The sequence below is a fragment of the Bidens hawaiensis genome, unplaced genomic scaffold (genome assembly GCF_021521415.1).
Source record: "Bidens hawaiensis isolate Kalapana, Puna unplaced genomic scaffold, B.hawaiensis_p1.1 tig00050785_1, whole genome shotgun sequence".
Lineage (NCBI taxonomy): Eukaryota > Viridiplantae > Streptophyta > Magnoliopsida > Asterales > Asteraceae > Bidens > Bidens hawaiensis.
The window spans coordinates 54,430-122,706 of record NW_027499115.1 but is presented as its reverse complement, the minus strand read 5'-3'; the positions used below and the strand labels follow the sequence as shown (position 1 = coordinate 122,706).

General features: G+C 40.6%; 1 protein-coding gene and 1 pseudogene across 1 annotated transcript in view; both read right to left on the bottom strand.

The window, feature by feature from the left end:
* Nucleotides 1–30,753: 30,753 nt before the first annotated feature.
* Nucleotides 30,754–32,032, bottom strand: LOC143598751 (trans-resveratrol di-O-methyltransferase pseudogene; annotated as a pseudogene).
* A 36,061-nt stretch (nucleotides 32,033–68,093) lies between these two features.
* Nucleotides 68,094–68,277, bottom strand: part of LOC143598755 (uncharacterized) — a 753-nt gene continuing 569 nt past the window's right edge. The window contains exon 1 of the mRNA XM_077076893.1: nucleotides 68,094–68,277. This exon is cut by the window's right edge and continues 569 nt beyond it. Coding sequence (XP_076933008.1) covers nucleotides 68,094–68,277 — 184 coding nt within the window.

Sequence of the window (68,277 nt, the reverse complement as noted above, 5' to 3'; positions counted from 1 at the left end):
TGGTACTGTATTTTACGAATAATTTCGGCATTTAAGAGATCTTGAACATGTTCGTTCATTTCTTTCGTCTGTTCTTGTAACATCCCCAAAATTTCGATCCAAATTTGACAACTAAGTAAAGTTGAAGGATCAAAACTCCCTAAAATAAGTGTTGGGAAAAATTTAAATAAAGAAAACAATATCGTTCTATAAGGAAATAAAATATCCCATAAATAAAGTTATCTTATGGTAAAGATATGGAATAAGGAAATTTCATCCCACATGGAAAGTGGTAACGAAATGGAAGCTCTTTATAAGGAAGAGAGTTTCCATTATAATATTCTTATATGCCTAGCATGCACCCAGTGGTCCTAGCGTAGGGTGCGAAGCACCCGACGCGCACGCGCACACGGGCTCGGGCGAATGGCATTGGGCGATGGGCGCAATGTGGCGCTTTGATGGCGCACTTTGCACTTTGCACGCTCGCATCGCCGCGAGCCGCTTTAGTATTTTTGGACAATGAGAAGAAGTGACAAGCTACAAAAGGTAAAGGACTGAAAATGAAAAAATATTATTCAGGGACCCATCGTACTACACGATGAGTCCAAGAAGACGGCCATCGCGTATCGCGATGGACCGTGATGACTCAGGGACACGTGTCACCCTCTGGTGACACGTGGCAGCAAGGAAGGACACGTGGCAGGCCACGTGTCAACACGTGGCGCCCATCGCAGAAATGGTGGCGTCGCGGTACGCGACGGCCAAGGAAGAGGACCCATCGCGGTACAAAATCAGCTATAAAAGGGAGGGGTCACGCTCATTCATTCACCACACCACAGCCACTCTCTCTCTAGAAAATTTCTCTCACTACCTCGGTTTTCGTGCCCCGACCCGACAATCGTCACCTCGTAATCCTGTGCCATACACCGACGAAACCTCGAAGTGCGTGCCATCCGAAATTAACCCGACATTCTATCTCGAAGTACGTGCACGTCACGACGGCCACCATATGTTGCCTCGTTTTGCGTGCCAACCTCGAAGTTCGTGCTAAGCCCCGAAGTTCTGACAATCTAAGCACCAGTACGCGACATAGAGTAGAAGTGCTGCTCGTACAAACTTAGGTATTTAACTTCGAATACCCGTGTAAGGTAAGGGTTCTGACCTAAGTCATTGTGGTATTATTATTATATGGCTTAGACCATAGTCAGGGGTATAGCCCAAACCTTGATCATAATTATGTTTACATAAGCTATAAACATACAAAGGATTATAATAGTGTTTCTTTACAACTAAGAAGCATCAGTTTTACATTCATAAGGAAATATAGTTTCTTCACGATTTAGAAACATAGCATTCGTATACAAAGAATATAGTTAAAACATTGTTTTTTCATGTGTAAGAAACATAAGATTTTACATGCATAGCAGTCAATGAATGTTTCTTCTTGAAGAAACAGATTATAGATGTTTCTTCATGAAGAAGAAACCCATCATACGATTTGGTAAATAAACAGAAAGACTACGGGTCTAAATATTTTATTCAAACAAATGATCAATCAAGGTTTAAAGCTATTTAAACCAGACTAAAGGTCTATAGCCGGATCAAGAGACGATTCGGATATTTATATAAACCTATTTTATAATAGGTCAATCATCAATAAATCAATCATTCACAGTCAAGGTTTCAAACGAGATCACCAATCATTCATAACAGTCAATCACAGGTGAATACGTTCAAAACTTTTATAACGTGAATACGTTAATTTTTTTTATCAGTCAAAACATGTTTATACTCAATGAGACGAACGGGTGTTTGTCTTAACGAGTCAATCAATGTCTACATGAGATAATGAAATCTCTAAAACGTTATAATACAAAGTAGAGAATAAAATCAACTCAGACCGAATACGCATGTGTCTGGATCCAAACATAACTGTTAAAGCTCAATCAATCAATCAAAGGCAATGAAGCCGCGATCTTAAACGGTCATGACCAGTTCTCATTTCAGGGCCGTTTGGCTCGGGGAACACGGTTATGTGTGTAGGGAAGTGGTACATATACCGGAAGTAGAAATGCTTCCGCTGAGATTGTCAAGAAAACTACATTTGTATTGTAATCGTCATTCAAATGTTTTATAGAGTCATACGTGTTCACCAGCATATAGCTGACGTATTTTACCCCACATTTCAGGGAATACAGATTAGTACAGGTAGCAAGACATTCATGGAGTTAGATGCTCGCAAGGTAATGATGGCTCAGTTTTTTATTACTAAAATATTGCAAACGATATTTCAACATGCTTTATAAAACAAACATCGGGTATTTATTATACGATAAGTTTTCAAAGAAATTAATATTTTATTCAACCAAAGTTTTCCGCTAAAATAACCCGCAACTCTGATGTATTTACAAAACATGAACCAACTATTGGTCATACGCCTAGGCCCTAAGCCGGGGTGTGAAAGTTCTGGACCCATTTTCCGTTTCTTTTGAACAATCGGTGTAATATTTGGATTTACCCTTAAATTATGTTCCACAAATCTCCACGGGACACCAATCATGTCTATGGGTTGCCAAGAAAATATGTCCATGTTCTTAGTTAATAACTACTTCAGAAATGTCCGTACTATTTCTGAAATAGTGGGTCCAATCACGATCATCTGATCTGGAAACTTTTTGTTCGAACCCCATTTTTCAGGCTCGGTTCGTTGAACTTGCTTTGGAACCTTACTTGGCTTTGAACTCTCTGTGGTCAAGCAATGACAATTTATGTGATAATTGTTATGCCAGTGCGGGTCGGAACCCCCATTGCACCATGGGCTGTAAATGGATGGGCATTAAAATCACTTATCGCCTCTCGCCCTAAAATGATATCATGTTTTTACGTCACCGATAAAACCAATAATTAAACGTCCTCAGTTCTTGAATTATTTCCGTCACTGAGTGTGACCGGAAAAGAAATTACACCCCGCAGATGCATCACCTCTCCTCCAAACCGGACACAGGTGCTGAATTGGCTTCAACCTCACCTTGTCGTCTTCATCTAGTTGCTCAAAGCATTGTTCATACATTATATCCGAGGTGCTTCCAGTATCAAAAAAGACATAATGTAAACAATAATGACCAATGATGGCAATGATGATCAGCGGGTTTTTGTTACATGGACCTCCTTTGACCCGCGAAAAGATTACGGGTTCATTCTTCCACTCTTCATACTCAAGCTCTCTCCGCTTTCTCCAACTTTGTGCCCACCTTGTATCATGTGAACATTAAGGTCTTTGATCTGCTTCTTGGACGGGCCTTGGCTATCTCTCGCGGAGTCCCTGGTTTTGAATTTTTTATCTAGTGTCCAAGTTTTTCAGATTTTACCACTGCTTCGATCTCATTTTTCAAAGCTACACATTCATTCGTGTTATGCCCTATGTCATCATGAAACGAACAATGTTTTTTAATATCCAAGAATGATCTCCTTGTGAGTGGTTGAGGTTTTCTGAAGTTCACGTTCTCAGTGGTCCAAGTGTTGGTGACTCGCGCTGAAGAATTCACTATTTTTTTGTTGCCTATCAGAGACCTAGCATCAAATAGTGTTGATGCTTCCGCGGAACGCTGTAGCCTTGACAAAATTGTTCCTTTTGCCTGTTTATTTGGTCGCGGAGTTTGAAATTCCACCTTCAATTTTTGCTTTGAATTATTAGACCCTAAGGTCTTTTCAGTACTTGCGTACAACTTCGACGCGGTCATAATATCATCCCATTCTTGTGGCATTCCATCCCTACCGGTTAAGGTATGGATCAACGCGTCACAACGCACGTTCTTGCAGAAGGCTCCCCGCAGCATATCTCTGTTGATTCCTCCGATATTTAAACTCTCGTCGTTAAATCGAGTGATGAAATCTTCAACATGCTCATTATCTTGGTGAATAACGTCTAAAATCTCTGACGGATCACGAGTATGCTTCTTTTGTTAACTGAAATGTTGGGAAAACTTTTTCACCAAATCCTCCCAGCTAGTAATCTGACCGTCTGGTAATTTCAAACCATTCTCGTGCTGCCCCAGTTAATGTCAATGCGAACATGTGACACCAGTAGGGTGCGTCCATCCCCTAACACCCCCGATCGCTACAAAATTTTGGAGTTGATCTCTAGGATCAGTCATCCCATTATATTTACCCACCGACGTAGGGATTTTAGCGTTCACAGGGAATGGGGCTGTTGCGATACGTGCTATGAACTTCGATTTCTCAGCAAAGGCTGTCGGACGATATGGTTTGGTGAAATCTTCTTCCGCGTCGCTATGGTATTGAGTATGACAAAATACCACGCGCGGATGACTAGTTCCTTTACGCAAATGAAGTCTGCTATCACCGCTGTAGTAACTAAAATCACCTGTATAATACGTTGAATCATGACTGTCATATTCATCTCTGTAGGCAGGCATCCGCATGACCATACGAGGACGGTCACACGTTCTCCATACCTCTTCTAGGTCTCTTTCCATTTGAAGGCTATGACGGATCTAGCTCATCCTTACCGTTGCGGGAGGAGAAAGAGATCTCCTTGGAGATTCATCATAATTCAGAGTACGAGTATGGAGTCGCTCTTCACGTACCCTACGCTCCTACTCAGCTGTGACATTTTCCTGCTGAATACGGAACCATTCATCAGGAGACAAAGGTCCTCTAGCTCTGGAACTACGATGATGAGTTTTCGCCTGTTCAGAGTAGTCAGAATCATCTTCTAGACCTAATTTCGTGCGAGTCCGACGAGTTTCTCTTGTAATTCGTCCCGGATAACCAGGATTAGAACCTCCCGGCACTGTGACGTGTCCTAGGTCAGTTGGAGTAGGACCACCTGGTGCTGTAACACGCTCTAGGGTACCTGAGGTACCTAGGGTAAAGCCTCCCGGTGTTACATCATCAGTAGTTCGTGAAACAGGTGCAGCGTCGGACCTCCGGAAAATTGACTCATATCGTTCGAACCAACAGAAACCAAAGAATTACCACACTCTCACCATCTCTCTCACAAAACGGGTTTAGTGTACATTTGTTTATAAAAGGGATTATATTTTTTTATTTATAGGTTAAGAAAATCACTCGCTACCTCCGCCGTCTGCCACCGTAGCCACCTCCTTTGCTGGGTAAAGTTCTTTTTTCGAGCCTTTGTCCTCAAATTAGTGATATTTAGCTTAAATTAGGTTCTCTGTAGGTGATTTACTAAGCTTTTCTGTTTTCAGAAATCAGACAACATTGTAGTTAGCGGGCTGATTCTTCAAGAACTATCAAACTCGATTATGTATGATCTTTACTTAGCTTTTCTGTTTTTACTGCCCAAATAGGCAGAAATCGGTATTTTTTAATATATGTTTTTAAGTGAATGTTTAAGGAGTATTTGATGTTTGTGTATAGGTTCAAATGGTAATTAGCCCGTGTACAAACCAACACCATCACAATCGGACATCAAGCAACAAGTGAGTCAATTGTGCGCAGATGTTGACCAAAGTAATAACAAAAATGGCCCGAGTCAAAATGTTGAAAATGAAGATATGGATGAAGGTAGTGAGTGACTATTTATAAACAACTTGACGGTTTTGTGTATAACAATTATCTAAACATTTGATGGTTTAGCGTTTGTAATTTGACGGTTGTTTAATGTTTTGTATTTTGTCGATTTATTTTTATTCGTTAAAAAATTTGAAAATCTTACGGTTTCTCAACAGGTTTTATATTGTATTAAACCTAAAAAAATTAACAAAAAAAAATAAATAAAAAATAATTTAAACCTATAGCAAGGACTAATCGTTGCAAGAGAGTTAAGAATATCATTTACATTAAATATATTATTACTAGTTTTAGAGTCTGTGTAAAACACGGGATGATCTAAATAATTAGGTTACAAATAAAGCAATATATAATGTATAAACGTATTACATCTATGCTTGTATCATTATACATAAATTGATTTTATTATATCACAAAATGATTTTATCCAAAAAAAAATGAACTTAATAAAAAAAATAATGTGTAACAACCTAAATAATGGGGCTAAATTTTTTTTTTTATTATTTTAGAAGAGAAAACTTATTGTTAAATACCGAGTAAGATGTCGGTTGAATAGTCGAAGCGAACTGTACGTCAATAGGCTTCGCCCGAACCATTGAGATAACAAACAGGATCGGCCCAATGATTACATAGAACCTGATGGAGATACGGATAAGCTCGATAATAATACCATAATTTATAACATGGGCTCGGCCCAAATCAATCAAACGAAACCGAGGCCTGTTTAACCCAAATGAACCAGAACCCAATAACTTCAAAATTATATGAACCATTCAATAATTATCCAACAGTTCTTTAACTATACTGGGTATCCAAAATACATAAACCGTTATCTATAAAACTACCCCGTCACCGAACCTAATTTAACAACAACCGCTTAACAAAACGAATAACATGTTATATATATTATTTAAAATACATATACTTATGATCTATCTCTAAGCGGGTCCCCATATTTATATGTATGACCTGATTGTTTAAATTTTATAAATAAATAAAATCTCTTAATATCTTTGCAAGATCTCAAATCCTTTTTGCCCAATCTCTTCTCATGTTCCCTGCGTATTTTGTTTTCCACCAACCCCAATCACCTTCATGCAGAGCACTTAACCAATCTCATGGCATGCAAAGGAATCATATCAGAGCTCCCTATGTAAACTCAACTATAGAAACCAATGCTTGTACACCTTTGATTTCCCATTCAATCTCTTGAATTCTCTGTTGTGTTTCTTGAATAAAATCACCCCCCATCCCAAACATTCTGTTTTCCTGCTTACGGATCAGCCCAAGAACAACAAGAAATTCGGGTAATCATATTGTTTCAATCTATTCTAACCTTATTTTTTTGTTGTTCTGATAAACCGTTAACCACATCACAATACCGAAGCTCTGTTATGCTCGCGAATTCAATTTAAGAACCGGAGTTCAATCCAACTTGTGAAACCATAAATAATTCGAGGTATGGCGACCTGTATTTTCCGTGCTTTTGTGTTGATTCTGAGCTTTATAACCGCGCTAACCCGTGTCTAAACAGCCCAAACCTGTAACCTAACAACTACCTAATTAAATGAAGCTTAAACACCTAATACAATCATACTAATCAGTTGTTAATCGAGTACATCCAAACAAATAGCTATGGCGTTTGTTTTCGCGCTAAAAACTAAAACCGGTTTACATACTTGTAACCTAAACAAAACCATAAACTAACCGAGATGTATACAACCTATACACAGACATAGTCTGGAGTATTAACGTGTCCAGCTTGTATTATAGGCATCCTATTTTGTTTGTATAAAATTATTTTGATGAACCTATAAAAGTAATATAAAAACCGCGACTTAAAACACCCGGAAGCGACACTTAAGTGACCCGTTTGATCAATAAATGAACCTTAAAGTAAGTACTGTCATAATACCATTTTAACAGCCCCACATATATTATTATAAAGACATATAATCTGACCCGAACTTGTTTGATGTGAAAACATACATTTAAAACCAAATTATGTCCCTAACGGGCCCAAACCGAATCAAAACCATGTATTAAAAACCTTTTAAGCCGACACTTTTGTAACTCGTTTAATTAAGAAACGATCCCTGCAACCTAAATATTATTATGACTCCTTTTTACAGTCCTAAACATAATATTTTTGTGGTATATAATCTAACCGTAAACTATTTTATAAGAAATATTTCTTTAAACACCGAACTAGAGGCCAAACGAGCCAAAACCGGGTTCGTACTCGTAAGTACAATTCTGAAATATTTTTGAAACTAGTGAAGTGTTAGAACAACTTATTTTTCTATACTATAACAGGTCATAACATGTATGATGACCAAAAGTGGGTATTTGTTAAAAAGGGTATTTTTGGAACTAAAGAATAACAAGTTAAACCGTAAATTCTAGAAAATATGAAGCTGAACTTTTAAAACAGAATATTATAGTTATGAATAGCCAAATATAGGCTATGATATGTTTAAGGGTAAATGGATTTACAAAACGGGCCCGCTTGCAAGCTTAAGAGTTTGTTTCGTTTTAAAACCAAACGGGCCGACTTTTAAAGACTTAAATGCTTCAAAAATATAAAATGAATATTTTTCCAGAAAGCTATATTTGAAATACTTTATTATAAAGCTGTAAATCGTTTTCAATACATACAACATCCTTTTTGTAAAGAATTAGCGCTTATGCGACTTCCGGTTAGACCGACGTAACCGAACAGATTTTTAAATATAAATTTATGAAGTTTCTGATTTTTGGCAGCATGTATAAGTCTATGAAATCATAGTCTGAGTTTTTACTTAATCACAAAAAACTATCTAAGCCTTTAACTCGGTTTTTGCCAAAATAAACGTTAAACGAAGGTACGAGGACTAAAACCGTACAACCCAAAAATTTCTGAGATATCAGACCCGAAAATAACTCATTTTTATGTTATATATAATTCTGGAAATGACAAGTTTCAGTTACAAAAGTATTCGTTTATTTAAACTATTCTTTCAAGATATTTCGTTAAAAATCGACAACACCGTTGATAACCGGTATTGTCAACGTTTGTAAACACAAGACATGGTTGTTTAAATATGTATCATTAGACTTTTGATATCAATGAAATGTATATAAATTCTATGGTCGTATGGTAACCCGAAACCTAACTGAAGGCCCGAACTTTCCAAAACTAGAAACTTTATCGAAACCAACCAATTGAACCGAAGTAACTAAAACTCTTAGAAGCTAAACTATAAACTTAAACATACGACATCAATGTATAAAATTGTACAAGTGTAAACTTTTCATAAATGGGTACTTACTTCACCGCGAACCAAACACTCTGGCGACACTATGAAATTAACTGGTACCGAAACCTATAATAAGTTTTACATTGTTGTCCGATAACTTGTTGATTAATGTATACTAGGCGTACTTGGTGGTTCATAGCGTAGTTGCAAGCTCGTAGAATATCTTTCATTTACAAATATTGCATACGGACTGAGGTGAGTTTCGTGTTGCCCTTTTTACTTAAACTTTTTGGGCTGGATACATGTTGGTTTTACTTATGGTGTGATATTTATCAAGAGGTGTTTTACTGCTAAATTTTGTCCCAACTTCTATACAATCATTAGCCCGAGGGAATGGGCCGGAGGCTTGTATGGGTGTACTATTTGGGAGACCCCCACGCACAGTGACCCTATGTTGGGTAAACCACACTGAGATATGCGGATCGTTGCGGCATATAACCTACGTGTTTGATTATTGCTTTTAGCAGGGTGATAATCCGGGACGGTTTAACTTCTAGTATAAGTTGGGGATACTTATGCTAGTTACGGGTTTGATTGTGGACTTGATTGATGTGCACCGTGCTTTATACTTACATACACGCAAACTTGCGCGCTTTTATAAATAATTTGTTTTATGTGTATGTAAGCTAAACTCACGAACTCACCAACTTTTTAGTTGACATTTTTTTAGCATGTATTCAAGTACTATGGGTATTAGCAATTTGGATTAGCTTTGTAATGAGAATGCTTTAAGGATAAAGGCGTATGCCGAACATGAATTATGAAGATCAGATGCCAAGAAGATTAGTAGAACCAACCTCGGGATTGTAGTAGTGTCAGAGAAGAGATAGTTGTGTAGTTACACCTTGTCATAAATACTTAGTGCAAACTTTGTAACTTATTTTTATCAATAATATTCCGCTGCTTACACTTGGTACCAATTTGTCTTTGAAACTCCCAGCCCCCTATTGGCAGGGTGTGACATAATGCACGTTCAAAAAACATACCCAATAACACTTCATCTATTGAAAATTTATTCTCAGCATTATATATATATATATAATTGAAAGAAATTTCGTCATGAACCAATTTCGAATAATACTTCTCATATAATAATAGTTTTGAGCTACACCATGAAAAAGATTTTGATAAGTTTGAGGGGCTTCTCGACTTTACCAATTGACAAAAAAAATAACAGGTTAACCTGTTCAATTTTGTGAATGTTTTGCTTCAATTGAGCATAATTTTGTACGAAATGCTTCACATACAACATTCTGTTTACTATTCAAGAAAAAATCAATGCTTATACAAAGGTTTTTAATTTGATAAAAGTTAGAAGTATTGATAGGGCTGGATGTGGCATGTCGGAAGTGTTTGTTATTTTTTTCTTAAATTTTAATAGTTATCGGAAAAATACTCAATGTGCAAAATCTCGAATCTTTTAACTATTTCCAAAAATGTCCTTAAAAATAAATACGAAACTCAATCACATTTAAAATTCTAACTTTCATTTTTTTACATTTTCAAATCAAAACTTTGAATCCGTAACAAATTTGACGATAAATCTATTTTCATTCTCAAAATTTTAAAAATATTCATATTATCCCTATTTTACTCGTAACAAATTTGAGCTAACTGTAGTTAATTTGTACAAAACGATCTATTTACCCACTTTAACCCGTAACAATGAAATTTAAGTTCCACAAAAAACACGAAGCAATCATTGATAAAAAAACCCAAGAAACTAAATATGATAAACTTTATTATATTTGAAAGTGATTGGTATATAGTATCCTCACAATTTAACACATATATGTATAGTTTACTAAATTAACCTAAAAATAAATAGATATATTTAAATCATATATTTATAATTTATATGACAATGTACAAAAAAACCAATAGATAAATGAATTTATTTTTAAAAAATGGATAAACTTTTAAACATATATTTATAATTTAATGATTAAAAAATTACTTTGTAAATTGAAAACATATTAGAGGTTTTTTTTTGTTTTTTTATTTACAATATTCAACAATATACATAATATAATAAGTTAATGATAATATTTAAAATTATATTCTTTTCAATATTTAACACACGGTTTATTATTGATTTTTATATTTCACAAAGTATGTTGTGAAATATATTCTAACAATTTATAGTAGTATAATATGTGAATATTTATTTTTATAAAAGTGTATAGATATAATATAAATAGAGTTTAAGCAAAAGTAAATAATTTAATCATGTTTTAGATATAATATAAATTATATTGTAGTGTAAAAGGAAAATGAATAATTATGATATATGACATATACTAGTTTTGAAGGGGGGAAAATTGTGACGATTAACCACAAACTGACACATCTCTACAATTATTTTATTTTATTAAAATATGTAGATGTAGATGTAAATTTCATGAGAAAGTAAAGTTTTCACATACCTCTTTAAGCCTTTAAACCTATTTAACACCCACACTTTTCACTAACATCATCAATGGCCATATATTTTACTGTAAATTCTTTGGAAACTAAATTAATTACTGATAATGTATTATACCAAATGATATTACAACAAGAAACACAAAGATGGCCAAATTCATTTTATACTAACAATAACTTCATGTTTCACACCATCATGAACATTTATCTATACAGTGGCAAAGCTTAGACTATCAAGGAGGCCGGATAATTTAGCTTCTATGTTTCCTCGTCTATTTCAACTAGAGTCTAACAAATATTGGTATATTCTCGATAGGAGGAATAGTGCTTGTTGGAGGTAAGAATGGCGTAGGCCCCTTAGGGGGGGGGGGGGGGGTTCTGAGATGTCATAGCTCAATGGTATTACCGATCCCTTGCTTGATATTCCTCTCTCGGATAGCCCGGATTCTGGACTTGGAATTTGGACGGTTCTTCAGTTCTTTTGTTTAAAGAGGTTAGGAAGAGTATTTACCGGACTATTCTTCCTAGAGTTGAAAACGCCACTAGAGGAACAGGTTCGTCCCGAAAAAAGTAAACATGTTTGCTTGTCTTGTTCTTCTTGACAGATTGATTACTAACACGCGAAAACCTTACTCAATTAGCGCTTGATATCCCTTCCATATTTTGTCCAATTTGTTTGTCACAAATCGAAACCATTAGCCATATGTTCTTGGTCACTGTCACGTGGCAAAGAAGATTTGGAAGCTAGTGGCGATCTGGCTAGAGACAAACTTTTTGGTTTCGGTGAATCCGAAGACTTTATTGATGTTAATGGATGATGCTCGTATTAGTTTGAAACAAAAAGTATTAATTGAAGTGGTTTGCTTTACAACTTGGTGGACTCTTTAGAGATTCAGAAATAAGATTGTTTTTTAGCCGAACAATGTTAGAAGTGGAGAGATTTTCGAGAATATTGTTTATTATTTTTTATGGTACACTAGTAGAAATCGTAAAGCTAGAGTCGCTTGGGATGAGTGGATTAAGAACCCTCTCTTATAAATACTTTTTTCAATTCCTGTTCGGAGCTCGATTTTTATTCCATCATAGCTTTAAAAAAAGTATCGAATTAACATGTCAGGTTGATGACACCTAGGGGTGTTCAAAGTCGGATATCCGAACTTCAGATATGACCCTTTTGGATAGTGGATTTCACTATCTGAATCCTAATCCGAAACTTCTTTGGTTTAAATTTTACTCGTCTACACAAAAACACTCTTCTCGGCTACTCGGATTTTGACTGTTTCTTCACTGGCGAAGCTTGTTTAGGGCCATGGGTGCCCCTTCTTTGCGCAATATTGTAAATTTACCCATTTTTATCCGGAAATTTGTATACGTAGTGCAAATTTACCTAATTTTTTTACACATTTTGAGTTTGATCCCCGGCGTTCTCGTCCAAGTTTCGCCACATTTTGAGTCCAAGTTTACACATCCGAAAATGTCTTCAAGTTCCTCATGCTCAAGACTTTTTGACTGTCATTGAAGGGTAAGGCTAGCACATGTCAGTAGTGGAGTACCAGGTCACTTTTAAATATCATTTAATGATCCCCCTGTTCCCATTTGATGAGCCATGCCATGTCATCGTAAAGTTTGTTTAGATAATTTTGGTGAACATGCGGTTCATTGCAAAGAACTCCCGGGGTTTAAACATGATTTGGTCAGGGATGTCCTTTGTGATGTATTAAAACGGGCGGGAATCTCGGCAAAAAAAGAGGCTCATATGAATTTCTTTTCGAATCCACGTGAAGGAAGGTCTACTCTTTGACCAGCGGACATTCTTGTGTTTGGATGGACGGGGAAGAATGCTTGTGTGGACCTTACTATAGTGTCCCCTCTTGTCGGGCTCAGGGGCACCTGGTTTGTTGCTAGGCAGGACGTGTTAAAGACATAATCAGGAAAAATTGCTAAGCACGAGAAGGCGTGTGTTAAGAATCAACACGCCTTCATTCCTTTTGCTTTCAATACATTTGGGTCTCTTGCCCTCGACGTGGCTACATTTCTGAAAAGAGTTCAGTGGGTCGTGCACAGTAACTCAACGACGCCGAAGAACAATAACTTTGTTTTTAGTAGGATCGATTTTGTCATTTAAAGGGGGTGGTGTCGCAGCTTGTTACCACTTACCTGGATCTCTGTTGTAATTAGATCCTTTTATTATAATATTAAATATTTTATATGTTTTAAAAAAAATTAAGAATAATTGATAGGCTTGCAAACGAACCGAACGAACATGAACGGAGCATGTCCGTTCTTGTTTGTTTAACTTTAACCGAACAAACGATCGAACATATAAAATTAAACGAACAATGTTTTCTTGTTCGTGTTCGTTCATTAAGAAAATGAACAAGTTCATGTTTATTTGTGTTGGTTCATTAACGGTTTAAACGAATGTAAACAAACGAGCATAACTGAACATAGATGAAAGCTAAAGCAGTTAAAAGTAACGTGAAGAACAATTTGTTGGGCTGACAATGTTATTTAACACTAAACCACATAGTAAGTTGTAATGGGCCAAATTATTTATTAGCCAACACAAACGAAAGACCTTAAACAAACGTAAACTAACAAACATAAATGAAGTAAATGAACATATACAGATTTAAACAACTGAATGTTCACGAACATAAATGAATGAAAGAGACATGTGTTCTTTGATCGTTCGATTTGTTTACAGGTTTAAATTGAATTAGATTATATGTGAAAATATGAACTTTGTATTGATTCCTATTTCTATCAATCTCATCTAAAATAATCAGGTCTGAGTTATTATGAAATTATGCTAAAAAACAGAATCATACAATCAACTTCATAATTGAAAAATTATTCTTTATACTTATGTAAAACACCATAAAGAACGACAACATAAATACAAAAGAACCACAAACAAGAACATGTTAAGAAGTTTCATATTATAGCAATTGCATAGAAATGTAACTTAACTAGGGATAAACTTTAATGAGAGACTGAAACCCAAAATTGGAGTTATTTTGTAATCGCTAAAGCCAAGTTTTGCCAAATCTTCTTATCTCAAAAAATTGTTGCTCAAGATTGTTAAAAGTTTTCTTATTCAAACCAATAAGTTGATAAAGTGTTATGTTTTAATTTCTAATAATGGTTTTTGTTCTTTTGTTACCGTGTCGTATTTTAATCCTATGATAAATGTTAACCGGACCAAATGGTCGAACTAACCTGAATAGTGAGCCGACTGTCCTAACCATCTTACTACCCCACCAAAGTAAGAATGACCATTATTCAAAATGATTAGACTGATACTATTAAATATTCAATTTTTGCATTGTTGTTTACAAATAACACAGTCCTATTATCAAATAGTTACAATGCGTTAGCAAATAATACGATGTTTGCAAATAGAATATTATTTAGGGGGTGTTTAGTTGAGCTTTTAAATTTGCTTATTTATTTTTTGAAAAGCAAAAATCACTTTTGAAAAGTTTCAATTTAAAGCATTTGGAGGAGATTTGTCAAACACTTTTTGTTTTTCAATAAGCAAGTTTTAAAAACTCACTCAAACACCTTCTTAATATAATGAGCTTCAAACATTAGCATGAGTACTTTTCACCAATGTTGTGGTGTACGGTTGAGTGAGTTGTGGTGTGATTTAATTTTAAGTAAAAGAAAAAAAATGTGTTTTTTTGGGGGTGGGGGTGGTAGAGGTGCACAAATCGGGTTCACCTTGAAAACCCGAACCGGTTTGGAACCGGGTTTTTTCACACCGGGTAGAAAATGAAACCGGTTCCAGTCAAGAACCGGTTCGGTTCCCGACCTGAACCGATGCCCAGAAATGCAAACTTTTAGGAACCGGGTAGGGTTGGAACCGGACCGGTTATTACGTAAAAACCGGTTCCACCGGTTTTTTTTGAAATTCAAACAATATAGCCGTTAGAAACCGGTTCCAACGGCTATATAGCCGTTTTTGATCGTTGGAACCGGTTTTATTACTATATTTAGCCATTTTTCATTCTATAAATACCAATGTATGAGTGTGTACTTGTTAAACCACTTCTAAAACTATAAAACACACTCCAAAACACAATTAAGCTTAAACCGACAACAAATGGCAACTAATGACGACGTTGTTATGGTGATCGAAACAACAAGATGCCCCGATGTTTGGGTTCATTACGATTTGTGTCTAATGACCGACTCACATGAGATGGCACGTTGCAAATATTGCTCGAAGTTTCATAAAGCAGCGTCCAACTCGACATTACGAAAACATACGAATAAGTATTGTCGAGAGAAAAGAAGTTTGGATGCTAAAAAAGCGGAAGTGGGAGAATCGTCTGGCTCTACAACCCAAAAATAAGTATTCCCGAATTAAAACGACGGACTTTGTTTTTTAAGTTTTAGTTGTTATGTTTAGTATCGTTTATGTTTTAATAATGTTTGTAATAGTTATTGTTTAAATAAATAAAATGTCGTTATTAAAAAAGTACAAAAAATTAATCATGAGTAACAAAAGTAATTATAATTAAACAAATCAAAACTAAATATTAGTTGAACAAGTTACAAATAAAAAACAAATAAAAAACACAAATTACAACTCTTCTTCGTCTTCATTCTCGTCTTCACCCTCGTCTTCGTTATCGGAAGAAACCCCGTCCTCCGCCTCCTCATCATGAATATGACGCACTATTGGTATTTTGTCTTCAAAGTTCGCCTTGTGTTGTACACGATCCACCGCATCCAAATGGTCCTTTAGGCAAACACAAACCTCTAGAGACTTGGGAGTTAATTTTGTTCTTCGCATAGATAACACCCTCCCACTAAGAGAAAAAACCGATTCGGAAGCAACCGTTGAGGCTTGTACGGCAAGCAAATCACGAGAAATGGCGGATAGAATGGGAAATTCGTTTTGTTTACCTTTCCACCAAGCCAACAAATCAATATTGCGAATTTCGTCGACCATTGCGCCCTCAACATAGTTTTCTCCACTATATCGACCAAGTTCGCTAGTTGGTGTGTTTCCTCTTTGCCTCTTAGATGCCGATTCACGAATCCCATTCATCAAGTTTATAAGTGGGTCATTGCACGGCCTACTAGTTGTTGTTTTTTTCACAAAAGACGATCTCGTGTTTGGACCATACATTTGAAAATAATGGTCATAAAGGTCTTGAAGGTTTTTGTTGAACTTTTCCTTCTCTTCCGTCGACAACTTCGGGTCGATCTCGTGCATACCTAAGTTGTCGAATATTTCCTCAATCGTTGTCTCAACCCCATTAACATTCCAATAGGGGTTTAATGCGGCGGCACAAATAAAGACCGGCGGTATGTTTTCAAAATATTTTATGAACTTTTCCTTCATCACCGCAACAATATTCTTGAAGAGTTTGTTCTTCTCCGCAAAGCTTTTAAAAAAACAAGACATATAGTACAATTCTTGCAAAACCCAACAACTAGTAGGGTAATAGACTCCCGATAATTTTGTTGTTGACTTTTTGAACACATCAAGATACTCCAAGAAATAACCGACTTGGACCCAAACACTTTCCGGAAACATATCGGCCTCGCGTTCTTCAACAAGATTGTTATGAAAAGCTTGTAAAGTTTGGCGTTGGGCAAAAGCACACTTTAACATATGACAAGTTGAGTTCCAACGGGTTGGAACGTCCCAATTCGGCCCCAAATACTTTCTTTCAACCGACTTGCAATAGTTCTTATATTCAAGATGTCTTCTTTTACCACTTTTGAAGACATCTTGTAACATAAGTCTAAAGAATTTTAAATCGTCACAAATGTTTTCATTGTCAAGACCTTTTTGAACAACCAAGTTGATGATATGTGCAACACATCGAACATGAAAAAAAATCCCCGAAACAAGGTGGTGAATATTTAATGATAATTTTTTCGGCCGCCTTAGTATTGTTTGATGCGTTGTCAAACGAAATCGAAAATATTTTATTTCTCAAATTGTAAGTCGTTATAACTTCATCAAGCAAGTCAAACAATTTTTCAGCGGTATGTGGGTACGGGAAGTTTTCAAAAGCTATGGTTCATTTCATCAGTTGCCATGTCACCGGATCAACCCAATGAGCGGTGACACATATGTATGATTCGGGCAACCCGTGTGGTGCCGACCAAACATCGGTAGTTAAACTAACCATGGCTTCTAAAGAATGAAAAGACTCGATTAACTCTTTTTTAGCACACTCCCACAACCTGATACAATGACGTCTTAAGATAGTACGACTTACATGTGTGTATCGCGGTTGTAGAGTTTCGCGAATCAACGACGTCAAATCCGGGTCATCAAAGTGGTTAAACGGCAAACCTCGTTGAATAACGAACTTTGCCATTCTATCTTGAACTTGAGTCGTGTTGTAACGAAATAGTGTACCATCTTTACCCAAGTCAACTTGATCGGTCGCGCCAATCCCTTTCAACGCATTGCAATATGGCTTCTCGATGTGCTTTCTCAAAGTAGAGTTGGAATCGTGCTTTAATAGTGAACCATATAGTTTGCAACGAGCCTTTTGATAACCTTCGTCATCCACAATCAAATCCCAATTCTTCCATATGTCTTCGTTGCGGTTATGGTTGATTACCGTAACAACCCTTGGGTCCTCCGTAACAGGAACGGGGGCAACAAAAACACTCTTCTTAGCCTTCTTGGTAGTTTTTTTGATGGGTGCCATAATAATATTTAGTTGGATGGTCGGGTAACGGAACGGGTTTGCTAAAGGAGTAGTATTTTAGTTTGTTTTTGAGTTTGGTGGTGAAACAAGTGGTGGAAAACAAGTTATATATAGGTTTCGGGCATCAAAAACCGGTTCCAACGGCTATATTACCGTTGGAACCGGTTCCAACGGCTCTATTCTCTCTCAAAAACCGGTTCCAACTGCTATATTACCGTTGGAACCGGTTCCAACGGCTATTTTGTGTCTCAAAAACCGGTTCCAACGGCTATATTACCGTTGGAACCGGTTACAACGGCTCTATTCTCTCTCAAAAACCGGTTCCAACGGCTATATTACCGTTGGAACCGGTTCCAACGGCTATTTTGTGTCTCAAAAACCGGTTCCAACGGCTATATTACCGTTGGAACCGGTTCCAACGGCTAATTTGACCAATGTTTGACTAATAAAAAAAACCGCCGGAACCGGTTTTTTCGGGTAGGAACCGAACCGGTTACAATTAAGAACCGGGTTGGAACCGATGGGGACATACAAATAGGAGAACCGGGTACGATTTTCGGGTACAAAAATACCCAAACCGGGTATTGGGCTAACCGGGTAGGGACTGGAACCGGTTCCGATTCGGTTCCACCAGTTAGGTTCCGGAACCGGTTTTTTTGTGCACCTCCAGAGGGTGGTGGTTAAAACATTTCATCGGTTTTGATCAACTTTCCTTTTAAAATTGGAAGTATTTTGAATTCCACTCAATGTGGGATTTCATTGAAATTCACCTAAATTTCAATAACATCTCTTATTCTACCGAACACGGCATGTCGTCGTGAGATTTAAATTACAGTTTCTTTTAAGGGTTTGGATCAAATAAAAATAAAATTAACATACTAAACGTGAGATTCAAGTAGAGTGATTATATATACAAGTACAGTAATTATGTAATTACATATGTAATTACATAATTACTGTACTTGTATATGTAATTACATAATTACTGTACTTGTATATATAATCACTCTATTTGATTCTCACGTTTAGCACACCAATTTCATTTGTACGTTAACCTTCCCCTTCTTTTAATTATATGAATTCTATGAAACAAACTTTTTCCTTAAGAGAAAATTTTAAAAGAACTCTTCTAATGTATTATTCCTCTAATTTGGTTAAAAAAGGGTATTTAATGTACAGTATGCCATAGCCCTTTTTTTTCATGGATGGGCAAGATGGTTTCTTATTTTTGCACGTTAATAGACTCTTTCTTTTTTTCTTTCTGTTTTTAAAAGGGAATCCTAATTCTTATCCATATATGTCTGTGTTTATATATATGTAGGGTGAGTTAAATGAATAAATAGTCTTGAACCTACAAAGTGTATGTAGCCACCCGTAATAATTACCTGACCAAGCTTCTTTAGGTGTATTTTATATCCTTACGTAATAATTAACTGCATCACGACTTGCACATCATGAACCATACTACCTTCCATTTTTGTACATTCTTCATTGGTCATATCTTTCAACAACTCAATATCCTTTTGACAACCGTATCATGTCAAGCTTCAATCGTGGATCCAAGATAACCACAAACTCGAACAACATATTTTTCTTATATTTATCATCAACATACTTATCAAATTTATGTTTCATCAATGATACCATCTTCATAAATCAAAGAGATCCTTATTCTTTTTAAACATATATCATCTAAGGTATAAAAAATGTCCATAACCCTAGCATATAACTCATGAGCTATCACATATGTTGAACAAGAAATATCAATTGTTTTAAGTTTGAAAACTTCTAGTAAAGCTACCATTTTTTTTACCATAGTTCCAATGATATTGCTCAGGAACTACAAAACTCATTTTTGAAAATTAGAAAACTTATGAGCATAACTATAAAAAGCCTTATCAAATTTGGTACCCCATCTAACATCTCATAGGTGTTGTTCCACCAAGTGCAAACATGATAACAAAGCTTTAGAGTTTACTTCTTTGTTTTTTCACTAGCACAAGTTTTAAACTTTGAAAGCTTAGCAGGTGATTGTCTAACATATTTGACCGCATTGCGATACAATGAATAGTTTAATCTTGTGCTTTCAACTCGTCTTTCACAATTAGGCTTATTATGTGGGCTTAACATCAGACATGTAGATACTTACCGTTACTGCGTTACGGAATAAATTTGGTAACCTACTTTCCAGTTCTCTAATTGCAATGTCATTAGAGGAGGCATTATTCATATTACACATTCTATTATCCATTCATCAAAACACCTCTAGAGGCGTGATATTCTCACCCTTATGAATATCTATTGGTTTATGGTTGATTATTTCTTATGATAAACCCACTTATTATCAATAAAAGGTACTGCCAAACACTTGGTTGACACGCTGGTTTGAAGTCACTTGTCCATTGTAAAAGACACTCTTTGTTTGTTTTTAACAAAAGGTTACTTTAACTTTCTTTTTCTAAGAATTGGGCTGCCGTCCACCTAAAGGGGATATTAAACCTCAAACAAAGGGCTTCCATAAATTCCCTATACCTGTCATGTTCGGCAAAAGGAAATGAATGTTTGTCCACAATGATCATTTTGATCAGTAACCTTAACTTTTACGGTATCGAACTTCCATGTTTTCAAAGTACCTTTACCATTATCACCTTTACTCGTAACCATAGTACCTTGACGTGTCATTTATTTTCAGGATTTTCATAACACCTAGGAATATGCTTATCTAATGAAGACATGCATTTGATTCGGAGTGTGCACACATAACACTTTCTTATAGTAGGTGCACTTTCCTTTACTAAGAACATCCATTTATATTTCTTCAAAATGATCCAAAACAAAAGAAGAGGTCTTTCTTTTCTTGGATTGTCGTTTCACTAGGTATATGTTGTGGTTAATATTGTGAATCCATATCTATATAGCTGAATAACCCTAGACGAGTTTATGCCATTTGTGAACAAAATACTAATAACACTAATCAGATGACCAACAAGAGCATATGATGATATGAACACAGCACACTGAGATTATGAACCAGCCATCAACCCTTCACAGTTTTTAACAATATAAACACTTTTAAACCATAAAGAAAACGAATTGAGATTATGACGTATGATTCATACATGAACAATGATTATGTGGTATGATTCATTATGAGTTTTTATAATTGATAATAGTTCAGACTATTACGCTTCAGAAGTACATGAAAAACTAGTAACTGGAGATTAATCATTTTACGGTACTTCGACTTTTCATATATACATACATATACATATACATATACATATATATATAGAGAGAGGGTAAGGATCCTAAGAGAACCCTTTGCAAATTGAGAACTTTGAGAACCATTTTGAACCACTAAAAACACCTTTAAAAAATATTTAAAAAATCATAAAACAAAAAATAATAAAATTTTTAAAAAAGTGAAAAAAATCAAAATTCTTATATTATCTTTCCGGTTTCATTAAAAAAAATAAAAATAAAATAAAATAAAATAATAAAAAAACGTCGTATTATACACATATGTATAATTTTATATAATATTTAGTTACGTAATATAGACATATGTACAATATCATTTATCTTAAATTATACACATGTGTACAAAAAAAATATGTACATGTACATATATGTATATATTATACAATTGTGTATATAATTTAGCTAAACCGAGTTTTTTTAATGAAACCGGGATGATAAAATAAGAATTTTGGTTTTTTTTTTAATTTTTTTGATTTTTGTGTCTTTTTTTATTTTATGATTTTTTTTTATTTTTGGGTTTTTTATAGTCCAAAATAGTTCTCATAGTTCTCAATTTCAAAAAAATTCTCTCATGACCCTGATCCTATATATATATATATAATGGGCCGCGGAATTTTCCTTCTATATTTCTATTAGTTATTAGTTTTAAGTAACAACTTCAAAATACGATTTATATTTTAAGATCACATAATACATTAACATATTTAGTTTTAATTTTGGTACACAGTATGAGATCGATTTTAGGTAGTCGCGGGGTGTCTAATAATACGTACCATATCCATCTCAGATCCGTGACAATTTGTGTAATTAATCTCATACTCAAACATGTGCCCGATCACATCCCATTACCCGTTGGCCGTCTCAAACATCTCTGCCCGCGCCATCCCTATTGCCATGAAGTTTAAGAAGGGTCAAGCGCTTCCGAGCCTTCACGCTTCCAGCTACCAGGAGGCGGAATGGTTCGCGAAGATATCCCGGGTCCAATCTCCGGTTTACCGGTTTGCGGAGTCCGGGATGGTGATGCTGGGGATGAGCCGGGTATGGAAGGATGCGTCCCGGTTTCCCATCCTTCTCGAATACGGTTTGAACTCTATTCCTTATGGTATGTCTTGTCTTTTTTGCTGATATGAGTCTGTCTTCTAACTGCTTTTCTTTCAGAGGGGAACAATTTGGAGTCGCTCCTGTACCCGCGGGAAGCTGACGGTCCCGTGCGGGTGGGTACTCGTGCTCTTGACGAGAACGAGTTGCCCATCCTGGAGCAAACGGCGGATCGGTTTGTGGAAGTCTATCCGCTAGGCCACGAGATCCTGAGCCAACGGCGGCCAGGTAAGGCGATACTCTATCCTCAACCCCTCAATGCTGTACCCGCTGCTGGAATTCCTGACATCCTGTCTTCTTCTGAGGAATCCGCAGATGGTCCTCCGCTGGTGCGGAAGAGGAAGGCTGCCGGTGGGAAAGGGAAGGAGGCGGCCTCCACAGCTGATCCGGTGCTCCTATCTGACAGTGAGTCAGATAATGAAGAGGTGGCGGGGCACCCCGGTGGTGAGAAGACCACTGCTCCGGAGGCTACGACTGTTACCTCCGGAGAACCAACGACGACGACGGTGACCGGCATCAAGAGACCGGCTCCATCGGGTTTGTCCCCGCCTGTCCGTACGTTCAGGCTCAAGAAAACCCGTAAGTACAAACATCATTGTTTTTGTAGATTTAACATACTTCATAAATTTATTGTTTTAACACTTATCTTCTTGTGCAGGCGTGGATGTTGACGCATTCCCGGGTGGAGTGCCTAGTAGTACCTCTCCGCCGATGACGGTAGGCTTGGTCAGCCTACCTGAGGCGTCGACCCAAGCGCCTGCGCCTGGTCCCGCTGGTTCAGTTGCTCACTCTGAGCCGACTGTTCCAGCCGAGTTTATGCCACCGCCGGCCGTGAGTGCGATTTTTACGGCGTCCTTCACCGAGCCGGCGGTTACGATTGCTGCGGATTCTGCGGCAGCGACTGCGGCGGCTGCCACCATGCCCCCGCCACCGGCACCGATGGCCGGCCCATCAGGTACGCATGGGAGTACTCGCCAGTCTTTGCCACCTTCCCATCTGCCTGACCTTTTGGATGGGTTTCCTTTGGGTTCAGGTGATGGGTTCGGCGGTTATCGGCCTGTTACAGACCCTACAGGTGCGTAGGGTTTCTTTGGCCCCTTTTTCACTTTTATTTTTTATCATCTTTTCCTAACTGCTTTTTTGTTTTTTGCAGTGTCGGATTCCAATGAAGTGTATGTTCCGCGATGGAACATACGCCGAGGAACAACCCTTCGTACCCCTGTGGAGTGCGTGGACTGGGCTCGCCACGCTGCTCCTCATGGTGCGTTGGGGGAAGCCATGGCTAGCTACCAGGAGGGTAGGCTAACCAATGAGCTTCGGGTTCTCCAGGCCCGGATGCAGCCGCGCGTCGAGCTGCTTTGTCGTGAAAACGACAAGTTGAAAGCAGCTCGCGCCAAGGACGTATCTCAGGCGCGTGCTCTTCGGGAGGAGAACCAACGATTGACCGCAGCTGCTGCGGAGAAGGAGAAGGCCTTCAAGGCCCTCGAGGTTGACGTTCAAGCGCGACTCGAGGCCCGCTCCAAGGCTGCCCAAGCTGTTAACGAACAGCTTCGGCTGGCTAAGGAGACTGCGAGGAACGCGACTGAGAGGGCTACCAAGGCTGAAGCCGTTGCTGAGCCTTTACGCATGGAGAACGAGGAGCTCAAGGCCCAATTAGAGGCTCTCCAACGTGCTCATGATGCCTTGGCCATGGAAGATGCCAAGAAGCTCCAAGAGATCCTGGACCAGAGGGGTGTGCTTGACCACACCGAGCGGAAGCTTAAGGGCGTTGAAGAGGCTGCTGCAAAGGAAGTGCTTCTTGCCAATCTTGCTAAGAGCGAAGCCGAACGCGCCTGCACCCAAGCTCTGGTTGCCAAGGAATGGCTTCTTCGAGAAGCGTTGCCTCAGGTATTTTAGCTTTACGTCTTCACGCTTTCCTTTGTACATAGAAAAGGTGTTTTGACACTTATATTTTCTTTGTAGGTTGTGCATCGAGTCTTCTCAGAGACTACTTATGATGATGCCATGAGCGCAGCCCTCAACGCTTCTCACGAGGATGGGGAACGGGCCGGCTTCCTGCTTGGTCTAGGGTTCGTTGAGAAAGGCTTCCCGCCTTCCAACTTCCCTTTGTACAATGTTGATACTGAAGCCATATACGACCAAGCAGTAAATCAATACGCCGCCTTCCCGCATCCAGTGGTGGAGAAGGTGAACCAAGTAGCTGCTGCTGATGATGGGCTAGCTATCCTCAAAGCTTTCCTTGAACTGCCACGCTCTACCGATGGGGCTGGTCCAAGTGGAAGTGGCCCTGAAGCCTGATCCTGAAGATCCCTTCCCACTGCTAGGATAATTTTAGCTTGTATTGATTTTTTTTTCTTTTCGTAGGCGGGTAGTTACCCGGCCATTCTTGTAATAATTCATTTGTGAAATATTAATCTTTTTGCGTATAAGATTGTTATTTCCTTCTTTGGGTTTCTTGCTTTATAAACTTATGACTTGCATACTTAGTTTAAATTAGCAATTTTCCAAGTGTAGAATAAGTTAACCTGTTGAACGTGGTTGATAATAGGTGTGAAGTTTTGCTTCCTCTTTCGTGATTGTGCGGGTAGAACCGTCACTTGCACTTAGTAGGATGGCGAAACTTTACCTTTATCTGACCTGCGTGTAGGTTTTCCTCATCTTTTGAGGATAAGTTAACCTTTGAACGTGGTTGATAATAGGTGTGAAGTTTTGCTTCCTCTTTCGTGATTGTGCGGGTAGAACCGTCACTTGCACTTAGTAGGATGGCGAAACTTTACCTTTATCTGACCTGCGTGTAGGTTTTCCTCATCTTTTGAGGATAAGTTAACCTTTGAACGTGGTTGATAATAGGTGTGAAGTTTTGCTTCCTCTTTCGTGATTGTGCGGGTAGAACCGTCACTTGCACTTAGTAGGATGGCAAAACTTTAACCATATCTGACCTGCGTGTAGGTTTTCCTCATCTTTTGAGGATAAGTTAACCTTTGAACGTGGTTGATAATAGGTGTGAAGTTTTGCTTCCTCTTTCGTGATTGTGCGGGTAGAACCGTCACTTGCACTTAGGATGGCAAAACTTTACCCATATCTGACCTGCGTGTAGGTTTTCCTCATCTTTTGAGGATAAGTTAACCTTTGAACGTGGTTGATAATAGGTGTGAAGTTTTGCTTCCTCTTTCGTGATTGTGCGGGTAGAACCGTCACTTGCACTTAGTAGGATGGCAAAACTTTACCCATATCTGACCTGCGTGTAGGTTTTCCTCATCTTTTGAGGATAAGTTAACCTTTGAACGTGGTTGATAATAGGTGTGAAGTTTTGCTTCCTCTTTCGTGATTGTGCGGGTAGAACCGTCACTTGCACTTAGGATGGCAAAACTTTACCCATATCTGACCTGCGTGTAGGTTTTCCTCATCCTTTTGAGAAATTTGTTTTGAACCGTTCGACGCGCGGTTGTCAATAGGTTAGTGTTCAGTTTCCTTTCATGACTCATGCGGATAGACCGGCACTTTCATTTAATGGGATCATTGAACTCTTCCCCTTTGACTGACCTGCGTGAAGGTTTTTTCCTGTTATTGGGTTTGTGCGGGTAGGACCGCCTTCCCACGCAACGACTTCACGTAATGTGAATGCCGTCACCCGTGTTGCATAGTTAACCGTTCGACGCGCGGTTGTTGATAGGTTATTGTTCAGCTTCCTCATTATGATTCGTGCGGATTGACCGGCACTTTCATTTTTGGGTGCTGAACCTTTTCCCTTCAACTGACCTGCGTGAAGGTTTTTTCCTATTATTGGGTTCGTGCGGGTAGAACCGCCTTCCCACGCAACGACTTCGCATAATGTGAATATCGTCATATTAGTGCAGAAAAGTAAATCATCAGCTTCGATGTTCTAAAGAGAATCATTTCCATTAGAAGTTGCTCTTGGCCTTCTTTACAAATTGGAATTGATTTACATGTAAACTGTGTAAATGAGCTCCCTTCCATGTTGGGATGGGAGTGCCATCGAGCCGATACGCACCTGGTTCGGGATCTCGTTCTTTACGCAGCATGTAGTCTCGATATTGAAGCTGGAATTTTTATTCTTTTCCCCCGCTGGGGTTCTACACGCACCCGCCTGCTCAGCCTTTATTGCGCCACGAGGTGCGCGAGCGTCCCATCTCTGACAAATGCTTCGACCATGTCTTTTACGTCTATGCATTCTTCAGTGTTGTGGCCTTTTGTCTTGTGAAAGTCACAGTATTTGCTCCGATCAGCATCGTGACGATGTCGGATTATTGGAGGCTTTGGCCACGGGAGCTCTTCAGTGGCGAATATCTCAGTGACGCTTTTGGTGAGTGGCGTCCATCTGGAGTTTCGGTGCGGCTGTACATTATCCCTTCCGCCCAATTGATGTTGCAAGCCGGATGAGGTGTCAAAGTTTACCCTTGACTGCCAAATGCCTAGCTTCCGCTTTTTGTTTAATCGGGCGGTGAGGACATTGTCTTCTCTCGTCTTCTGAGTGTAGATGTTTGTGCTCTGTGGGAGATCTCTACCCAGTTGCTTCTCCGTTTCCGCATAGCGTTTTGCTGCTGTCATGATGGCATCCCATGTGGATGGCATACCATCTTTACCCGTTAGGGTGCGGATGAGCTCTGGGTCATGCGCGCCCTGGATGAAGGCTGCGCGAACAAGATCTTCGCTGATATTGCCCAAACTTAGCTTCTTTGAGTTGAAGCGAGTGATGAAGTTTGGCAGAGATTCATCTTCTTCTCGTATGCATTTGAGGATTGTCCATTGCTCCTCGGTATACTTCCGTTGCTGGCTGAAGTGTTGGCTAAACTTCTGCTGGAAGTCTGCCCAGTCGTAGATGTGGTTGACTGGTAGACGATCAAACCAAGCTCTAGCAGCCCCAACAAGCGTCATTTGGAACATGTAGCACCACGTGGGTTCCGTCCAATTGCTGACGGTTGCCCCCGCTATGAACCTGTTCAAATGATCGTCTGGATCAGATATACCGTCATATGTGCCTATGTTAGGCATTTGTTTGGCACTCTTTGGGGCGATTGCTTCTGCAATGTCCCTTGCAAACTTGGACGTTCCTGCATTTGCAACGTTTGGTCTGAACGTTTTGGAGAAGTCTCGTGGACTTCCACCTGTGCTTTTTGGTTTGAAGGCTTGTCCAAAATGCCTTTTCGGTTGGGATTCCATTTCCTTACGCTTCCCTTTTGCCCTATGGCGAGGGTTCGCGTCGGAGTCGGATTCCTCCGAGTCATCCTCCCAGTATTCGAATTCTTCGGCCTGTTGTACGGAACGCAAGCGTTCGTTCAACTCGGCCTGGAATTCCTTTTGTCGTGCCTCCGCCCATGCCTTGACTTCATCGAGAGTTTGGCGGGGGAGTCTTCGTTTCTCAACCTGGGTATCCGTGGATCCCAGTAGGCGATCATTTACTGCACTTGCCCCAGCATGAGTAACTGGGGTAGTGTTCGTAAAATTTACTTCACTTGCCCCGGCTTGGGTAACCGGGGTAGTGTTTGTAAAAACTGTGTTACCGGTATTCCCCCCAGTAGCTGGGGTTGTGGTTACCGGAATTTCTCTAACCATCTTTGTAGAAGTTTGAAAAAACTGGAGAAAAATGTAGTTCTAGCTTTATGCACGGATGGCGCCAATGAAGAAACACTAACCGAACCCCGGACAGATTACTGGTAACCTGGGGGTTAGATAGATGTTTCCCACGAGGGGTTAGACCCTGAGAAGATGGTTCTTCTGATAACCTGCAAAACAGACACCGTGAGCTCGTCACTGAGAAGGGGGGGTTCCTCCTTGTGACCACCCTCCGGCGTGAGAATCAGACTAGATTGCTCTTTAAATATAAAAGTATATTAAGAGATTGCTAGAGCAGATATCAGGTATAATATGATGATAATCCGATAAGATATGATAATACAAGATAAGATGAGATGGTCATACCATTTGTGGTATTTATAGCCGAAGGTAGGTTTCCAAGGAGGTATGGCCGGCTGCAACAGTGTTCCTGTTCCACCAACAGTAGCCTACGCACGTGCCCTGCTGGTAGTTGGTGGGTAGGTAGCGGCTGACAGCGACCAGACCTGCTGTATACTATTCCTTTTCCACCAACTGTCAGCTACGCACGTGGTATGACAAGAGTTGGTGAGTAGGCAGCGGCTAATAGTGACATACAGTGTAGGAGCATGCTGCTCGCCATACTGTTGTCTATAAGCTGTCGTATCTTTAGTCAGATCTTTTTCCCATACCTCGTCAGGTACAGTACAGAAGATCTTCCTGTATCGTACGGACTGGCTTATTTGGGCGGGAGTATTCCCCCTCCCGCCCTTGTGCGGGATTGTTCCCGGCTTCGCTCATTCCTTCAGGTGACACTGAACGATTGAGAGCTAAGTGCCTTGTGCGTGTAGCCTTGCTGCGCGGGTGGTCTTCCCTAATGGCTTGTATCCGAGGCAATTTGTGTAATTAATCTCATACTCAAACATGTGCCCGATCACATCCCATTACCCGTTGGCCGTCTCAAACATTTCATGTAATTTTCTATTTTTGTCTATCCATAAGTTAAATTTAGCCTTGAGATAAATGACTAAATTACAATAGAGTATTTGACCTATTGTCAAATTGATTCTTCTTTAGACTTTTGTCACCAAAGACGACTACCGAACCAAAACTACCTCTAATAAATTTATGAACATTTATTGAACAAAGAACTTTTTGTCAAGATCGATCCTACAATGCGACCCCGGCCTACCAACTGTTGCTCAGCCAAAATCCTCATTAATTTTCAAGCCTGGCCTTTTATTGTTAACTTGGACTTTGGCCATAATTTGGAGTGCTTGAATGGAATTCATAGATTGTGACCCGTAGAAAAACATTAATATGTCACGTTTTTAAAGAGCTAGTGATTTAAAAAGCTAGTATGTTTTCAAAATTTTATCAACATAACATCACTTTCGCAAGCCTTTTTATTTGTTGGGAGTGCTTGAATTGAATTCACATGTTTATATTTTTCATTTTGGGTTTGTTTTTGTTCTTGTTGGACCATATGGGGTCTAACTTATGTAAAACTTGAGTTAATTAACTACAAACTAGAATTTTTATCTGATATGACGAAATTTTCCTCCTTGTATCGACGCCATGTTGTCGCAATACCCATAGCGACGACGTTTTGTCGCCATTGATGTCGTCACCTAAGTGTTGACGCTAAAGGTCCAAGTTGTCATCGCTATAGGATGGTTTACAACGATGACTTGTCGTCGCCATAGGGTTTGTCGCTACTTTTCTGGCAAATAAAATAAATATTAGCGACAACATATTGTCGCTATAAGGTATTTATTATTTAATAAGATAAGTCCACCTTGTAGGGACATGTAAATAAATAAAAATTGAGAGCTTATATATACATATATAATTTTACAAACCAATACCAAAGGATACATGTATATACGTAAAACATTACGTGTAAATGCAAATTTCTTTAAAAGCACTTGCATTAAAATACATACATAATATTATTAGTTTCCTATTAAAATAAATAGGGTGCCTACGGTGGAGAGGGGGGGGGGAGGTGGGTGATGTCTGTGTGAGAGAGAGAGAGAGAGAGAGAGAGAGAGAGAGATGAAGGTGGATGGTGTTGGATTGTTAAACTACTGCACACTCCACCCTATGGCAACGACGTGCCATATGTATAGGGTGGGTCAAAATGCCGTCAGTCCCATTTATTGATCAATTAAAAAAATAGATATTATTAGTTTCCCAATGGCAATATGTCTTCGTCTTAGATGGTCCATGATGATGACGGGTTATTTAGTACAGAAAATGAAAGGAAAGAAAAATTAAAAAGAAAATTTCTTATAGTGACAACGTATCATTGCTACAATGTTTTCACTTGACGTCTAATTTTTTCTCTTTCTCGTTGTACCTATGGCTAAACAAAAAATTGAACCCTATAGCGACGACATGTCATTGCTAAAGGTGACCTATGTGTACGACATGTGTCATTGCTATCAAGTCCGTCATATCAAATTGAATTTCTTATAGTGTAAGATGTCTTGAAACATTGTTTATGAGGACACAGTCGCACTCACACAGAGCGTCAAGTTCCACTTTTGCAAATGTATGAGAGTTTTTATAAATCTATTGACACATATGGGAAGATCTTTGTTTGACATTACTTTACTCAAAAAAATGTATAATTTCATCACTAGTTTAGAATACTTATTTCGCGAGTGTTAATGTAATATACTTTTCCGGCCAATATAAAACAAGTTATGAGAACTAAGGTATTTTCCTGATTTACAGTTCAATGAAAAGTTAATTATTGCAAGTGAATATGGTTACTTGCAAGATAAAGTCTTTTTGGGTAGATATACTTTCATAAGCGTGTAAGAAGATGCCGGTTGCCAAATTTCAAGAACATTGATACAAAAGAACCACAAACAAGATCGAACATTCTAAGGAGTTTCATATTTTATAGAAAGATAAGGATAAACTTTGATGAGAGATTTTAACCCCAAAATATGGTTTATTTTGAAATCGCTAAAGCCAACATTTAGGAAGAGCTTTGCCCAGTCTTCTTCGCTCCTTTCTTTTCCAACGGCCAAAGTCATCATAAGCATATCAGAGAGAAGTTGAGTCTCGAGCAAATCTTTCTCTCCTTCATGGACCTTCACAACCATGTCTATGATGATTAACTTTCCTCCATTTTCCTTGCTTGGAATCTGTCCCTGCATCGCTTCAGTATCTTCATGCATTCTTCATCACTCCAATCATGTAAAATCATCTTTTTTTTTTCACAAAAGAAAACATAAATAATCATCAAAACTTTATGATTGAATAAGTTTTCAAAAAATAAACTATTAGTTACATGTAATAATCAAAATAGGATACCTTAAGCAAAACCGCATCAGCATTAGGAATAGCATCAAACATGTCTCCACCAACATAACTCGAGTTCTTACTCCCAACCAAACCATTAACTACACGAGGAAGATCAAAACAGATGCACCTAATATTGGGAAATTCTTTGGCAACAGCTTCGGAAACAATCCCAGCACCACCACCAACATCAACAAGGGAATCTAACCCTTCAAAAATGCCCTTACAATGTTTAAGAATGACACTTGTAACAAGCCGTGAATCACTAGCCATCGCTTCATTGAAGAGCTGATTAAGCTTTGGCTCTTTACTTGCCATATCCCTAAACATTCTCCCGTGGGTTGTGTAAAATGGGGTGACATCATCGTTTTTGAACCATTTGCCCATGTCTTGAAATGGATCTAAGATCATTGGATCCATCGCAGCTAGCAAAAGGGGCCTAACGCTTAATGGCTCTTCCTTTAGAAGCAATCGAGAAGCAGGGGCTAGCAAATAGCCTTCTCCTCCCTCCTCGTCACTGCCTTCGGGTGTGGTGGATATACTTTGTTTCACAAAGAAACCAGAGTGAACAAGGATGCGCATAAGCCGATAAATAAATTAAAAGGAGTTCTTTCCTGGTTTAAGGCAAGGGCTTCAACTAACTCAGAAAGCAACATTGGTGAACCATGGTGATGGATGATATCGGGTATCTCTAGCTGAATTGCACAATTAAGTGACATGGATTTTATAAAGCTTAAAATATGGTTCCATATGTGAGCTTGAGAATGAAGTAGCTGATCTTTGGATAACACACTATTTTGCATTGCCATCTCACAGACAATTTGGCATGTGAACATAATGACCTTGTCAATATATAGAAAACAAGCTCTGAAGAGATATGATTGTGGCGGACTTGCTCTTTGCAATGCGGCCCACAAGAAAGGGTATTTTTCAAACGAATCTCCGTTATGTGCTTTTTACCTTTTGTCTAAACCGAACATTCAGTAAATCGTTCAACGACAAGTTGATTTATGTTTGTTCGTTTAATAAACGAACGCATGGACACATGGATTTTATTTTTCTCTACTGGACATGGATTTTGTTTATTTAATTAAAAGAACAAACATGGACACATGACTCGTTCGTTTACTTTTGTTTGTACACGTTTGTTCGTTAACATTAGTTTATTTCCGTTAATAACGTTCATTTTAATATTCACTCAAATTTGTATATTTTGTTCGTGACAAAATGTGGTGCGCGAGCCAGGGGTTTTACAACCGTGGGCCTTCGGGCGATGAATTTCCCCTAGAATTTGTGGTGGGCTAGATCACAGGCGTTGTATACGATTGCGGCGTGGATGACCTTTTGCTGATGGGTATACTTAGGTGGCGTACGCTTGTTGAACTTAACTAAATCGAGCAACTTGAACAAAACCGATATTTTTGTGGTAACTCGCCACGACTCTTTCAATATTATCAAGAACAAAAGGCACACAAATTACAATAACTCTGAACCTCTATTTATATAAATCTTTCCTACTCAAAAATTAATTATTAATAATACTCAAACAATTAATAAATAAACTCTATCTCTAACTCTAACAATTAGCTCTACAAATATTATCATTATCTCTTTTCTTCTCTTTCTTTTGATTGATCTCTTCCCATAAATATATATTTTACCCTCTTCTTTCTCGGTTTAACCATTCAGCTCTTTTACTTGCGAACTATTACGATTAATCATTTATTCATCCCCTTAAACCTAATGAGTTCCACCTAGGAATATGAAGAAACACGGATCCAATCCCCAGAGATGGGTCCTGGATCTAATGAGTCCACAGAGTAAAATACGATAACCGCTACCAAGATATGAGTATAATTTCCCAAAGTCCAATGACTAGAACCTGCAAAACAGACACCATGAGTCTCGTTACAGGAAGGACAAGAGGGGGAGGGGTCTTCCTGTAACCACCCTCCGGCGTGAGAATCAGTAACCTTCGTCGAGGATAAAGTACTGAAGTAAATAGACTAAGTGTAGTCAGAATGTAGGTGAGTGAATGAATACCTCATACCGTTTGACAAGGTATTTATAGCCGAAGGATGTAGGAAGGTGATTGGACCAGCTGTCCCTCTTCTAGAAGGTCTTTTCTAACCGCCTGGACGCGTGTCCTCTTAAGATAGGTTGAGCTATACGTCCCATGTGCATGGGTATAACAACCTGGACGCGTGTCGCCCGATGATAGGACGGATTGCACCCTGGCCATGTGCACGATTATAACAACCTGGCCAGGTGTCCTTTGTTCATTGGTTGATATGTCACGTATTCCCCAAGTAAGAATCGTGAACCTTCTTCTAGAGAGTAGTTAATTGGCGACAACTGTCCCGCTGGCATTGTTTTCCAGTTGTTTAGGCGGACAGATGTCTTGCCCTGCGGATGGCTTTTGAGGGTGCCAGGATGCTTCCGCGCGTGTTATGAGGACGTTCTTCCTCTATCGTGATATGCGGGTGATCCAAATGTCCCGCGGGTGGCCTATTAGAGGCTCCTCTGTGACCCGTGGGTGGTACTTAAGGGTATTTGGGTCTTTTTGGTATCCTACCTCTATAAGTCCCCCCAGTCTAGTGTTTCTTCCGTGTGAAATCTTTATGCGGGTGAAATTCTGGACTTAACGTGTGTTGGGGATTTTTGAATTAGGTAGAAAATATCTTCTGTTGGTATGGATAATCATGAAAAAAGGACAAGTTGACTACTCGCAGGCGCGTGAACAGATGATGGAACGTTTTTGACGGTTGTCACTGTACCCGACTGTGCAACTTTTTCTCTTTTTTGAATTTCCCGCGTGACGTGGCAGTCACTGATTGGGCGATGATTTTCTCTCTCTACTGTTCATATCCCATCACATTAATTGCGATGGGTATAAATACGGAGAGACTCCATCTATTCGAAGTTTTATCACTCTTTTCTTCTGATTATTTTCGTAGTTTCTCTGAACTTTTCATATATCTTTCTTCTATCTTATTAAATTCTATTATAATGTCGAACGTTCAGACTGAAGTTGATGAAATAGAAGTTTCATGGGATTACTTGGAGTATGAAAAATTACTGGAAACCTATGGTATTCCACCTGAGTGGGGACCGGAGTTCCCTTCCCCTGGTTTTATCGCCAGTTTCCCACCGCCTGGGAAAATGGCTGTGTATGCTGATTATTTTGTTTATGGGAATTTCCGTTTTCCTATAACAAAATTTTTCGAAAGGGTTTTGACTGGTTATGGAATCCATCTATCTCAACTACATCCGCGTGCTATGATGCGAATTCGTCACTACAAATTTGTATGTATAGCTCGTGACATGGTGCCCCATTTTGATCGATTTCCGGTTTTTTACCGTCTCGCTAACCGTAATGGCTGGTATACCTGCCAAGGAATTTCGACAGGAGCATTGGGTATGAAGTTGAAAAACTGTCCACAGACTGGCGTTGCAAATTTTTTTGGATATCTGAGGATGTGGTACCTTTGACCATGTTTCGTCGCCCTGTGAATTCTGCCCTTCCGGACGTTGTCACAGCTGCTCATGAAGGTCGTGAGTGGTATCGTGTTCTTACCATGGAACCATCACCCATGCGTGCTTTGCCAGAAGAAGCTTTAGTGTGGGCAGGCATGAGTCGGTTGTGGCCAACGGCGTTTATGGAACCCATTTTTGCATATCTGAATGAGCGTAAGTTGTTTTTTGTTGTCTCTTCTCTTCCTTGAATATTTTTATGATTAAGTTTCTATCTTTTTCAGGTCGAAGTTCTATGTTTAATGCTCTTTTTGAGGACATGGGTTGTGTTCGTAAAAGCGCCCGCGAGGCGGGAGATCAACCCATTCTTGAAAAAACCAAGCCCCAATTTCTTTTTCCGAAGAAGGTTCGAGCTGAACCTGTAATTTCGGATGCCACCTTTGAAACAAGTGCGTACGTTCTAAACCCTCCTCCAGTTACTGCCATTACTCCCGACGGAATGATTGTCATCTTATCGTCAAGCGATGATGATGGCGATGCTTCTACGTTTTCTGTTCCTGAAGAGGAGGGAGACTCTGATGAGGATGCTTCTGAACTTTCCTCTGTCTCATCTTTATTGGCAGAATTGGAGAAAAAGAGAGCTTTCTTAGCTTCTCAAGTGGGTCGAACAGGTATGAAGGCTGCGGATACTGTGGCGGGACCGTCGAAGAAAAAACGAAAAATTCACCGTCCGAAGAAGCCGCAGTACAGCCTTGCCGACCGCATTGATACTGTCGAAGGTGTGTGTTAACCTTTAAGTATTGTGTCTATATATTTTTATTATACACTTTTTTTAAAGAGTGTTTGGCTGAGTATAAATTTTTATGCAGATCCGTTAATCTTTAGTGAAAACATATCAGAGAAGATGCCTACATTAACTCCACAAACTGAGAAACAATCACCTCCTCCTCCAGGGGGAGGGGCGGAAGATGAACCATCCGCTCTACCTAGTGATGCTGATATGAAGGGTCGTGCAACTTCTCCTTTAATTGAGATTTTCGTGGAAGAGAGGATGCCGACTCCTCTTATTGATGTTTCAGCGGAAGGACCCATCAACCAGGCTGAATCTGATACTCGCTTCGATTATCTTTTTCTGACTGGGAGTGTTATGGGAGATCAGCAAGACAATCCTGTTGTGAATGAGGAGGATTCCAGGACCGAGGAGTTTCCTTCTCGACCTCCTCCACAACAGCCTTTCTCCACCCCGGCCCGTCTTAAACCTTCAGGCTCCCGTAATTACGGAGATACGAACCTGGGTGATAAACATGATCTGTTTGTCCCTCCATGGGACATTACTAACGGGTCCCGGTTTTCTAATCCTAGAACCTGTATGAATTTTGTTGAGCATTGTGCGCCACCTGCTGAGATGACGTATCAACGTGACCTTTCCCGTCACGACCTTAATACGAACATTGCTTATCATCTGGCTAATGCCTTGGCTGGTAGCCAGGAGGTCTTAAGTGAGTGGCGCACTTTAGGCGGGAAGGTGGGAGAAGCTCGTCGGGTCGCTGAATCTGCAAGGAAAGAAGCTGAGGAATATCGTATTGCTGCCCAGACTGCTAAATGGAAGCAAGCCGACGCGGAGAATGCTCTTAAGAGTGAGCAAGATCGCAATGCTGACGCTGCCCGCCGATGGAAAGAAGCTTGTGAAAGGCAAAATTCTGTTCTTGAAGCTGCTCGGGCAAAGGCTCAAAAAGAGAGAGATGATTAAGCCCGGGCTCAAGAAGCAAACTCGGTTTTAGAAAATCAAGTGACCCTTCAGGGCACTCGAATCCAAGAGCTTGAGGCGAAATTAAGTTGCAGAGGGAGCAAACTGAGCTTAAAGACAAAAGTGCTGTTGAGATTCAAACTGCTTATGACTCTCTCTTGCGGGCTTATGAGGAAAAGGCCACGGAGTCTCAAGCTTCTCAAGTGCGAGCTGAACGCGCGGAGCGGGACCGTCAGTGGTTCCTCACTCGAGAGGTTGATGCTGTAAGTTATACTTTGACGCTCATTGCTTAATCCTCATTTTTGTTAATGAAAACTTATATTTTTACCCCGACAGGTCGTCCGCCATATCAAGGGAAGTAAGGAGCTTAATGACAGTTTTGCCAATCTGATGGCTGCTTCTTCTTCACTTGGACGTGTAATGGGTTTTCATGAAGGAATGAATTATGCTCAAAGCAACCGCACATTTAAGGATCATCCGCTCCATGGTTTAGACGTCAAACAAGATCGTGTTAAATGGGTTAAAGAGCATGACGCTTTGGTCTTCCCTTTACAATATATGCTTCCAGAGCTTGCTTCCGCCGATGACGGCGTACAACATTTGAAGAACTATCTTGGTGAAGAATCTGAGGATGATTCTTCGGAAGACACATCCTTGAAGGCTCCGGAATACCAAACGGCTTCGGTTTCTTAAAATAGTTCAAATGTTTTTTGTAATTTGCAATTGTTCTTTCTCCTTCTGTAATTATTTTCCAGATAATTAATGAGAAAGAGCTTTTTGTCTTTTTTGTGAATATTCTACTTGTTTGACGAAAATATCTTTAGAAGATATTTTTGAAATTTACAATGTTTTTAGAGTGTTTGAAAATTTGGATAACTATGTTGACTTGGCGGAGAGAGAAACTTCTTGAGGACAACTGACAAGACTTGTATGACGTCGTTGACAGTCTGTTTGCACTATCTTGAATTTCCCGCCTGACGTGTCAGTCATCTGGTGGTCCGCGGTTTCTCTCTCCTCTGGCACTTTATGGATCGCATTAATTGCGATGGGTATAAATATACCATTTGTGATTTCCATTTAACTTTTATCACTTTCAGATTTCCTTTCTTCCAAACACTTAAGACTTTACAATACTTTATGAGATTTCTTCATCTTCTTCTACTTAAATGGCTAAAGAAAAGAAAGGTGCTCCTGCTATCAACGAAGTTGTCGTAGCCCTTAAAGAAGAAGATTTTAATGACGTTGTTCACGTATATGGGTTGGCTACCGAATGGGAGCCAGAACATCCGGCTAGTGGTTCCATTGCTACTAGTCCTCCTCCGAAGAAAATGGTTGTATACGTAGACCATTTTACGACAGGAAACTTCCGGATTCCGGTGACGAAGTTTGTACAATCAATCTTGACGACTTATGCGATTCATCTCTCACAGATCCATCCCTTTGGGATGCTGAGGGTTCGACATTTTGAATTCTGTTGTCAAGCTCACAACCTTGAGCCCTCTGTTGGCATGTTTGCCGTTTTCTATAAAATGACCCTCCGCGATGGATTGTACAGCTTTGCATGCATCGAGAAGAGGACCATAGGCACGGAGTGGATCCGTATCCTTCATGGTTGGAAGCCAAAGTTTTTCTGGATTCGAGAGGATGTTATTCCTTTCTCGATGACGAAATGCAAGGCGGAAGCTCCCATGCCTGTGGTTCCTGCCTCCGCTCATGAAGATCTGTCGTGGTTTAAGACACTGACTTCGACCCCAACTCCCATGCGTCCCATTCACGAGGGAGCAATGGTGAGTGCGAGGATGAGCCGATTGTGGCCATTTCCTAAATTGGAACCATACTACGAGAAGACCGATAAGAGTGAGTTTGTTTATTATCTCTGTCTTTTTCTTAATGTATGAATAATTTCTAACTTATTTATTTATTTGTGTAGGTGAAGGTTCCGCCTTCAACACTTTATTGGACCAAGAAGGGGGGATGATGGTACGTCGTCCGATTGATCCGAGAGATGGCCCCTTTTTGGATCGGACGTGTAACAATTTTTTGTTCCCTACTGCCCTTCGTCCGGAGCCGGTGGTCTCCGAACCGATGTATGCCAAAGGTGAGAAGTACGTTCAAGAAGCCATACTCAAAGGTGAGGGCATTCTACAACCCCAACCTGTAACTGCCATTACTTCTAGCGGAGTGATTGTACTCTTTTCGTCTAGCGAGGAGTCATCATTTTGTGAAGAGGTTTGTTCAACTGATGCTAATAAAGTTGTGGACTCAACTGCCCGTCAACGAGCCACGACTAGTCAGGTAGCAGGTCAAGATGGTATTGATACTACTGCGGAAGTTAATGGTCCAGTGCCTGATGATGTTGCCGCTGAGGGTAAGCACCCAGTTGTTGATGCGAACGTTTCGAGGATGGCGTGGAAGCGCAAGGTTAATCCGGTCAAGATTGTCTCAAAGAAGAAAAAATCCAAGAAGACAAATCCTGCCGCCTTGGAAGCGTGTTTGGATCGACTTGATACAGACGATCCTTCGTTAGGCATGTAACATCTTTTTTATTTGTTAGCTGCTGTGGGTTAGAATATTTCTAACCCATTATTAATGTTTTTCAGTGAACCTGGACAACCTTTCTGAAGGTGTTTCTGGTTTGAAAGATTCACCTCTTCGTCCGCCACCACCACCTCCTAATACTGCTAAAGATCCGGTTGTTGTGGCGGATGACACTCATTTGAAGAATAAGGAAGTCGACATTTCTGAACATGCCAAGATGTCGCCTTCTTATAATGTTCATCACTTCAGGGACCAAGGGGGTGTGAGCATGTTTCCCCATGCTCCTCGAACTTCTCCAGATCCTCAGGAGGAAGATCCCGACCCGCATCAACCAAGTTGGTCTTTACGTCGGGATTCTACATTCCGCGACGTGGACCTCTGTTCCGAATTTTTGCGGGAGTGTCCTCCTCCTGGTGAGAAGGAGAGACGTTGCCGTAGTATTCGCCAGGAATTGTTGAACTCCCATTTTTACTATTTGGCGAATACTATTTCCACGAACCAGGAAATAACCAGAGACTGGTTGGTGATGAACGATCAATGGGACGAGCTGGCGGCCACTGCATCTGACGCCAAAGAAGAAGCTCTTAAATCTATAAACGAGGCTAGAGAGGCCAGCCAGACTCTAGAAGCTGAGAAGGTTGCTCGGTCTACTGCTGAGGAGTCCAGGGTTGTTCTCCAGGAACAATTGGATGAACAAGCCAAACTGGTGGAGGCCCTTCGAGCTGAATCGGTGGCCAAGGATAAGCGTTTTTCCGACCTTAACGCCAAAAATCGTGACCAAGCCTTGGAGTATGCTCGCCACAAAATGGAGCTTGTCCGGGCCAAAGCAGATCGAAAATGGCTACTAGCGGAAGCCATCCCCAAGGTATGTATCTTACACTTATCATAAATAATCTAAGTGTTTAAAGTTATTTATGCATAATTGTTTTAACAGGTCATTGTCGATGTTCGGGCTAGTGATGAGCTTGGGAACTGTGTTGCTGTTTTCTTAAAAGCTTCTAAACAAGCTGGCCGCCAACTGGGTTTTCAAGAAGGTTACCAGTTTGGCTCGACTTCCAGGCTCCCTGAGGAATATGTCTTGGCTGGCCAAGATACTGCTGCCATTCTTATACAGAAATCAAAGGATTTTGATTCTTTGAAATTTTCTTTGACGGAGCAGATATCCGAGCTTGCTGACAAGGAGGACAGCATCCAACAGTTAAAATCCCTTCTTGATCTTGATGAAGAAGGTGCGGGAGGCGAAGGTGCGGGACATAACGATGTCGCGCCATAGATAGATTTGTCTTTTCCTTTTTAATTAAGCTCTTCTATGTCTTGTAATCCCTTTTTGTATGAATGAAGAAGGCTTATTTTTGTATCCGGTACACTTTGTTTATTTTTCATAATATAAGTGTTTGGAGGATCTTTTTTGTGTACTAATAAAGGATTACGTAACAATAAAAGATTTAAATGACTGAAATAGAAATTTCTATAACTGAGGCATAAGCCAAATTACAAGAAGTGAAATTACATAGGTTGTGAACGTCAAATTAGGCACGCATGCCAAAAAGGAAGAACAAACTACATGTAGCATTTCTTTAGTTGGGCTCCATTTCAAGTTCTGGGGATCTCAGTCCCATCCAACTTTTCTAACTTGTAGGCACCTTTGAATAAAACTTTCTGGATTTTATAAGGTCCTTCCCAAGTTGGGGCCAACTTGCCCGGAGGCTTCGTTATTGCGGAAGACAAAGTCTCCCGCGTCAAATTCACATCTTTGGATCCGCGAGTTATAATATTTTTGCAACTGGCGTTTATAATTATGCTCGCGGATCGATGCCAACTCCCTTCTTTCTTCAAGGAGGTTGAGGTTCATCCGGAGTTCATGATCATTATCCTCAATCATAAGAACTCTGGCGGATGGGATCCCAATCTCGGCCGGGATCATGGCCTCTGTGCCATAGGTTAAACTAAAGGGGGTTTCGGAATTACTGGAATTCTTTTGAGTGCGGAAGGCCCATAATACATGGGGTAATTCATCGACCCAACCCGTCCTTTTAGTTCCTAATCTTGCTTTAATTCCTTCTTTGATGGTCCGATTAGTTCTCTCAACTTAGCCATTTACTTGCGGGTCGGCTACAGATGTGAAGATTTGAGAAATATGTAGCTCTTTTAACCATTCTTGTAACCCACTGTCCGCGAACTGAGTTCCGTTATCGCTAACGAGTTCCAGAGGAAGACCAAACCGGCATATTATGAATTCCCACAGGAATTTCTTAACACTTGATGCTGTTATAGAAGCGACCGGTTTAGCTTCTACCCACTTTGTGAAGTAATCGATGGCTACTATCAAGAATTTGACACGTCCAGGGGCTTCAGGGAAAGGTCCCATTATGTCAATCGCCTATTTCTGGAACGGCCAATCCGAAGTAACTGGGACTAACTCTTTCTTTGGTCGTAGCGTATTAGGGGCATGACGCTGGCATGAATCACACTTTCTGATTTCTTGCACAGCATCCAAATGCATTCCTGGCCAATAATATTCAACGTTCATTAGTTTTGCTACCACCATGAGCGGACCAGCGTGAAGACCACATATGCCTTCATGAACCTCTCTGATCAAATAGTTCGCGTCCTCAGCATCCACACATCGAAGTAGTGGTCCGAGGAAGGAACGTCAGTATTAAGCACCGTCATGTATTTGATAGTTCAAGGCTTTGTGTTTTATCTTCCGGGCCGCTATTTTTTCTTTTGGGAGGATTCCGGATGACAAGTAAGATGTAAAGGGTGTCATCCAAGATTCCGCTCCGTTTTGAATTACCAAAACTTGATGTTGCATAACAGACGTGCGATCCAATACTTTGACACGTATGCCTTTAGCAAAATGTTCGAAGTCTGTCGAAGCTAGTTTGCTAAGAGCATCCGCCGATTTGTTTTCGCTTCTCTTAATATGAATGACTTTGCATGAGGAAAATTGAAGCATTAAATCTTTGCCTGTGATACGTATGAAGCCATGACATCATTTTTTGCTTCATATGTACCATTGATCTGTCCCACAATTAACATGGAATCCACCCGGGCTTCCAAATGCTTAACCCCAAGATTTTTGGCTATCCGTAAGCCTGCCAAAAAAGCTTCATACTCTGCCTCATTGTTAGTACTTTAAAAGTCTAATTTTATGGCGTATGTAAACTCATGGCCTTCGGGATTGACTAGCCTGAGGCCTGCGCCAGATCCTTCACTGCTCGAAGCCCCGTCCGTAAATAAAGACCAAATCTGTCCCAATTCCGGAGGTGCTTGGGGTTGCTGCTCAATCAAACATTCTTTTTCTTTGTGGTGCGGGACTTCTGTTACAAAGTCCGCCAACACTTGCCCTTTGATAGTTGGCCTAGGTTTATATTCTATCGCGTGCTCACCTAGCTCGATAACCCATTTGGCCAATTGCCCAGACAATTCCGGTTTACTAAGAACGTTCTTGAGCTTGTATCCGGTTAAGACATTGATGGGATGCCCTTGGAAATATCTGCGGAGACGTCGGGCGGCATATATCAGTGCCAAAACAAGTTTTTCAAGCATAGAGTATCTTGTTTCTGGGTCTGATAGTGTTCTGCTGACTTAGTAAATCGGCGTTTGAACGTTCTTTCTATCTGTCAGAAGGACAGCCCCGATGGCAATGTCTGAAGCCGATAAGTATAACGTTAAAGGTTCTCCTGCATGGGGTGATGTTAACATGGGCAATTCCATCAAACATTTTTTTAATCTCCAAGAAAGCTTGTTCCGCTTCTGCGGTCCATTTAAATTGTGCTTTCTTGAGGCAGTTTCTTAGTGTTGTGATAAAAGGATGAGATTTGGCTGCATGGTTTGCCAGGAAACGATTCAAAGCAACCAATCGACCATTGAGTGTCTGAACTTCCTTGAGGGAAGAACGAGAAGGCATGCATGCTACAGCTTGAATTTGTCTGGGTTGGTTTTGAAGCCCGCACTCATGACAATTACTCCAAGAAACTTTCCTTCCTCCATTCCGAATGAACATTTGACTGGATTCAGCTTCATGTTAATGCTCTTCAAGGTTTCAAATGTCTCTTCAATATCTCTTAACATCTGGTCTTCCTCAACACTTTTAATTACAAGATCATCCATGTAAACCTCCATATTTCTACCAATTTGATCTTTAAACGCTATGTCCATTAATCGTTGATATGTGGCTCCTGCATTTTTCAGTCCGAAAGGCATCATTTTATACAAAAGGTACCTTGATCGGTACGAAATGCTGTTTTGTCTTCATCGCCCGCTGCCATGCGAATCTGATGATAGCCTTTGTAGGCATCCAGGAAGCATTTAAATTTAAATGGTGCCACATCATCAACCTTGAGGTCTATTTCCGGCAAAGGATAACAATCCTTAGGACATGCTTTATTTAGATCTTTAAAATCTATACACATCCGCCATGTCCCGTTGCTCTTGGGGACGATAACTGGGTTAGCGACCCAAGTCTGATAACGGATTGAACGGATGATCCCAGCTTGTGAGAGGTCTTGGACTTGCTCATTCATTGCCTTTGTTTGTTCCGGACCCATCTTACGTTGTTTTTGAATAATTGGAGTAAACAACAGGTTTACCCTTAATTTGTGTTCCGCAATGCTCCGCGGGACACCAGTCATGTCTGCGGGTTGCCATGCGAAAACATCAATATTTTTGGATAATAACTGTAGGTTCCTGGACGGATCGTACACGGGATGTCTCTAACAACGCAGGTGCGGAATCCCTGCGTAGGTAGATACGAGTGTAGAGTATATAGAGATCGAACACACAAGCAATAAACCAACCACGTTATATTGATAACAAACACGTGACCCGAGGTCACCGTTACAGACTATGACACGTAACTCGGTTACTGAAAACTGAAACGAAAACCCTAAACGAACAACCTTAAACTGTTTCGTCTGAAACAGTATATAAACACGACAACTTCGCCACAGGCGAAGTTGTCAATAACTTCGCTGATTCAACAAGTTCGCCATAGCGAACTTGTTGACAACTTCGCGCATTACAAAACAAACAAAACATAATTACATTACAGACTCGATTACAAATGCTAGACTATGAACTACTGACATACATGTACCAACAGACTCCCCCTTGGCAGTAGCTTCATATCTTGATCTTCAAATCTTGAGTCTTGTAATCTTTACCTCTACGCGTGCGCCCCTTCTCTCACACATACCGACACTACCCTTTGATATTTCCTAGCTTGATCCTTCCAAGCAGGAATGTAGAAGATCTTCTTCTCGTTGAGCACTTTCAAATCATCCTTCGATAGATTAACAAGATGCATCGGGTCGTACACCCGAAGTACTTCTTGTTCATCCTCATCTTCCATTACCGCCTCAGCTGTCTCACAATCCACGTACCACCATTTTAAATCTTTTAGGACGTTCTTGGGCATAACTTTCATCGGTACTTCTTTCAAATGACGGACTGGTTTATACTTCATTACCATCCAAGGTTTGCCGTCAGCCCTCATTCCACGATCTTTGTCTTCTATCAACTTTCCTTTTTGAGGCTTTAGGAGTTCAAACTTTTTGTCTTTAATGGCTTCTTTCCAGACGATCTTCCCAATGATTCTTGCCATATCATCATTACTTCTATTGATCAGCCCCAATCTCGCTAAATCTCTCACCTCACATTCTGGTAAGGAATTCAGAGATCTCAACAATCTCTTAAAGTACTGAATGCCGTCGTACCGTTTGATCACAAATAGTTTCAGCTCTTTGTCGTACAACCAGCATATGATTCCTTTCTTTGACTCTGCATAGCCCTTTATATTATACGTCTTTCTGAACATTGTTGGCACTGCAGGCTTCTTGGTTTTAACAAACCACTGAGCACAGCCTTCTTTCCAGTTCGGCTGCTCCTCCCATACTGTATCTTCTATCACACTCTCATCCCCCAATTCTGATCTCTCAACAGCTGGAATCTCATGTTCCACTGACTCATCTACAATCTCACCTTCTTCTAATACATCTTCCACATTAATCTGTTCTCCAATCCTCTCAATCTCATCCATAGGCAACACGTCATCATCATCCATCAACTCATCGTCCTCCTCCTCATCCAACTCCTTCAACGCATCAATAACGTCTTCAACATCAGCGTCGTCATCCACAACTACAACATCATCACCATCTGCATTTGTAGACTCCCCCTCAGTTGTGGAAGCTCCAAGAGCCTGAGAGGTTCTTGGCAGCTCATCACCTGCACCTGAAGGTGCATTGGGATCATCGTCATGATCTTCTCGTCTTTTCGTTCTCAACTCATCGCCCCTACACGTCTTCTCCCCCTGAGATGCCAAGTAATCCTTGAAGGCATCTATTATTCGTCCATGTTCTACCAGGAGGGCAGCTTGTAGTCGATTGGATTCCACTAGGCGGTCAATAGTCTTTGACTGTTCAGCAACAATCCGCTCTAGCGAAAGAATCCTCTCGGTATCTGAAGTAGGCAATGGAGTTGGTGGAACATCAGCAGAAGTGACCGCAGGTGGTACACTTGGTAACCCTGCAGTAGAGGTGATTGTCGACTCCACAAACCGTGCAACTACCACCGGTGGATTAAGCGGTTGAGGTGGTAGGGACACAATTGTTGGTGCCGACGTCTCGATCGCTGAAACCTGTGCAGTAGTAGGAATAAGAGACATACCAGATAAGGCAGGTGGAGCAAAACGTACTAGTCTTGAAGATTCTCCAGCTCCCGAACCTATCCCTCTCTGTTCTCTTCTTGAGCGTCTTAGCACAATCTGTACTGCCTCCTCTTCATCCACTTCATCCTCATCCTCCCCCACAGTTCTCGGCCTCTTTCCCGTAGTCCTTTCACGAGACACCATAAGTCTTCTTGCCTCAGCAAACGTCTCGTCTAGATCAGAGTCAGCTACCGAAGTAGCTGCTCTGGTAACATCCATAAACTGAGGACCCGAGACATCCATATCAAACAACCCATGTCCACTAAAAGCAGCATCTAGATCAACGTTTTCAGCAGTGGACACAGCCTGAGATATAGTAGCTGGCACAGCAGCAGAAGATACAACAGGCGCAGCTGATACAGCATGAGGTGCTGCCGCCTGATGTGGTTGCGGATCCCTGAACTCGTCCCCTCCTGCAGGAACATACTCCGGGTTAATGAGATACCCAAAAAGTGGAGTATGCCTGGGACGCCGCTCAGGGTTGCTTCGAGTGCTCGACGTTCTGCACTGAGCAAAGATACGTTTTGTTACGCACTCAACGTATCTGATAGGGCGTCTTTGCGGTACAGACGGAGCGACATGATTGATAATCATTTGTAGGAACCGAGGATACATAATAAAACGCTCGCGCGCCGTCGCCCGTCTCTGACGATCAATCTCGTAAAAGATTAGCTGACTAAACGAATATCTGCGGTTGTAAGTCAGCGCAATCATAGCCGATTGCATCGTCGCACCCATCCCATCTGTTCCTGCCTTTCTGCCGGACATGCATACTATCAACACATGCATCAAAAAGCGCCATTGATCCAGCAGAAAGCCTTTCCTCCTCTGCGAGTCCCCCAGCGGACCCGAATAACCCATCCTTAAGTAAGCTCCGTCACGGAAAGGAGCTACGAATTCCGTTGGGTCGTCTCTCGTTTCATTACCGAACTGCAGAGCCAACCGTATGTCCTCCGAGGAAAACTGTATGTCTTGACCATTGACAGTTGCTCGCATCACTGGAGGCTCAGGTCTGCAATCATAATACACCGTCTGCCAGAAATCTTGAATGTTGGGCAGAGATATGGGTAGTGTATTAGTGATCGCGTGAAAAACTCGTGATCGTTGGAGAAATGTGATAATCTCCCTATAGTCTTCAACGCCTCGTGCGTCAGGATCCAAAGTGATGTATTGGTTATGGGCTGGGAAGAATTGTCGTTGCTCATCACCATCATCACCTCCAGTACCTCCAACAGCAGCCATATCTGCACAAAACAAATCAAGTTAGAGACCATATAATCATCTCACAAGTTCGCTGTGTACCATATGCGAAGTTGTGATGTACAGGCGAATTTAAAGTTGAGGCGAAGTTGGGAACAACTTCGCTTCATCTGTAAGTTCGTCTATAAACTTATAAAAAATTTGAAATAGGCGAAGTTGTGTTCAAGGCGAAGTTATGGATAACTTCGCCATAGGCGAAATTAAGCTTCAAGCGAAGTTGTGGATAACTTCGCTGAAGGCGAACTTAAGCCACTGGCGAAGTTGAGAATAACTTCGCGTAAACCTTAACTTCGCCTGAATCTGAAACGGCGACTGTTCAGATTCAAACAAGTGTTATCCGACGTTTCGGACCGATTTAACGATCTAACAATGAAGTCCAACATATTTCAATGGTGTTAGGACGAAAAGGTCGTCCATGAACACGTAACGTGAGGTCGGAAAACTTGGTTTCTAAGGTTCGACGACCCGAGGTCTCGAACCGGGTAAAACTATAACGAGAAAGATATTGACCATACATACCGTCAATGAGTACTAGAAACTGAAATCAAGGATCGAAATCGAAGATAACAAGATCGCGGATAATCTGTTTTTGATATTATCTTCGCCGGAAAGTTTCAATATATGTTACTGTTCCCGTTAGAAAGTCCTTATATAGGGCTGAGTTGGTTCAGGCGAAGTTACGCATAACTTCGCCAAGGCGAAGTTAAGCACAACTTCGCCGAATTCAACAACTTCGCCCGTAATTTTCAAAATCAGCCCTTTAAGTTTGAATAATCCGGAATTTAACCTTAGAAATTACCAAAAAGAGTTAAACAAATATGATCAAGACCCAGTAACCAACAATAAAATAATATAACTACAAAAACTAAAAAATCTTAGAAAAATTTTAACGAAATAAGGGATCAAATTTCAGTCTAGTCAGGGACCACTACGTTTTAGAAAAGATCCTAACAGGAATCATACTAACGATGTGACTGTCACTTAGATCCGTCTTTGGCTATATTATGACATAGAGACACAGGTTGCAAGCATGTAAATAACGTAAATGGTTTTCATCGTTTCTGTGATACGGATTAAGGTTCAGTTAAGCTCAAAAATTTAAGTTGGCAACATCTCAGAGATAATGATGTCTTCTATCTATTCTCAAAGCGTATTTGGCTATACCCAAGTCACCCCGAATTGACTTCGACCCATAATGTCTGAGTAACTTGTATATACTCGTTGACTGCTTCCCGTTCTCTTCTTACTCCAGACATGAGAAGTCTTGATTGTTACTATGTCTCATAAGTACTAAAGATATACACACATTTTTTTTTTTTTTTTTTTTTTTTTTTTAAGCAATCATTCTTATTGACTTCGGAGTATTAAGCTACTGCAAGTCCCGAATCTGGATCACTGTAGTATCTTGAAATGTTTTCTTCACGGGAATCAGATCACTCAGGGGCTCGTGTATGACTGGGTAGTCGCTTTTCTGCCTATCATTCGGAAAGATATGTGTGAAGACATTCAAAACTCTTAAGGAGTTTCCACGTAAATTCGAGTAGTTTAAGTTAGTATCACATACACTTTTACGCACCATAAAAATTACCACGACATACAATGACTGTTCTAAAGCCTTTTAAGCCTAATAACTTCACTAGTTAAGCACACACGATCAGTATATATATCATTTTCCAAGGTTGGATCAATTTTCTGTTAAACACAGCATAGAACTTCATACGAAGTAACAGACTTGAAAATTAATTTCATTTCCCTTTAAAAAAAAAAAAACTTTAAATTCAATCGCCCCAATCACGTCAAAGTCGTCAGGTAAACGGCTATCCTGAAGATCCAATGGATCAACTGGACCGACCACATACAAGTATGTGTCCTTCTTACTAAGTATGACCGACTAATTTTCAGCAACTGAAAGAACACACGTCATAGCTGCCCCGGTCACTTTCAGTCTTCCGGTTAATGGCTATCCTCATTCTCTAAGTTGAAACGAGGACCAGAACATATCCTAGGATATGTCCATCAAACTGAGGTAACCGACTAATTTTAAGCAAAAATGACCCATGTTTTTTTTTTTTTTTTTTTTTTTTTTTTTTTTTTTTTTTTTTTAAATCAAAGACATGGTTACTCGGGATTGATCATCCCGTTTAGCTCAATTAGGTTTTGAAATCTGGATTTATCAAACGCTTTTGTAAACAAGTCAGCAAAATTTTCAAGTGTATCAACTTTTTCGATCTTGATCAGTTTCTTCTCAGCACAATCCCGTATGAAGTGATGACGAATGTCAATATGCTTAGTTTTACTGTGCTTCACGGGATTGTTAATTACTGAGATGGCGGCAGTGTTATCAATTAAAATAGGAGTAAGTAAGAAATTCAGACCATAGTCGCGCAATTGTTGCTGAATCCACAAAACCTGAGAGCAGCAGTTGGATGCTGCCATGTATTCAGCTTCGCATGTTGAAATTGCAACTGATGTCTGTTTCTTGCACTGCCAGGAAACTAATCTTCCTCCAAGAAACTGACAGCCTCCTGTTGTTGACTTCCGACTCTGATTACAGCCACCATAATCAGAATCCGTATACGCCACCAGTTCAACGTCTCCTCCCTTTGGGTACCACAACCCTAGTTTCGGCTTGCCCTTAAGATACCGCAAAATCCTCTTCACACCTTTCATGTGAGATTCCTTTGGGTTTGCCTGAAAACGAGCACAAAGACAAACAGAAAACATTATATCGGGCCTAGAAGCAGTTAAATACATTAATGAACCTATTATCGCCCGATAAAGAGTAGGGTCCACATCTGCGTCACCATCTGATTCAGCGCCCAATTTGTGATTGACGCAGATTGGGGTGTCATATGGAGAACTGTCCTCCATCTTGAATCTCTTCAGCACATCATGAACATACTTTGTTTGATGAATGAACATCCCATCCTTCTTCTGATCAACCTGCAATCCTAGAAAGAAGGTTAGTTCACCCATAGCACTCATCTCAAATCGTTTCTTCATGACAGCCTCAAAATCCTGACACATGGATACTCTTGATGCAGCAAAAATGATATCATCCACGTAGACTTGAACCAGTAAGAAGTCACATCCTTCTTTCTTCACAAACAGCGTACTGTCAATCAATCCCCTTTCAAAACCATTTTCCAGCAAGTACTCCGATAACGTAGAATACCAGGCACGAGGTGCCTGATGTAACCCATATAACGCCTTGCTCAACCTGTATACGTGATCCGGAAAGTCTGGGTCAGGAAAACCCGGAGGTTGCTCAACAAACACAACCTCATCAACTTTCCCGTTAAGAAACGCGCTCTTCACATCTAACTGAAACACCTTCATCTTTTTAGATGCAGCAAACGCCAAAAACAATCGAATCGCTTCTAACCGGGCAACAGGAGCGAACACCTCATTGTAATCAATACCCTCTTGCTGATTAAAACCTTTAACAACCAGCCTCGCCTTATTTCTCACGATAATTCCCTTATCATCTCTCTTACATTTGAACACCCATTTTGTGCCTATAGCATGCACATTTCTTGGTTTTTCAACCAAGGTCCAAACTTCCATTTTCTCGAACTGAGCCAACTCTTCTTGCATGGCTTCGACCCACGAGCTGTCCTTTAAAGCCATTTGATAATTCTTTGGTTCAATTTGGCTTATAAAGCAGGAGTACAAACATTCATTCATTATACCCGTTTCTTTTATGCTTGTATAAACACAGGTGTGCTCATTCAAGCTACTTCTGGTTTGTACACTCGAGGACACATCACCTATAACGTTCTCCAATGGGTGATCTTTGTGAATTCTCGTGGTCGGAACAGCACTGACATGTAAATTGTCTTCCAAGTTCGAAGAGATCTCATCTATGGTTGTTTCTGGCTGAGAGTGAAAAGGATTAATAAATTCATCTTCAGTTGAGGCCGCAGGGGTATCGATCGTGTTTGATGTGGAAGGTTGAGATTTCTCAAAAATCTTATGTTGCAATATATTCTCTTCCTCATCAAGTATCATCTTCGTCACAGCTCTTTCGTCTTCTTCAGAAATTTCCAAATTAGGTGCGTTAAACGACTTAAAAAGTTTAACATAGTCAAACAGCTCAGCAGGTCCATTGCTTGGTTTTGGCGGTTGGTAACTAGTAATGTCGGTGTTACAAACCACCTCCACCTTGCAAGTCGACGTATTGAAGACCCGTCTGTTGGGAGTCCCAACAACATAACCGACTAGGATTCCCTCATCGGCTACTTCACCAAATTTCGAGTTAGTCTTCAAAATCGAACAAGGAGACCCAAAAGGTTCAAGACCACACAAGTTGGGCTTCCTTCCGTGCATAAGCTCGTAACAAGTTTTTCCAAGTCTCTTAACGGTTAACACCCTATTTAGAACATAGCAGGCTGTAGCAACTGCTTCAGCCCAGAACATCACAGGAAGCTTCGAGTCTGCCAGCATAGTTCTGGCTCCTTCAATTAACGTTCGGTTCTTCCTTTCAGCCACTCCATTCTGTTGCGGAGTATACGGAGCGCTGTATTGATGTTCAATTCCCTTCTGAAGACAGAAAATTTCCATTTCAAAGTTCTTGAACTCTGTCCCATTGTCACTTCTGATGAATTTAACTGATTTACTCATGACGTTCTCAACTTTTGTAATTAGATTCTTCACCATTTGAGCCGTCTCGTCTTTCGTTTTCAGAAAATATACCCACGAGTATCGCGAGTAGTCATCAGTGATCACCAAGCAGTAAGAGGTACCTCCTAGACTTTGTACATTCACGGGACCGAAGAGATCCATATGAAGTAGTTCTAGAGTACCGGCAATTGAGTTAATCTTCTTGGTGAGATGGGATTTCTTGTGTTGCTTTCCCTTCTTGCATGCTATACATTTGTCTTCAAAGTTAAAACTTTTTAAGGGAACGCCCATCACAAGCCCATTTTTGACAATGAAGTTCATCTTACGAAGATGAATATGTCCCATTCTCCTGTGCCATAATTCTGATTCTGATTCGCTTGCCTTTGTCATTAAACAGGATTCTCTGGTGGCCATTTCAGTAGACCTCATATCCATCACGTATGTATTCGTTTCACGTGGAGCTTTCATTACTATCCATTCTTCTGGTATATGAAAACCAGGCTTCAATACAATCGCTTCATTCTTAGTGAAATGGACAGTGTATTCTTTATCACAGATCTGCGACACACTCAGCAGATTGTGCTTTAATTCCTCCACAAAATTTACGTTTTCAAGTGTCATTCTCCCATTCGACACAGTTCCTCTACCGTAATCCTTCCTCCGCTTTCACCAGCAAAACTAACTCTAGCTCCCTGAACAGGTTTTAAGTCTTGCAACAAGTGTTTGTTGCCTGTCATGTGCCTGGAACAGCCGCTATCTACAATCCAAAGATTGTTTGCAGCCCTGTTCAACTGTTCCTGCACAATAAAACAAAGAGTTAGAATCTTGGGACCCAAGACCAATTGGTCTTGGATCGATACGTCCCGTACCCTGGCTTTCTTAAGTTAGCATCAGGATAATTTCTGTAAGTCCTGTTAGGGAATCTCCCTGCAGATTGTGTGTAATGCCTTCCAAACCTTTGAGAATTGAAGGTGCTATATCTTGAGGTTTGGTTGTAAAACTGAGGTTGGTTTTTATGAAAACTTGAATTCGTTACAGTTTGGCATTTTTTAAAGTTTTCATTTTTAGCAGTAACAAAATGACGCTTATACTCAGTTTTATTTGGCTTCACACCTCTTAATCTTGGCTCCAGAGGGCAATCTGCAACTAAATGCCCTAATTTGTTACATCTAAAGCAACACCGACTCTCCAATTTCTTGTCAAATGTTGGTTTGGATGTAGAGGTAGTGTTACCATCCGTTCGTCTCACATAAGGTGGGACGTACGGATTGAGTGGAGAACTCTTTTTAGACACTTTATTTTTATCTCCATCGGTGGGTAACCCTACCTTCTCTTTTGTCTGATCAGATTCGGACAACTTATCCGAATCCGATGAGACTGGACTCAACACAGAAATATTCACATTAGAAACTTTCGAACTTGTTTCTCCACAGCTAACACTTGGTTTTACACTTGTAATCTTGATTGGAGTTGTCTGAGGAACTTCGAAATCGACAGATTTCTGAACACTCGGATTATAAGTATAGTTGTGGTTAAAGGGTGGTGGAACTTCATTATATCCGATTCCTCCCCTCTTTGCAGAGGTACCTGGATCACTCACGAGGTGATCAAGGATGGCTGAGGAATTCCTGAACTGCTCAAGTTTGCGGTTCAGTTCCACCACCTTTACCTGGTGGTCAGCAATCTGTTTATCCCGATCAGCAATCACTTTAGTTTTTTCCTCCAAAACTTCATAACTAAGATCAATTATTTCAATTTTCTCAGCAAGTTTAATTTTTAAGCTTTGAACGTCTTTTTCACATGCTTTTATTTTAATTTTATAACTCGTTTCTCTTGCTTTCGTAAAATGGTGATCTTCTTTAATAGTTTTAAAGTCAGCATCTAAATGGACATACTGATCAGTTATTGTTTTAAGTTGCTCAGACAAATTCTCACAACTAGTACAAATAGTTTTAGGACTTACCTCGGAGCGATTATCTTTGTCATTTGCCATGAAAGCGGTTTCTCCTTCATTTGCTTTCTCAATTTCTTCAACCTTCTCACATTCTTCAGCTTCAGACTCAGCCATGTTTGCTTGCTCACCAGAACCACTTGAGCGTTGATTCCAGTTGTACTCTCCTGCCTCTCTGGTTAACATGGCATTTATCTCTCTGTTAACTCCTGAGTGTTGTGTAGGTCGACCTTGTCCTCGTTCAACCCTCTCATTTCTGCATTCCTTGGCAAAGTGCCCGTACTGTTGACAATTATAGCACCTTACTTTGGACTTGTCGAACCCGGTCCGACCACCAACAAACTTTCTCCCCGTCTTATTCATGAAACGCTTGACTCTCCTCACTATCATGGCCATTTGCCATTGCAAATCCATCTCCTCCAGATCATCAGCATCGATCTGGTCATAATCCTCATCCAGAACAGCAGGGTCCACAATCTTCCCCTGGATGTAGTTTTCATAGGAAGCAATAAATGATGCATAGACTGCAAACTGCTCTTCAGCAGATTTTACACTCATAGGCATCTTGGAATAACTATTGCTAGATGCATTTGCAGAAAAACTACTTGTGGATGCTTGAGGCTTTGAAGTACTAGATCCTCCAGCAACGAAACATACATCACCATTCGTGTTTACAGAAACTTTTCCTTCATGAGACGAGTCAGAGCCTGACTCCCCTTTCGAGTAAAAAGCAGCAGATTCAGGCCTTGAACTTGAGCCTGAGTTGACCTTTGCACCATACATACCAGGGTCTTGTATCTGATCTGTAGGTGTTTCCTTTCGAACCATATTAAGCTCATAAGTTCTGAGCTTGTTTACTGCTGTTTCTAGATCATAGGTTGGAAAGTCTCTGTCTTCCCTCATAAGGACGGTGTACATTTCCCACTTCGGTGGGAGAGCATCGAGAAGCTTTTCAACGATCTCTTCTTCTCGGTAAGCAATTGAATAATTGCTGAGCTCTGTCATTAGATGATAGTATCTGGTGATAATATCATCCAGTGATTCGTTCTTCAAAAATTTGAAGACGGAGAACTGGGTTTTTAAGAGTTTGATCTTTGATGCACGTATACCCACATTCCCCTCGAATCTATTTTCAAGAGCATCCCAAAGCTCTCTTGCAGAAGTGTACTTTCGGAACGTATGGAGAACCTCTTGAGGAAGTGCCATTGTTATCGCAGCATGGGCCTTGCTTTCGGCCTCGTACATTTTCTTTTCTTCCTCCTCCATTTTGCTGTACTTCTTAACCACATCGCGACCTTCGTATTGCGCAGTTGGAGGGATATATCCATCCTGGATGCACACCCACATTTTGGCATCCTGGTATTTGATGTATTGGATGAATCTGTCCTTCCATGCCACGAAGTCAGTTCCCTTCATCAGCCTCGGGGCCTTAGTGGCAGACCCCGCTTCTACTTCCATCTTGACCAAGTCGGAGATATTGATCGACGACATCCTTGCAAAAACCTGAAAAACCTGAAAAGAAAACAAAAAAATATTAAAACAGCTCAGTTGGCGAAGTTAAGAATAACTTCGCTTGAAGGTTAACTTCGCTGAAAGAGAACTTCGCAGAGATCTTAAATTCGCTTGATTTGGGCGAAGTTAAGAATAACTTCGCTTAGATCTGGCGAACTTATAAGTTGAGCGAACTTGGGTTTGAAGCGAAGTTGCGGATAACTTCGCTAAGGCGAACTTATGAAGTGAGCGAAGTTGTAGTTAACTTCGCTAATCCTTATATCTTCGCCAAAAACCCTAATTCCAGCGACGGCAACTTCGCCTGAAGAATGGTAACTTCGCCCGATGAACGGTAACTTCGCCCGATGAACAGGGAAGTTTGTTCAGATCTGTTTTCGTCAATCCAGCAGCTCCCGATCAATGCAAAGGCTTGAAAATGACTGTCAAGCACTAGCAAAACTCAATCCCAACAAAAACACGTCCCGCGAATAGGTCAAACGAGACGTTTTCTACACCCGCGTGAAATCCCGAACCTCACAATCGAGCCGATTGGCTCTGATACCAATTGTAGGTTCCTGGACGGATCGTACACGGGATGTCTCTAACAACGCAGGTGCGGAATCCCTGCGTAGGTAGATACGAGTGTAGAGTATATAGAGATCGAACACACAAGCAATAAACCAACCACGTTATATTGATAACAAACACGTGACCCGAGGTCACCGTTACAGACTATGACACGTAACTCGGTTACTGAAAACTGAAACGAAAACCCTAAACGAACAACCTTAAACTGTTTCGTCTGAAACAGTATATAAACACGACAACTTCGCCACAGGCGAAGTTGTCAATAACTTCGCTGATTCAACAAGTTCGCCATAGCGAACTTGTTGACAACTTCGCGCATTACAAAACAAACAAAACATAATTACATTACAGACTCGATTACAAATGCTAGACTATGAACTACTGACATACATGTACCAACAATAACTGTTTCAGGAAAGTCCGTACTATCTTGGAGATAGCGGGTCCAATTGTTACAGTTTGATTAGGAAATTTTTTGTTAAGAACCCATTTTTCCGGTTCAGTCCTCAAAGTTTGTTTTGGAATCTTGCTGCATTTTGAACTCACAGTTGCAAAACAATGTCGATTGACATGAATTATTGCTATGCCGGTGTAGGTTGGAACTCCTACTGCACCGTGTGTCGTGGACGGATGGGCATTGAAGTCACCAATTGCTTCTCGTCCGAGAATAAAGTCATGTTTCGATATTGCTGGTAGGACCAGAAATTCGACCTCCTCGGTCCTCGAATGAATTTCGTCACTTAGGGTAACCGGGAATGAGATTACCCCTCGCGGATGCATGATTTCCCCTCCAAACCCTGAGACTGGAGCATGGATAGGTTTTAGCCTTTCCTTATCTTCTTCATCAAGCTGTTCGAAGCATTGTTCATACAGAATGTCCGATATACTACCGGTATCGAAGAAGACGTATTGGGAGCGATAGTGTCCGAAGAGGGTCGTGATGATCATGGGATTCTTGTTGTTTGGTCCCCCCTTGATTCGTGGGAAGATCACTGGCTCATTCTTCCACTCCTCATCATCGGATTCCTTCCTCGTTTTTCCTGTATCGTACCCGCCTTATATCATGTGGACGTTCAAATCTTTAACTTGCTTTTTGCTCAGGCCTTGGTTGTCCCGAACGGGGGCTTTACCGTTATCAGGTTTCCCATTTTTCACCAAGTGCCCAAGTTTTCCAGACTTCGCGGTCGCCTCAATTTCGTTTTTTAACGTTCTACACTCGTTCGTATTATGACCAATGTCATTATGATACGAGCAATGCTTCTTGGCATCTAAGAATGATCTTCTTGTCAGTGGCTGTGGTTTTCTAAAACTTATATTTTCTGTAGTGAGAATTTCAGCGAGAGTCTTTGAAAGAGGAGTCCAATTGTTGGAGCCTCGGTTCGAGGGTCCCGCTTTATTCTTATTGCCTATAAGTGATCTTGCATCAAATGGTTTTAACACTTCCACACTTGGTTGAAGTCTTAACCAGATAGGCCCTCTCGCCTGTTTATTAGGTCTTGGTGTCTGAAACTCGACTTTAAATTTTTACTTCGGACTACCATTCCTCAAAGTTTTCTCAGTATTAGCATACAACTTTTCCGCAGTCATAAGATCGTCCCATTCTTTTGGAATTCCATCTCTACCAGTAAGTGTGCGGACTAGATCATCACACTTGACATTTTTGCGGAAGGCACCGAGAAGCATGTCTTTGCTTATTCCGCCGATGTTCAGACTTTCGTCGTTGAATCTGGTGATAAAATCTTCTATAGACTCGTTATCGCGATGAACGACATCTAAAATTTCTAATTGGTCGCGCGTATGTTTCTTTTGCTGGCTAAACTGTTGAGAAAACTTTTTTACGAGGTCATCCCAACTAGAAATTTGACCATCAGGTAACTTTTCAAATCATTCTCTCGCTGCCCCTGTTAGTGTCAATGCGAACATGTGACACCAATAGGGGAGCGTCCAACCACTGACACCACCTACTGCCACGAAGTTCTAGAGATGATCACTTGGATCAGTCATACCATTGTATTTACCCACCGATGTAAGTATTTTAGCATTAACAAGGAAGAGTGCTGTAGCAATACTTGCTATGAACTTTGATTTTTCGGCGAAAGCCGTCGGACGATACGGTTTAGTAAAGTCTCGTTCAGCATTTCTATGGTACTCAGTGTGGCGAAATATGTCCTGCGGGCGACTGCTTCTCGCCTGTGAGTTCATCCTACTGTCACCGGTATACATACTGTATTCTCCCGATTGGTAGGTTGAATCATAACTATCAAACTCTTCCAAGTAAGATGGCATCCGCATATTTATGCGAGTACGAGGGCGTAACCTTGGTAATTCTCCAAACTCTGGCTCCGTCTGTTGGCTGTGACGGATCTGACTTCCTCTCATCGTCGATGCGAGAGAAGGAGATCTCCGGGAAGATTCTTCGTAAGTCAGAGTGCGAGCGTGGAGTTGTTCGTTACGTTTTCTGCGCTCGTACTCAGCCACCAAAATTTGTTGTTGTGCGTGGAGCCACTCTTCAGGAGTTAGCTTCCCTCTGGATTTGGAATTACGTTGATGAGACTCGCCATGTCAGAATCGCCTGAACAATCCTCCAGGTCCAACACTGACTGGTTTCGACGAGTCTCTTTCATAATTCGTCTAAGATTGCCCAAATTGGAACCTTCTGGTGCCGAAAAACGTCCCATGTCTGTGGGAGTGGGACTGGTTGGTGCTGTAACATTTTCTAGGGTAAAACTCCCAGGTGTTATGTCAGTGATTCATGACCCCGGAGTTGTGACACGTTCAAGAGTACGACCACTTGGAGTCGTAATACGTGCAAAAACACTAAGACCCGGGGGTGCTTCTGTGTTAGTTACACGTGAATCAGGTGCAGGGGTTCCCGTCGGCCCTTCAGGAAGTTTACTCATATCAAACAAACCAAAAAACCAACGAAAACTATTGTTGTTCTAACACCAAACACGGATGGCGCCAATGAAGAAACACTGATCCAATCCCTAGAGATGGGTCCTGGATCTAATGAGTCCATAGGGTAAAATACGATAACCGCTACCAAGATATGAGTATAATTTCCCAAAGTCCAATGACTAGAACCTGCAAAACAGACACCATGAGTCTCGTTACAGGAAGGACAAGAGGGGGGGTCTTCCTGTAACCACCCTCCGGCGTGAGAATCAGTAACCTTCGTCGAGGATAAAGTACTGAAGTAAATAGACTAAGTGTAGTCAGAATGTAGGTGAGTGAATGAATACCTCATACCGTTTGACAAGGTATTTATAGCCGAAGGATGTAGGAAGGTGATTGGACCAGCTGTCCCTCTTCTAGAAGGTCTTTTCTAACCGCCTGGACGCGTGTCCTCTTAAGATAGGTTGAGCTATACGCCCCATGTGCATGGGTATAACAACCTGGACGCGTGTCGCCCGATGATAGGACGGATTGCACCCTTGCCATATGCACGGTTATAACAACCTGGTCAGGTGTCCTTTGTTCATTGGTTGATATGTCACGTATTCCCCAAGTAAGAATCGTGAACCTTCTTCTAGAGAGTAGTTAATTGGCGACAACTGTCCCGCTGGCATTGTTTTCCAGTTGTTTAGGCGGACAGATGTCTTGCCCTGCGGATGGCTTTTGAGGGTGCCAGGATGCTTCCGCGCGTGTTATGAGGACGTTCTTCCTCTATCGTGATATGCGGGTGATCCAAATGTCCCGCGGGTGGCCTATTAGAGGCTCCTCTGTGACCCGTGGGTGGTACTTAAGGGTATTTGGGTCTTTTTGGTATCCTACCTCTATAAGTCCCCCAGTCTAGTGTTTCTTCCGTGTGAAGTCTTTATGCAGGTGAAATTCTGGACTTAACGTGTGTTGGGGATTTTTGAATTAGGTAGAAAATATCTTCTGTTGGTATGGATAATCATGAAAAAAGGACAAGTTGACTACTCGCAGGCGCGTGAACAGATAATGGAACGTTTTTTACGGTTGTCACAGTACCCGACTGTGCAACTTTTTCTCTTTTTTGAATTTCCCGCGTGACGTGGTGATGTGTGAAAATGTATAATATAAATAAAGAACGAATCACAATTAAGCTTTAAATTTATAAAAACGAAAATCCTATAGAAACCACACAAAACCGGCAAGTGTACCGATCATAAATAGTATAGCATCAAGGAAGTCCGGATGTCGAACTCAAAGACACGTGAAAACGTTTATGATTAAGAAAACTCTAACCAAGACTTACCAAAATAATATTTATTTAATTTTTAAGATTTTATTTAACTACTTAAATTAATTTAACTAAACGAAAACGTTTGACAAAACACTTTTAGAAAACTTTGATTTAAATTCAATATGTAAAAACGTCTACCTAGGAATGAATCAAGTTGACAGAAATAACAGGACAACGGATTGAAAATATTCAAGACACCGGTTATAAAAGATGACACAACCAAAACTTGTTTAGGAAAGTCAAATTACCTCTCAGTCTCTCTAACAAACTTTAACTTATTTTAGTTGATTTTTAAAGAACAAACCGGAAAAACAATTATTAACGTGTTCAAATATCGACTCTCCTCTCGGTCTCCTCGACACACTATCCTAATGGAGACGAATACTACGCAACCAAGGATAGAGGAACAATTTAACTTAACCCAAATTAAACCAACTAATTGCACATAAACACTCAAACTTGACAAGACAAAAACCCGCTCTCGCGCGGTCTTAATTCTAACAAGTAAAAGCAACGAGACAATATTACTTCTTATCACCTCTCGGTCTCAAAGAATGTGTATTTTAACTGATTTTAGATGATTATATTACCCACTTATCCCTACGGTTGTACTTCCCGCAAATAAACCCAAAACACCAAGTAAAGAGCTTAACAAGCAATCAATTAATCAAAACCGATTCAATTAACTAATGCAAGAGGATTATAAGTAATAACAAATAAAACACAGCCATCACACACAATCTAATTCATGGTTTAGTTAAACTTTACATCAATAATATAAGTCTTGAACATTAACAATCCATTAAACAAGTTAAAACTACTCAACAATCATCTATCCTAGGTAGAACAAACAAGTTTAGCCTAACATAGATTTTGGACAGCAGCAAACACTTAATAAAAACATCACAAACATCATCATAAACATTATAAAATTCATGCAAGATCCAAGCTCAATCAATAACAAGTCAATCTATCAAACAATTGCAAAACAATGTAAAACAAAAGACCAAATCAATCAAAGTTAGGGTTCTTGACAATAATTAAAGTTTAAAGATGTGTTACTAAGTAATATGGCTGAGATTTGTGATGTATTGAAGCCCCTAGCAGCTGCCCAAAGGTTCCTTCTTCTTTTTCAGCCGCCAAAAGACACCAGCCGCTGCCTCCTTCTTCTTTTTTCTTTCTTTCTTGCCGGCGGCTAAGTCCGATCGGACTTAGGGTTTTTTTTTAGGTTCTTGGCTGATTTCGGGATTTAGTGATCAAGAATAATGGCTGATTTCTCTTTATATTTATTAAATATAATAATATAAAAGGCTTTTAAGAAGTGGGCTTGGGTCGGGCCTTGATTAAACTTTGAAACTTTGACACTTAAACCCTCCAAGTTCTCTTTTTCTTGCCTTTTTTTCCACATCTTTCCATAACCTACACAAAACATTTCAACTTTGTAAAACTTTGCACTTAACCCCCTAAACTTACATAAATTTGATATTAAATCATTAAAACATTATAAAATTTTAAGGAAATATAAGTGTGTTATTCAACACATCACGTGGCAGTCACTGATTTGATTTTCTCTCTCTACTGTTCATATCCCATCACATTAATTGCGATGGGTATAAATACGGAGAGACTCCATCTATTCGAAGTTTTATCACTCTTTTCTTCTTATTATTTTCGTAGTTTCTCTTAACTTTTCATATATCTTTCTTCTATCTTATTGAATTCTATTATAATATCGAACGTTCAGACTGAAGTTGATGAAATAGAAGTTTCATGGGATTACTTGGAGTATGAAAAATTACTGGAAACCTATGGTATTCCACCTGAGTGGGGACCGGAGTTCCCTTCCCCTGGTTCTATCGCCAGTTTCCCACCGCCTGGGAAAATGGCTGTGTATGCTGATTATTTTGTTTATGGGAATTTCCGTTTTCCTATAACAAAATTTTTCGAAAGGGTTTTGACTGGTTATGGAATCCATCTATTTCAACTACATCCGTGTGCTATGATGCGAATTCGTCACTACGAATTTGTATGTATAGCTCGTGACGTGGTGCCCCATTTTGATCGATTTCCGGTTTTTTACCGTCTCGCTAACCGAAATGGCTGGTATACCTGCCAAGGAATTTCGACAGGAGCATTGGGTATGAAGTTGAAAAACTGTCCACAGACTGGCGTAGCAAAATTTTTTGGATATCTGAGGATGTGGTACCTTTGACCATGGTTCGTCGCCCTATGAATTCTGCCCTTCCCGACGTTGTCACAGCTGCTCTGAAGGTCATGAGTGGTATCGTGTTCTTACCATGGAACCATCACCCATGCGTGCTTTGCCAGAAGAAGCTTTAGTGTGGGCAGGCATGAGTCGGTTGTGGCCAACGGCGTTTATGGAACCCATTTTTGCATATCTGAATGTGCGTAAGTTGTTTTTTGTTGTCTCTTCTCTTCCTTGAATATTTTTATGATTAAGTTTCTATCTTTTTCAGGTCGAAGTTCTATGTTTAATGCTCTTTTTGAGGACATGGGTTGTGTTCGTAAAAGCGCCCGCGAGGCGGGAGATCAACCCATTCTTGAAAAAACCAAGCCCCAATTTCTTTTTCCGAAGAAGGTTCGAGCTGAACGTGTAATTTCGGATGCCACCTTTGAAACAAGTGTGTACGTTCTAAACCCTCCTCCAGTTACTGCCATTACTCCCGACGGAATGATTGTCATCTTATCGTCAAGCGATGATGATGGCGATGCTTCTACGTTTTCTGTTCCTGAAGAGGAGGGAGACTCTGATGAGGATGCTTCTGAACTTTCCTCTGTCTCATCTTTATTGGCAGAATTGGAGAAAAAGAGAGCTTTCTTAGCTTCTCAAGTGGGTCGAACAGGTATGAAGGCTGCGGATACTGTGGCGGGACCGTCGAAGAAAAAACGAAAAATTCACCGTCCGAAGAAGCCGCAGTACAGCCTTGCCGACCGCATTGATACTGTCGAAGGTGTGTGTTAACCTTTAAGTATTGTGTCTATATATTTTTATTATACACTTTTTTTAAAGAGTGTTTGGCTGAGTATAAATTTTTATGCAGATCCGTTAATCTTTAGTGAAAACATATCAGAGAAGATGCCTACATTAACTCCACAAACTGAGAAACAATCACCTCCTCCTCCAGGGGGAGGGGCGGAAGATGAACCATCCGCTCTACCTAGTGATGCTGATATGAAGGGTCGTGCAACTTCTCCTTTAATTGAGATTTTCGTGGAAGAGAGGATGCCGACTCCTCTTATTGATGTTTCAGCGGAAGGACCCATCAACCAGTCTGAATCTAATACTCGCTTCGATTATCTTTTTCTGACTGGGAGTGTTACGGGAGATCAGCAAGACAATCCTGTTGTGAATGAGGAGGATTCCAGGACCGAGGAGTTTCCTTCTCGACCTCCTCCACAACAGCCTTTCTCCACCCCGGCCCGTCTTAAACCTTCAGGCTCCCGTTATTACGGAGATACGAACCTGGGTGATAAACATGATCTGTTTGTCCCTCCATGGGACATTACTAACGGGTCCCGGTTTTCTAATCCTTGAACCTGTATGAATTTTGTTTAGCATTGTGTGCCACCTGCTGAGATGACGTATCAACGTGACCTTTCCCGCCACGACCTTCATACGAACATTGCTTATGCCTTGGCTGGTAGCCAGGAGGTCTTAAGTGAGTGGCGCACTTTAGGCGGGAAGGTGGGAGAAGCTCGTCGGGTCGCTGAATCTGCAAGGAAAGAAGCTGAGGAATATCGTATTGCTGCCCAGACTGCTAAATGGAAGCAAGCCGACACGGAGAATGCTCTTAAGAGTGAGCAAGATCACAATGCTGACACTGCCCGCCGATGGAAAGAAGCTTGTGAAAGGCAAAATTCCGTTCTTGAAGCTGCTCGGGCAAAGGCTCAAAAAGAGAGAGATGATTAAGCCCGGGCTCAAGAAGCAAACTCGGCTTTAGAAAATCAAGTGACCCTTCAGGGCGCTCGAATCCAAGAGCTTGAGGCGGAATTAAAGTTGCAGAGGGAGCAAACTGAGCTTAAAGACAAAAGTGTTGTTGAGATTCAAACTGCTTATGACTCCCTCTTGCGGGCTTATGAGGAAAAGGCCACGGAGTCTCAAGCTTCTCAAGTGCGAGCTGAACGCGCGGAGCGGGACCGTCAGTGGTTCCTCACTCGAGAGGTTGATGCTGTAAGTTATACTTTGACGCTCATTGCTTAATCCTCATTTTTGTTAATGAAAACTTATATTTTTACCCCGACAGGTCGTCCGCCATATCAAGTGAAGTAAGGAGCTTAATGACAGTTTTGCCAATCTGATGGCTGCTTCTTCTTCACTTGGACGTGTAATGGGTTTACATGAAGGAATGAATTATGCTCAAAGCAACCGCACATTTAAGGATCATCCGCTCCATGGTTTAGACGTCAAACAAGATCATGCTAAATGGGTTAAAGAGCATGACGCTTTGGTCTTCCCTTTACAAGATATGCTTCCGGAGCTTGCTTCCGCCGATGACGGCGTACAACATTTGAAGAACTATCTTGGTGAAGAATCTGAGGATGATTCTTCGGAAGACACATCCTTGAAGGCTCCGGAAGACCAAACGGCTTCGGTCCCTTAAAATAGTTTAGATGTTTTTTGTAATTTGCAATTGTTCTTTCTCCTTCTGTAATTATTTTCCAGATAATTAATGAGAAAGAGCTTTTTGTCTTTTTTGTGAATATTCTACTTGTTTAACGAAAATATCTTTAGAAGATATTTTTGAAATTTACAACGTTTTTAGAGTGTTTGAAAATTTGGATAACTATGTTGACGTGGCGGAGAGAGAAACTTCTTGAGGACAACTGACAAGACGTGTATGACGTCGTTGACAGTCTGTTTGCACTATCTTGAATTTCCCGCCTGACGTGTCAGTCATCTGGTGGTCCGCGGTTTCTCTCTCTTCTGGCACTTTATGGATCGCATTAATTGCGATGGGTATAAATATACCATTTGTGATTTCCATTTAACTTTTATCATTTTCAGATTTCCTTTCTTCCAAACACTTAAGACTTTACAATACTTTCTGAGATTTCTTCATCTTCTTCTACTTAAATGGCTAAAGAAAAGAAAGGTGCTCCTGCTATCAACGAAGTTGTCGTAGCCCTTAAAGAAGAAGATTTTAATGACGTTGTTCACGTATATGGGTTGGCTACCGAATGGGAGCCAGAACATCCGGTTAGTGGTTCCATTGCTACTAGTCCTCCTCCAAAGAAAATGGTTGTATACGTAGACCATTTTACGACAGGAAACTTCCGGATTCCGGTGACGAAGTTTGTACAATCAATCTTGACGACTTATGGGATTCATCTCTCACAGATCCATCCCTTTGGGATGCTAAGGGTTCGACATTTTGAATTCTGTTGTCAAGCTCACAACCTTGAGCCCTCTGTTGGCATGTTTGCCGTTTTCTATAAAATGACCCTCCGCGATGGATTGTACAGCTTTGCATCCATCGAGAAGAGGACCATAGGCACGGAGTGGATCCGTAGCCTTCATGGTTGGAAGCCAAAGTTTTTCTGGATCCGAGAGGATGTTATTCCTTTCTCGATGACAAAACGCAAGGCGGAAGCTCCCATGCCTGTGGTTCCTGCCTCCGCTCATGAAGGTCTGTCGTGGTTTAAGACACTGACTTCGACCCCAACTCCCATGCGTCCCATTCACGAGGGAGCAATGGTGAGTGCGAGGATGAGCCGATTGTGGCCATTTCCTAAATTGGAACCATACTACGAGAAGACCGATAAGAGTGAGTTTGTTTATTATCTCTGTCTTTTTCTTAATGTATGAATAATATCTAACTTATTTATTTATTTGTGTAGGTGAAGGTTTCGCCTTCAACACTTTATTGGACCAAGAAGGGGGGATGATGGTACGTCGTCCGATTGATCCGAGAGATGGCCCCTTTTTGGATCGGACATGTAACAATTTTTTGTTCCCTACTGGCCTTCGTCCGGAGCCGGTGGTCTTTGAACCGATGTATGCCAAAGGTGAGAAGTACGTTCAAGAAGCCATACTCAAAGGTGAGTGCATTCTACAACCCCAACCTGTAACTGCCATTACTTCTAGAAATTTTCATGTAGAACCATAATACTTGGTACTTGCTTCTCTTGTTGTTTTGAACAACTTGTGTGGTCACTTAGACCATCTCTATGGTGAGGGACTTCGAAGCCCCTCCCCAGTGTCACGTCAGCGCCACGTGGGCACTGGGGGCTTCAAAGCCCCACCCCAAAGATGCCCCTCTATGGTGAGGGGACTTCGAAGCCCTTAATTTTTATATATCTTTTTAGTTTAATAAACCAACAAATTTATTAAATACAATAATTATCAAATACAAACTAAATTAAAATTAAAAAGATATACATTAAAAAATCAACTATTTTTAGTCGTCGTCGTCGTTTTCTTGTTTGTTTCTCCAAATATGTTCAACAAAATCCGCTCGAAGACTGAAATTCGTTTCCTTTTTTCGAGTTCTTAATAAAATAGCAAATCTCTCATCTTCGTTTAGTCATCGGATACGGCGCATTGTCGTACTCGCCTTGACATATTACTCTACCCGAGTCCTCAAGTATCATATTATGCAAGATAATACAAGTGTACATTACATTTCTTATACTATCCATTTGCTGAATACGAGCCGGACGTCTAACTATAGACCAACGTCTCTTTAATACCCTGAATGCCCTTTCGATGTCCTTTCTGGCCGCTCGTGTTTTTCTTGTAATATTTTTGTTTATCATCAGTCGGGCACGTAAAGCTCTGAACCAACGTGGCCCAGTCCGGATAAATGCCGTCGACTAAATAATATCCGTATTCGTAGTCAACACCATTCGTGGAAAATGAGGTGCCGGGTCCAACCCCATTTACGAGACGGTCAATAAGAGGAGACGCATTTATCACAGCTATATCATTGTTTGCACCGGGCATCCCAAAAAACGCATGCCATATCCAAAGATCAAATGATGCAGCAGCCTCAAGGATAATTTTGTTGGTCCATCATGATCACCCCGATGATATTGACCTTGCCAAGCAATTGGGCATGCTTCCCCATGCCCAATGTGTGCAATCAAGACCAAGCATCCCAGGAAAACCGTGCCTCTGTTCATGCACCTTGTTTTTTTTTTGTATGTCGGTTTGAGTCGGCTTCCTTAAATATTTTTTATGATATAGTTGAGGAATACCTAATATTAATTTTTAAGGTCAGTTTATTAATTTTGCATTTAAAATGAGAGGATTTATAAATACATATTAAAAATGATAATACTCACATTCGCAGAACGTGTGAAGGGCTTCACGAGCCACTGTCTCCGACATTTGTAAATACTCTTCCATAGCGTCGCTCTCGGTCCCGTAAGCGACTTGACGAATCGCCGTCATGCATTTATGCAATGGAGAAAAACCCGGTTTACCTCTCGCGTCATCCCGTAGTTAGAAAAAAGCATAATCGCGTTCTAAATCACCAACAATTCGTAAAAAAAAGTTGGCGACTCATCCGAAAACGCCGCCGGAATTGTTCCAAATAAAAAGTCGCGTCCGGCGAAAAATAATCTTGCATCAACCGTTCATGAGCACCGACACGATCCTGTTGTCGATGAGGAGGTCTTGTTTGCGGTTGTGAGCTTTCGCAATGCTCGACTAAGACTCGGGCAGCATCTAGAATAGCACTAAATATTACTTCATCCCCTGAATCCGAGTTTAAAATAACGTCGGGATCAGGGTAGAAGTCGGGTGTCGAAGATGAATTGGAAGACATTTTTTGGAGAAAATTATATAAAGTTTGTAGAGATTGAAAATAGTTTAGTTTGAGTGATTGATATATATATATATAATATATATATATATATATATATATATATATATATATATATATAACGGTCAAAAGAGCCGTTGAAGGGGAGGGGCCCCACACAAATTCACTCACCGCGCCGACCGTTGCATTGCGTAATCCACCGGCGCCCTTGGTTGGTCCGCACCCCACGCCGGTGTTCGGCGCCCACAACCCAGAAAATCCCCCAAAGGGCGCCCCATAGCGATGGGTCTTAGACATCAGACTGCCATCAAACCTATCATGAATATTCTTCATACATTATTTTCTGGCATCTTTTCTTCCTTTCCCTTGTGATGGCTCCCCTCTCTTACCAGTTTTGTCGTCCAAAACTCAAGCAATCACAACTTCTTTTTTCCTTCGAGCTACAACGCTCTATTTTTTTTTTGAAAAGGCGGTATTTTATATAAATAAATAAAAACAGTCCTAGCAAGTAGCTAGAACAAAAAAACATAAAACATTACAAATACAATAGAGGGTTCTTAAGCCACTCGATCCTAGAAATATTACATTTACGATTTCTGCTACTATACCATAAGAACGAGAAATTTAAAATTTCATCAAATATCGTTTCTTTGTTATGCCGATTCTTCTCAAATACCAAGTCATTTCTGAATCTCCTAATAATCCACCAAGTGACAAAT